The sequence below is a fragment of the Salmo trutta genome, chromosome 17, assembly GCF_901001165.1.
Source record: "Salmo trutta chromosome 17, fSalTru1.1, whole genome shotgun sequence".
NCBI classification, from domain to species: Eukaryota; Metazoa; Chordata; class Actinopteri; order Salmoniformes; family Salmonidae; genus Salmo; species Salmo trutta.
This window is the reverse complement of record NC_042973.1, coordinates 46,570,341-46,642,429: the sequence shown is the minus strand read 5'-3', so window position 1 is coordinate 46,642,429 and position 72,089 is coordinate 46,570,341. Positions and strand designations below refer to the sequence as shown.

The 72,089-nt window shown below is 43.0% G+C and overlaps 2 protein-coding genes across 5 annotated transcripts; both read right to left on the bottom strand.

Annotated features, from left to right (window-relative positions):
- Positions 1–12,656: 12,656 nt before the first annotated feature.
- On the bottom strand, positions 12,657–33,562 carry LOC115152303 (retinoblastoma-like protein 2). 4 transcript variants are annotated; one of them, XM_029697058.1, is made up of 22 exons: positions 33,136–33,552; positions 30,055–30,185; positions 29,454–29,654; positions 29,129–29,193; positions 27,615–27,743; positions 25,601–25,761; positions 25,419–25,483; positions 24,931–25,102; positions 24,576–24,739; positions 23,060–23,276; positions 22,119–22,256; positions 21,766–21,930; positions 21,467–21,578; positions 21,089–21,343; positions 20,877–20,920; positions 20,658–20,759; positions 19,410–19,586; positions 18,834–18,905; positions 14,277–14,376; positions 13,923–14,173; positions 13,410–13,589; positions 12,657–13,226 (listed from the first exon to the last, which is right to left on the bottom strand). In XM_029697058.1, exons 1-22 carry the CDS (start codon positions 33,271–33,273, stop codon positions 13,059–13,061), a joined length of 3,207 nt encoding a protein of 1,068 aa, XP_029552918.1. In that variant the 5' UTR covers positions 33,274–33,552; the 3' UTR covers positions 12,657–13,058. The 4 variants fall into 4 exon arrangements, with proteins under 4 accessions (XP_029552918.1, XP_029552917.1, XP_029552916.1 ...); XM_029697057.1 differs by having other exon boundaries at positions 13,410–13,583; positions 20,658–20,920; positions 33,136–33,562; XM_029697056.1 differs by having other exon boundaries at positions 20,658–20,920; positions 33,136–33,551.
- Positions 33,563–38,195: 4,633 nt separating this feature from the next.
- LOC115152302 (protein fantom) lies at positions 38,196–60,835 on the bottom strand. Its single transcript, XM_029697054.1, has 26 exons — positions 60,737–60,835; positions 60,220–60,315; positions 59,973–60,117; positions 59,661–59,787; positions 59,233–59,419; positions 58,966–59,071; positions 51,074–51,217; positions 50,730–50,835; positions 50,296–50,442; positions 49,962–50,035; positions 49,710–49,849; positions 49,525–49,631; positions 49,371–49,421; positions 48,340–48,519; positions 48,027–48,144; positions 47,424–47,876; positions 47,162–47,304; positions 45,753–46,122; positions 45,203–45,507; positions 44,824–45,000; positions 43,054–43,219; positions 41,926–42,029; positions 40,859–41,045; positions 40,113–40,197; positions 39,585–39,721; positions 38,196–39,371 (listed from the first exon to the last, which is right to left on the bottom strand). The coding sequence occupies exons 2-26, from the start codon at positions 60,305–60,307 to the stop codon at positions 39,229–39,231; spliced, it is 3,990 nt and encodes a 1,329-aa protein (XP_029552914.1). The 5' UTR covers positions 60,308–60,315; positions 60,737–60,835; the 3' UTR covers positions 38,196–39,228.
- Positions 60,836–72,089: the final 11,254 nt, after the last annotated feature.

The following is a 72,089-nucleotide window of genomic DNA, read 5'->3' as shown; positions in this document are numbered from 1 at the left end:
TTCATGATTAACTACTGATGGTATGATTGTACTAACGTACAGGAACTCAAGCCCTTTTGCTCACCCAATCTAGAATACCTCACAATCAAATGCCGACTGCATTACCTCCCGAGAGAATTCTCTTTGGTCATTGTCACAGCCGTGTACAGTGCATTCGGAACGTATTCAGACCCCTTGACTTTTTCCACATTTTGTTAAGTTACAGCCTTTTCCTCATCAATCTACACACAATACCCCATAATAACAAAGCAAAAACAGTTTGTTTGAAATTTTTGCAAACAGAAATACCTTATTTACATAAGTATTCAAACCCTTTGCTATTAGACTTGAAATTGAGCTCAAGTGCATCCTGTTTCCATTAATCATCCTTGAGATGTTTCTTCAACTTGATTGGAGTCCACCTGTGGTAAATTCAATTGACTGGACATGATTTGGAAAGGCACACACCTGTCTATATAAGGTCCCACAGTTGACAGTGCATGTCAGAGCAAAAACCAAGCCATGAGGTCGAAGGAATTGTCCGTAGAGCTCAGAGACAGGATTGTGTCAAAGCACAGATCTGGGAAGGGTACCAAAAAATGTCTGCAGCATTGAAGATCCCAAAGAACACAGTGGCCTCCATCATTCTTAAATGGCAGGAGTTTGGAACCACCAAGACTCTTCCTAGAGCTGGCTGCCTGGCCAAACTGAGCAATCGGGGGAGAAAGGTCTTGGTCAGGGAGGTGACCAAAAACCTGATGGTCACTCTGACAGAGCTCCAGAGTTCCTTTGCGGAGATAGGAGGACCCCCAGAAGATCAATCATCTATGCGGCACTCCAACAATCAATAATTTATGTTAGAGTGGCCAGATGGAAGCCACTCCTCAGTAAAAGGCACATGACAGCCCGCTTGGAGTTTGCCAAAAGGCATCTAAAGATTCTCAGACCATGAGAAACAAGATTCTCTGGTCTGATGAAACCAAGATTGAACTCTTTGGCCTGAATGCCAAGCATCACGTCTGGAGGAAACCTGGCACCATCCCTACGGTGAAGCATGGTGATGGCAGCATCATGCTGTGGGGATGTTTTTCAGCGGCAGGGATTGGGAGACTCACTTCCAAAACTCTAGACGATTCTTACTCTTCCTTCCAGGATGGCTACAAGGCCCTCCCTCACCCTACCTTCTGTAAATCAGATCACGACTCCATTCTGATCCTCCTTTCCTATAGGCAGAAACTCAAACAAGAAGTACCAGTGCTAAGGTCTATTACATGGCTGGTCTGACCAATCGAAATCCAAGCTTCGAGATTGTATTGATCATTGATCATGTGGATTGGGATGTGTTCCGGGTAAGTTCTGAGAATAACATTGACACGGCGACTGAGTTCATCACGATGTGTATATGGGATGTTGTTCCCTCTGTGACAAGTAAAACCTATCCAAACCAAAAACCGTGTATAGATGGCAGCATTCGCACAAAATTGAAAGTGTGAACAACCACAATTACCCAAGACAAGGTGACTGGGAATACGGTCAAATAAAAACAGTCCAGTTATGCCCTCCTTAGGGCAATGAAACATACAAAACGTCAGTACAGAGACAAAGGGGACTCCAGACAATCACTGATTATAAGGGGAAAACCAGCCACGTCATGGACACCGACGTCTTGCTCCCAGACAAGCTAAAAACCTTCTTCGCCGCTTTGAGGATAGCACAGTGCCGCCAACCCGGGCCGCTCCCAAGGACTGTGAGCTTTCGATCTCCATGGCCGACGTGAGTAAGACAGTTAAGCGTGTTAATCCTTGCAGGGCTTCCGGCCCAGACGGCCGAGTCGCGTCCTCAGAGCATGCGCAGACAAGCTGGCTGGAGTGTTTATGGACATATTTAATCTCTCCCTATCCCAGTCTGCTGTCCCCCCACTTTCTTTCAGATGTCCACCATTGTTCCTGTACCCAAGAAAGTGAATGTAACTGAACTAAATGACTATTGCCCCGTAGCACTCACTTCTGTCATCATGAAGTGCTTAAAGAGGCTAGTTAAGAATCATATCACCTCCACCTTACCCAACACCCTAGACCCACTGCAATTGGTATACCACCCCAATAGATCCACGGATGATGCAATTGCACTGCACACTTCCCTATCCCATCTGGACAAGAGGAATACCTATGTAAGAATGCTGTTAATTTTTACAGCTCAGCCTTCAACACCATAGTACCTTCCAAGCTCATCATTAAGCTTGGGGCCCTGGGTCTGAACCCCGCCCTGTGCAACTGGGTCCTGGACTTCCTGACGAGAGGCTACCAGGTGGTGAAGGTAGGCAACAACACCTCCACTACGCTGATCCTCAACACAAGGGCCCTCAAGGGTGCATGCTCAGCCCTCTCCTGTACACCCTGTTCACCCATGACTTTGTGGCAACGCACGCCTCCAACCCAATCATCAAGTTTGCAGATGACACAACAGTGGTAGGCCTTATTGCCAACAATGACGAGACAGCCTACAGGGAGGAGGTGAGGGCCCTGGCGGAGTGGTGCCAGGAAATTAACCACTCCCTCAAACTCAACAAAACAAAGGAGGTGATCGTGGACTTCAGGAGACAGCAGGGGTAGCCACCCCCTATCCACATCGACGGAGCTGCAAGTTCCTCAGCGTACACATCACTGACAATCTGAAATGGTTCAACCACAGGCGCCTAAGAACCTCACAAACTTTTACAGATGCACCATAGAGAGCATCCTGTCGGGCTGTATCACCGCCTGGTACGGCAACTGCACAGTCTGCAACCGCAGGACTCTTCAGGGGGTGGTACGGTCTGGCCAATGCATCATGACCTTTTAATGACGTCAGACCGAGGCTCTGCATCTGTCCTCATGCTCCTAGATCTTAGTGCCGCTTTTGATACCATCGATCACCACATTCTTTTGGAGAGATTGGAAACCCAAATTGGTCTACATGGACAAGTTCTGGCCTGGTTTAGATCTTATCTGTCGGAAAGATATCAGTTTGTCTCTGTGAATGGTTCGTCCTCTGACAAATCAATTGTAAATTTCGGTGTTCCTCAAGGTTCCGTTCTAGGACCACTATTGTTTTCACTATATATTTTACCTCTTGGGGATGTCATTCGAAAACATAATGTTAAATTTCACTGCTATGCGGACGACACACAGCTGTACATTTCAATGAAACATGGTGAAGCCCCAAAATTGCCCTCGCTAGAAGCCTGTGTTTCAGACATAAGGAAGTGGATGGCTGCAAATTTTCTACTTTTAAACTCGGACAAAACAGAGATGCTTGTCCTAGGTCCCAAGAAACAAAGAGATCTTCTGTTGAATCTGACAATTAATCTGGATGGTTGTACAGTCGTCTCAAATAAAACTGTGAAGGACCTCGGCGTTACTCTGGACCCTGATCTCTCTTTTGAAGAACATATCAAGACTGCTTCAAGGACAGCTTTTTTCCATCTACGTAACATTGCAAAAATCAGAAACTTTCTGTCCAAAAATGACGCAGAAAAATTAATCCATGCTTTTGTTACTTCTAGGCTGGACTACTGCAATGCTCTACTTTCCGGCTACCCGGATAAAGCACTAAATAAACTTCAGTTAGTGCTAAATACGGCTGCTAGAATCCTGACTAGAACCAAAAAATTTGATCATATTACTCCAGTGCTAGCCTCCCTACACTGGCTTCCTGTTAAGGCAAGGGCTGATTTCAAGGTTTTACTGCTAACCTACAAAGCATTACATGGGCTTGCTCCTACCTATCTTTCCGATTTGGTCCTGCCGTACATACCTACACGTACGCTACGGTCACAAGACGCAGGCCTCCTAATTGTCCCTAGAATTTCTAAGCAAACGGCTGGAGGTAGGGCTTTCTCCTATAGAGCTCCATTTTTATGGAATGGTCTGCCTACCCATGTGAGAGACGCAGACTCAGTCTCAACCTTTAAGTCTTTACTGAAGACTTATCTCTTCAGTAGGTCCTATGATTAAGTATAGTCTGGCCCAGGAGTGTGAAGGGGAACGGAAAGGCTGGAGCAACGAACCGCCCTTGCTGTCTCTGCCTTGTCGGTTCCCCTCTTCCCACTGGGATTCTCTGCCTCTAACCCTTTTACAGGGGCTGAGTCACTGACTTACTGGTGTTCTTCCATGCCGTCCATGGGAGGGGTGCGTCACTTGAGTAGGTTGAGCCACTGACGTGGTCTTCCTGTCTGGGTTGGCGCCCCCCCTTGGGTTGTGCCGTGGCGGAGATCTTTGTGGGCTATACTCGGCCTTGTCTTCGGACGGTAAGTTGGTGGTTGTAGATATCCCTCTAGTGGTGTGGGGGCTGTGCTTTGGCAAAGTGGGTGGGGTTATATCCTGCCTGTTTGGCCCTGTCCGGGGGTATCATCGGATGGGGCCACAGTGTCTTCTGATCCCTCCTGTCTCAGCCTCCAGTATTTATGCTGCAGTAGTTTATGTGTCGGGGGGCTAGGGTCAGTCTGTTACATCTGGAGTATTCTCTTGTCTTATCCGGTGTCCTGTGTGAATGTAAATATGCTCTCTCTAATTCTCTCTTTCTCTCCTTCTTTCTTTCTCTCGGAGGACCTGAGCCCTAGGACCATGCCTCAGGACTACCTGGCATGATGACTCCTTGCTGTCCCCAGTCCACCTGGCCATGCTGCTGCTCCAGTTTCAACTGTTCTGCCTGCGGCTACGGAACCCTGACCTGTTCACCGGACGTGCTTGTTGCACCCTCGACAATTACTATGATTATTATTATTTGACCATGCTGGTCATTTACGAACATTTTAACATCTTGACCATGTTCTGTTATAATATCCACCCGGCACAGCCAGAAGAGGACTGGCCACCCCTCATAGCCTGGTTCCTCTCTAGGTTTCTTCCTAGGTTTTTGGCCTTTCTCAGGAGTTTTTCCTAGGGAGTTTTTCCCAGCCACCGTGCTTCTTTCACATGCATTGCTTGCTGTTTGGGGTTTTAGGCTGGGTTTCTGTACAGCACTTTGAGATTTCAGCTGATGTACGAAGGGCTATATAAATAAATTTGATTTGATTTGATTTGATTTGATCACCGGGGCACACTGCCTGCCTTCCAGGACATCTACAGCACCCGGTGTCACAGGAAAGCCAAGAAGATCATCAAGGACCTCAGCCACTACCACCCGGTTACTCAACTCTGCACGCTGCGCTATGTACACAGACATGGAACACTGGTCACTTTAATAATGTTTACATATGGTTTTACCCATTTCATTAGTGATTGTTATCAGGGGTGTCATACACGCCAAACATCTGAGGGGACATAAAGTACGTGAGGATGGCTCGGGGGGGGGGGGGGGGGGGGGGGTCATTATGTCTACTGTATTTATATGTAAAAAACTGTTTATTTTCGGCATATCTATGCATACCTCTGTCTATATCCTGACTTGTGGTTCTTTTTTTAAAGATATAAAAAAAATCTGGGTAAAAGACTGAAAGAAATGTTAGTTATTGCTTGCTTGCTTTTCATCCAACCTTTCCAGCAGGCATGCTAGCTAAGATAGACAAGCTAGCTACTCTAACTTCATTGATAGACTGAAATGGCTTCTTGGTGGCGAGTTATAAGGTTGGGAGATTGGGAAGCTATCTGGGCGCGCTCAAACCAGTGGCTAGTAGTATTACAGGGGAAAATATATGTATATGTAAATAGGAAAAATCTGAGAGCGTACGTGCCCCTGTGCCCCCTATGGGCATGACGCCTCTCATTGTCATTGACTAACATAACAAGAGGAAAACTGCTGAGGCACTAGCACATTTAGAAATGTTACCTTGTATATTCTACTAACTCTCAACAGTTAGTTGAGACCCCAACTGAGTTCTAGTGGTCGGAGGCCCTACGTGAAAGCGTATAGACAGAGGCAGCACTGCGCACACACACAACAGCAAAAGCCTCCACTTCACAACTTCCCAGATCCTGCAGAGCTACACTCAATGTCACAAGCTGGAAAAATGACAGATTTGGATCTGGATTGAGCAGCAGCATAAAGGTAGAAAAAAACCCCACCACGTACTCATTTAATCAATAATTATTATTGGTTTATACAGTTCACCTTTTCAGTAGGGGCAATTCTCTGAAAACATTCACACATTCTCAGGAATACATTTAATAAACCATGCAAATTAAAACATACCAAAGAAGAAGCAAAAATCACAAGCAAAAAGTGCAGCCCAGGAGACAGGCATTCGCTTTCCTTTAAGCTCTTTTTTACTATCAAACACATCCACCACCGTGCTCTGGACTGCATCACTTCCCATGCACAGACGCTTTCTCAAACAGAGAGAACATTGCTAAATGCTATACAGGTGACCACTTCAACAGTCCATTATCGAATTACATTTTAATTGGAGGAAATGAGTCACACTTGTGACATCGCCTCCCGTTTTGTTGTATAAACAAAGATGGGGGATAAATGGAGATGTCTTACTCAGGCTATTTACCAGGCTGTTTACCATTGAAAAAATGGTCACAGTTCCAGCCTGCTTAAGCCAGGTGTGGCTCTCCCATACACACCAATGCGATAGCAGCTAGGTCTGGTCTGCTTAGTTCAGGGGTGTCAAACTCATTCCATGGAAGGCCTAGTGTTTATGGGCTTTACTTTTTCCTTTCTTTTAAGACCTAGACAACTAGGTGAGGGGAGTTCTTTACTAATTAGTGACCTTAATTCATCAAACAAGAACAAGGGAGGAGTGAAAACCCGCAGATACTCGGCCCTCCATGTAATGAGTTTGACATGTGGCTAAGGTTATTGACTGTATATGAAGCAGAAAAAACATGAGGGAATGGGATATCTCGCTCTGGTGTAAATGCCTTACAGTTGGATGCATTAAACATGTCTTTAAAACAGGATGCTTCACTGCAGCGGACAGAGCTTTTTAAAGTTCCAACAAAACACCCCAATGACCTAAACTGGGATATGCTTAACACCCCCCGGCCGTCCTACAATCTAAGGTAGATGCCCTCAATCTCACACAAATTATCAGGGAACCTACCAGGTACAACCCTAAATCCGTAAACACGGGCACCCTCATAGATATCATCCAGACCAACTTGCCCTCAAAATACACCTCTGCTGTTTTCAACCAGGATCTCAGTGATCACTGCCTCACTGCCTGGGTCCGTTATGGGTCCGCGGTCAAACGACCACCCCTCATCACTGTCAAACTCTCCCTAAAACACTTCTGTGAGCAGGCCTTCCTAATCGACCTGAAACGGGTATCCTGGAAGGATATTGACCTCATCCCATCGGTAGAGGATGCCTGGTTGTTCTTTAAAAGTGCTTTCCTCACCATCTTAAATAAGCATGCCCAATTTCAAAAAATGTAGAACTAAGAACAGATATAGCACTTGGTTCACTCCAGACTTGACTGCCCTTGACCAGCACAAAAACACCATGTGGCGTACTGTACTAGCTTCGAATAGTGCCCGCGATATGCAACTTTCAGGGAAGTCAGGAACCAATATACACAGTCAGTTAGGAAAGCAAAGGCTAGCTTTTTCAAACAGAAATTTGCATCCTGCAGCACTAATTCCCAAAAATTTTGGGACACTAAAGTCCATGGAGAATAAGAGCACCTCCTCTCAGTTGCCCACTGCAATGAGGCTTGGAAACACTGTCACCACAGACAAATCCACGATAATTGAGAATTTCAATAAGCATTTCTCTACGGCTGGCCATGCTTTCCACCTGGCTATCCCAACCTTGGCCAACAGCTCTGCACCCACCGCAGCAACTGGCCCAGAAACTGGCCACAGGGTTCAATTCTCGGGCTGACTCTTTTCTCTGTATATATCAATGATGTCGCTCTTGCTGCGGGTGATTCTTTGATCCACCTCTATGCAGACGACACCATTCTGTATACATCTGGCCCTTCTTTGGACACTGTATTAACAAACCTCCAAATGAGCTGCAATTCCATACAACACTACTTCTGTGGCCTCCAACTGTTCTTTAATGTTAGTAGAACTAAATGCATGCTTTTCAACCGATCGCTGCCCGCGCCCGCCCGCCAGCCCGACTAGCATCACCACTCTGGACAGTTCTGACTGAGAATATTTAGACAACTATAAATACCTAAGTGTCTGGCTAGACTGTAAACTCTCCTTCCAGACTCATATTAAGCAATCTAGAATCTGCTTCCTATTTCACAAAAAAGCCTCCTTCACTCATGCTGCCAAACATACCCTCGTAAAATTGACTATTCTACCGATCCTTGACTTCGGCGATGTCATTTACAAAATAGCCTCCAACACTCTACTCAGCAAATTGGATGCAGTCTATCACAGTGCCATCCGTTTTGTCACCAAAGCCCCATATACTACCCACCACTGCGACCTGTATGCTCTCGTTGGCTGGTCCTCGCTACATATTCGTCGCCAAACCCACTGGCTCCAGGTCATCTATAAGTCTTTGCTAGGTAAAGCTCCGCCTTATCTCAGCTCACTGGTCACCATAGCAACACCCACCCGTAGCACGCGCTCCAGCAGGTATATTTCACTGGTCATCCCCAAAGCCAACACCTCCTTTGGCCGCCTTTCCTTCCAGTTCTCTGCTGCCAATGACTGGAACGAATTGCAAAAAAATCAATGAAGTTGAACACTTATATCTCCCTCACTAACTTTAAGCATCAGCTGTCAGAGCAGCTTACAGATCGCTGCAGCTGTACACAGCCCATCTGTAAATAGCCCATCCAACCAACTACCTACCTCATCCCTATATATTTGTTTTTCTGCTTTTTTGCACACCAGTATTTCTACTTGCACATCCTCATCTGCACATCTATCACTCCAGTGTTAATTGCTAAATTGTAATTACTTTGCCACTATGGCCTATTTATTGCCTTACCTCCTTACTTAATTTGCACACACTGTATACAGAATTTTCTATTGTGTACGTTTGTTTATCCCATGTGTAACTCTGTGTTGCTTTTGTCGCACTGCTTTGCTTTATCTTGGTCAGGTCGCAGTTGTACATGAGAACTTGTTCTCAACTGGCCTATCTGGTTAAATAAAGGTGAAATAAAAAAATTAAAACGGTACAGTCATGGCTAGATGGGATACATCTTATGTCAAAGTGATGTCAAAACTTGCATGTTCGAGTCACGGCATGGAGAATGTTTGCATTTGACTTAACCCTAGCCCTTTTCATAACTTTACCCTTATTCTCCTAACCTGCTGACCGTAGCTGTATACCATGTAGTCAAAACCCTGCTGTCTCTTTTGAAATTAAATTGCAAGCTTACATCTATAAAGTTCAAGTTTCATTTTATGGCTGACAAAAAAAATCTGACAGTTGGTTATCACTATGTTTATATTGTTTTACTATGTTTGGGTTATCGTAACCTTGACATGCTTCCGTTCAAGAGCACAAACGGGTTGTTGTACGTTCTGTGCCATTGAAGTTAAAAGATGGTACACTGTTTATGACCTGGCCAGGGTCCTGCTGAAAGCTGCTACAACCCTGGCTATTCTTTCCAGCGGTGGTCAGATTGGCCCCCATACAAATCGAATGCTTTGTAGAGAAATAAAATAATACAAAATTATTACTATTGTTGGCTCATGATATTGCTAGACAAAAGTAGTAGCAACACAAGACACGTAAAAACATTGGCATATGTAAATGTGGAGACTGTTGAATGCCTAATTGAAAAAGTAACAAAGACACATTCACATAAGCACAATCCCTGTCATCCTGTATAATTCTCACACATATTAGAAGTCTACAATTACATACAATACAGTATGGCCAATTTGGCATGGGCCACTAAACTATGGTGTTGACATAGTGATGCTGTACTTTGTAAAGACCTGTCATTCTTGCAGCACCATCTAGTGGTGAAAACATAACTTACTAAAAATCATAAACATAAATATTCTGATGACACTTGAGGTCCACAGAGGTTGCCTTTAAAAAAGTGAATGAAAAAAATTGTATGACTCCTAAATATATATTTTTATTTCCAAGGATGTTTTTTTGTTTTTTTTTACCAGCTAGACAAGTTAAACAAAAGACATGTACTGTATAGCTTAAACGAATCGATTCAGAAACAGAATCTCACGATAAAATTCAGAAACATTGTGCAGGATAAAATAATGTTTTTTTTTTCCTAAGTTGGTGATTAACAAAACGATAAACAATTGTGACTAACACAAATAGATTGGATACTAAAAGGATTACCTTAATTAATGGTAGCTACATAATTAATTAATGGTAGCTACATGAGACTGAAAATAAATATTGTTGTCAGTGATTCTACTACTCGTCATTGTTAAGGGAAAGTTATAGTTGCTTGCTAACATATCTAAAGTTAAAAAGTAGCATAAATATCTGACAGATTTCACACAAACAACAAATAAGAACATAAAATGAAGTATATAAAAGCTCAACTGTTTAAAAAAAAAATAATGTTTTTCTGACTTTGGAAAAGAAACCCGGGAGACTTGATGACATCTTCTCCGGTATTACAAAAGCTTCAAAAATACTTATTTTTTAAACGGTGTACAAAGTATTTTAAGAACATGGTCATTGTCAAGTGCTTTCTCTTCTGGCTCAAAAAAAAAAAAAAAAAAAAAAAAAAAAAAAAAGTCATTATATAAACTTCTGACATATAAAATCCAAAATACATTTCTACATGACAGATGATGTAATGATGCATTTTGTCTCCAGAATAATCTCAAAACACTGAAAGGCATTCATGCATAGTATATTGAACAGTTAAATTGCAGGCATGAGCAAGTTAGTAACATTATTTATTAAAATAGACTTTAATTGTGATTCTGGATGGCCAGATAGCTAGCAACAATGACAAGAAGCTGCCATGTGGGGAATCGTTGGTGGCTTGTATCAGCTACTTTTATTTTGTTCTTGATGTCTTGTTTTGAGGGGTTTTGACTGCTGTCACATCTATGGCAAAAATTTACTAGCTAGGTAACCAACAACTAACAATGTATTTGAGAGACAACAAGTGTGCATTGTGCAAATGTACAGTTGAAGTCAGAAGTTTACATACACCTTAGCCAACTACATTTAAACTCAGTTTTTCATCATTCCTGACATTTAATCCTAGTAATAGGTCTATGTCTTAGGTCAGTTAGGATCACCACTTTATTTTAAGAATGTGAAATGTCAGAATAAATGTAGAGAGAATGATTTATTTCAGATTTTATTTCTTTCATCACATTCCCAGTGGGTCAGAAGTTTACATGCTACCAAATAGTAATTGAGTGTATTGCCTTTAAATTGTTTAACTTGGGTCAAACGTTTTGGGTAGCCTTCCACAAGCTTCCCACAATAAGTTGGGTGAATTTTGGCCAATTCCTCCTAACAGAGCTGGTGTAACTGAGTCAGGTTTGTAGGCCTCCTTGCACGCACATGCTTTTTCAGTTCTGCCCACACATTTTCTATAGGATTGAGGTCAGGGCTCAGTGATGGCCACTCCAATACCTTGACTTTGTTGTCCTTAAGCCATTTTGCCACAACTTTGGAAGTATGCTTGGGGTCATTGTCCATTTGGAAGACCCATTTGCGACCAAGCTTTAACTTCCTGACTGATGTCTTGAGATGTTGCTTAAATATATATACACATCATTTTTCTTCCACATGATGCCGTCTATTTTGTGAAGTGCACCAGTCCCTCCTGCAGCAAAGCACCCCCACAACATGATGCTGCCACCCCCGTGCTTCACGGTTGGGATGGTGATCGTTGGCTTGCAAGCCTCCCCCTTTTTCCTTCAAACATAACGATGGTCATTATGGCAAAACAGTTCTATTTTTGTGTCATCAGACCAGAGGACATTTCTCCAAAAAGTATGATATTTGTCCCCATGTGCAGTTGCAAACCGTAGTCTTTTTTTTTTAATGGCGATTTTGGAGCAGTGGCCTCTTCCTTGCTGAGCGGCCTTTCAGGTTATGTCAATATAGGACTCGTTTTACTGTGGATATAGATACTTTTGTACCCGTTTCCTCCAGCATCTTCACAAGGTCCTTTGCTGTTGTTCTGGGATTGATTTGCACTTTTCGCACCAAAGTACGTTGATCTCAAGGAGACAGAACGCGTCTCCTTCCTGAGCGGTATGACAGCTATGTGGTCCCATGGTGTTTATACTTGCGTACTATTGTTTGTACAGATGAACGTGGTACCTTCAGGCAATTGGAAATTACTCCCAAGGATGAACCAGACTTGTGGAGGTCTACAATTTTTTTTCTGAGGTCTTGGCTGATTTCTTTTGATTTTCCCATGATATCAAGCAAAGAGGCACTGAGTTTGAAGGTAGGCCTTGAAATACATCCACAGGTACACCTCCAATTGACTCAAATGATGTCAATTAGCCTATCAGAAGCTTCTAAAGCCATGACATCCTTTTCTGTAATTTTGCAAGCTGTTTAAAAGCACAGTCAACTTAGTGTATGTAAACTTCTGACCCACTGGAATTGTGATACAGTGAATTATAAGTGAAATAATCTGTCTGTAAACAATTGTTGGAAAAATGACTTGCGTCATGCACAAAGTAGATGTCCTAACCGACTTGCCAAAACTATAGTTTGTTAACAAGAAATTTGTGGAGTGGTTGAAAAACGAGTTCTAATGACTCCAACCTAAGTGTATGTAAACTTCCAACTTGAACTGTATATATGTTTTCAATAAACATTGGAGACGAAATATAGTTGACATGTCAACAATTAAGCCAACCCCGTCTGTTTTGCACCATAATCGCGCACGCATCGGTTTTGTTGCTAAAACAACCAACTAGTCTTATTGCCATGGTGATAAAAGAATTGAGCCGTTCATCACAATCTGGCCATGGACAGAAGTATGGTACTTTCTAGACACAAATCATAAGAACTACCAACCACTGACCATGAACACTAACAACTGAACCCTCCCCCTAACCTTACGCCTGTCCTTACCCCTAAATGAAAATCAAATATATGCTCATAAATGTTGATATTTATTATATTGCCAAAATGTTCCTTTCTATCATGACCATCTAGTGACTAGCGACTTCAGCCTGTGGTGTGTTCTGAAGGGGTTGTGTCCTGCCTCAGTGGGAGGAGCTACGGTCGTTGGCCACGTCCTGTAATCTGCGGAGCAGGGCCGTCTGGTTGTTCGGACACACCCTCTTGGGCGATGGCTCCTCCTCAAGCTGCATGCTGCGCTTCTTGGTGGGCGTCTCCCCGGTGCGGATCATACTGTTGATCTCCGCCAGGCGCTGCACAGACAGAGATAGAAATCATAGACACAGATCAGGGAGGGTTCATCATCATCACACGTCAGGTATGGTATGATTAAACTAATCAATGAGTCACTGTCAGGGTTTGAAAAGTACTGTGCTGAATCAACGTTAACCAGCATACATTGTGTGCATGAGTATGTGTATGTACTTGTGACTCACGTTGGATGGGCTGCTGCAGATGTAGTAGAAGATCTTGTCCCGTGCGGTAGTGGAGGGGGTGGGGGGGCTTCCAGTAGTCTTGTGGGGGGAGATGTAGATGGAGTGGTTGTGGGACAGGAGGACCCTGCGAGGGGAGCTGGTCCTCAGGGAGGGGTACGGGCACAGGGGAGGAGACTGCACCTGTCACAAAAACATTATAAGAGCATAGGCAGATACCTATTCAAAACATACATTACATTTGTTAATGTCATTTTCCTCTCCCTCCTTCACTCTCTACCTCTATCCTCTCTTGCTTTAAACCAATAGGTTTGCAGAATAGAGTTAAGTTTGTAAAGATACTAGCAAGAGCAGTGTGCGGGATTCTCTTTTCTTCTAAGTTTGTAAACAAAACTTTTTCTCCTCTTTCATATCTTTCTCTCATTTCCTCCCTTGCACCCCCCTTTCCAAGCTCCCCCATCCGCTCCCTCCCTCCCTCCCTCCCTCCCTCCCTCCCTCACTCACTCACTCACTCACCCCTGCAGAGGGCGAGCTGGGCGAGTAGCGGAGGGCAAAGTGACGCATCTGTTTGATGTAGACCCGGTTGTAGAAGTGGATGAGGTCTCCTCGCTCCTCCTCCCCCACCACTCCCCCATCCTTATCCTGCTCCTGAGAGGGAGGGAGGGATGAGGAGGTGGAGGGGGCCAGGGTGGATGGGATGCTGCCAGTCTGCGGGGCAGGTAGGGTGCTGGTGGAACACATGGGCACCGGGCTGCTGTCTCCACTCCCTGAAGGGGGTAAAGAGAGAGGGAGAGGGAAAAATAGACAGAGGGAGGGGAGAAGAAGTCCAGGAACCCAGATCTAACCCAGTGTGTGTGAGTGTGTTCTTACCCTGCTCCTGGCTGTTGTCTGTGTGAGAGCTCTGTGTGTTTCCCACACTGCTGCCCGAGAGACGTTTCTTCTTCCCAGAGATCAACACACTCCTGTAGACCTGGTAAAGAAAAATCACACACAACCAGTGGTTCCAGGGCTGCCGGAAAACGTGTGGCGAGGTGTAATTTGCATTTTTCAAATCACTTTTGATTCAGTTTAATACATCGACGCAAAGCATTAAAGAAAGAGGAAAAGTGCTGTTTTTTTGACCGATTTGCCTCATGATTTGTAAATTTGCACACAATTTATCTGTCCTTCACATCAGGGTGCTGCTGTAGGCTCTTTGCGTGACTTGACCAATCAGATTCATGGAAATCGCAGGTCACGCGGGCCGGGAACAACACTCAAGGCGCTCTCTCCACTTTCCTCCGGTATTTATTTAGCAAGCATCACTCCTGACAGACACAAGCAAAAACTCTTACATAAATGTAGCAGCCTATACACCTAAACATTAGCGATCTTACACGCTGTACTACACAGAAAGGAGATAATTTTTCAGTCTAATCAACTGTAGGCTACTAACAGCAGCAGCTGCATAGACCCCTTTCTGTTTTTGCAAACATTCCAGCATGAGGGCAATGTGCGCAAGATGGTGGCAGAACAAAGGGGGGGTTCTAATAGAACGCCAGCAAAAGATGCCTCTATTTACATGTTGATCATGAGTGCATTTCACACTACTTTTGGATCATAATTGGATTTTAAGGCTTGAATGAATGTCCTGCCTAATAGAATATTTGTGTCATCATTGTAAATCAACTGCATTATACTTTTAAAAAAAACACTTCAACCAGTAAAATGGCTCTTTGGCTAGTTTTGCTTAAGCATATCTCAATGATCATTAGCATTCTAGCTAACAACTGCTGCATCCAAACGAGTTATTTTGCAAAGATCACAACCAACTATAATCTTAGCGACTGTTCAAGCAAGAATCAAAACATCATTGTGAGTGTATGAGAAGTAATAAAAACTTAAATCTAGGCTATGTTGAATGGGCACAGATGGCGATGGCTTTCTTACTGCCACCAAGAGTCGTGCGCAGGAGTTTGTGACGTCAGTGTGTCGTGTACTGGAAAAGGGTCTATAGCCTAGCCTACTATGACAGACTGAGAACATTTCTTACTTGTCTTACAGTTGCATAGGGCAGGACTTTACAATGCAAACCTGCATAAAGCAAGCTCAGCACTGGGAGTTTTATTTTCCAATCATGTTGTATTCACTGTGTCTGCATTGTCCTTCTTTAAAATATAATTCATATGAACAGGTTGAAGGTTGCTGCAGTTTGACAGGGTTTTCATCCACTCCAAGGCCAGGAGTTTTTCCAGGAGTTGTTTTAAACCATGTGGCCTTAATAGAAAAACTCTGATCCATCATAGCCCATATTAAACAATTTTACAACAGATTAATCACGTCATACCGTGTAAGGTCCAGAGTTCTACCTGGTTAGGTTACCAGATCAGGAAAAACCAAAGGCCCCAGATATAACAAAAAAATGCCACACCACTCTGGGACCTGTGGTGCCACCTCTGAGTGGTTCCTTGACAGCATTAGCACTACTTGTGAACATAATCCAGTGTCCAAAGGGGGAAAAAACAGTGACGCTGTCACAGTACTATAGCCTCAAACTAGGGCTTGAAGTTTTTCCTGGTCAGGTCAGGAAAATCTCCTGGCCCTAGCCATAAGAGTTATACACTAGATGACTGATAGGGGGCGCTGTGTTGATGCCACCCCACCTCCATCTTGCCACTCCCCCACCATTGTCAAAAATATTTTGGAAGCTTTTATTAATGTCTACATTTGTTTTCGCCACGTTCATTCTATTACAGACACCTTAATACATACCTTAATACATACTTTTAAATTATATGTGAGGTAAACATATATATAAAGTTTAGTCACCTACTCGAACGTTTGGACACCTACTCATTCAAGGGTTTTTTACTTTACTTTTACTGTGTTCTACATTGTAGAATAATAGTAAACACATCAAAACTATGAAATAACACATTGAATCATGTAGTAACCAAAAACGTGTTAAACAAAATCTAAATATATTTTATATTTGAGATTCTTCAAAGTAGCCACCCTTTGCCTTGATGACAGCTTTGCACACTCTTGGCATTCTCTCAACCAGCATCATGAGGTAGTCACCTGGAATGCATTTCAATTAACAGGTGTGCCTTGTTAAAAGTTCATTTGTGGAATTTCTTTCCTTCTTAATGCGTTAGTACAGGAGGTAGTACAGGAGGGGACAAAGCACGGACCCCTGAGGGGCCCCAGTGTTGAGGATCAGCGAGGCAGATGTGTTGTTGCCTACCCTTACCACCTGGGGGCGGCCCGTCAGGAAGTCAAAGATCCAGTTGCAGAGGGAGGTGATTAGTCCCATGTTCCTTAGCTTAGTGATGAGCTTTGTGGGCACTATGGTGTTGAACGCCGATCTGATCATTCTCACATAGGTGTTTGTTTTGTCCAGGTGGGAAAGGGCAGTGTGGAATGCGATTGAGATTGCCTCATCTGTGGATCTGTTGGGGTGGTATGCGAATTGGAGTGGGTCTAGGGTTTCCGGGATGATGGTGTTGATGTGAGCCACGACCAGCCTTTCAAAGCACTTCATGGCTACCAACGCTTCCTTCGGCACATGGACTATAGTGATCTGCTTGAAACATGTAGGTATTACAGACTCAGTCAGGGAGAGATTGAAAATGTCAGTGAAGACACTTGCCAGTTGGTCCACGCATGCTTTGAGTACACGTCCTAGAAATCCGTCTGGCCCTGTGGCTTTGTGAATGTTGACCTATTTAAACGTCTTGCTCTCATCGACTACCGAGAGCGTAATCACACAGTTGTCCGGAACGGCTGGTGCTCTCAAGCATGCTTCAGTGTTGCCTGCCTCAAAGCGAGCTAAAAAGGCATTTAGCTCATCTGGTAAACTTCCATCACTGGGCAGCTCATGGCTGGGTTTCCCTTTGTAGTCTGTAATAGTTTTCAAGCCCTGCCACATCCGACGAGCGTCAGAGCCGGTGAAGTAGGATTCAATGTATTGACGCTTTGCCTGTTTGATAGTTCGTCTGAAGGCGTAGCAGGATTTCTTATAAGTGTCCGGATTAGTGTCCCGTTCCTTGTCTGAGGGCGTAGCGGGTTTAGTGTCATGCCCTTGCCTTTAGCTCGAAGCGGATGTTGCCTGTAATCCATGGCTTCTGGTTAGGATATGTACGCACAGTCACTGTTGGGACGACGTTGTCGATGCACTTATTGATGAAGCCGGTGACTGAGGCAGTATACTCCTCAATGCCATTGGATGAATCCCGGAAGATATTCCAGTCTGTGCTAGCAGTCCTGTAGCGTAGCATCCGCATCATCTGACCACTTCCGTATTGAGAGAGTCACTGGTACTTCCTGCTTTAGTTTTTGCTTGTAAGCAGGAGGATAGAATTATGTTCAGATTTGCCAAAAGGAGGGCGAGGGAGAGCTTTGTATGCGTCTCTGTGTGTGGAGTAAAGGTGGTTTAGAGTTTTTTCCCCCTCTGGTTGTACGTGACATGCTGGTAGAAATTTGGTTAAATGGATAAATTTGCCTGCATTAAAGTCCCCGGCACTAGGAGCGCCTGTTTGCTTAAGGCCTTATACAGCTCGTTGAGTGAGGTCTTAGTGCCAGCATCGGTTTGTGGTGGTAAATAGACGGCTATGAATAATATAGATGAGAACTCTCTTGCTAGTGTGGTCTACAGCTTATCATGAGGTACTCTACCTCAGGCATGCAATACCTTGAGACTTCTTTAATATTAGAAATCGCACACCAGCTGTTATTTACAAATAGACACACACCCCTGCCCCTCGTCTTACCAGACGTAGCTCCTCAGTCCTGCCAATGTTAGGAATACCCAGCCAGCTCTATAGTGTCCGTGTCGTCGTTCAGCCACAACTCGGTGAAACATAAGATATTACAGTTTATGTCCCGTTGGTAGGATATTCTTAAATAGTAGATCATCCATTTTATTTTCCAGTGATTGCACGTTGGCCAATAGTACAGACGGTAGTGGAAGTTTACTCACTTGCCTACGAATTCTCAGAAGGCAACCCGACCTCCGCCTCCTTTTTCTCCATCTTTTCTTCACGTAAATGTCGGGGGTTTGGGTCTGGTCTCGAGAAAGCAGTTTATCCTTTGCGTCGGACTCATTAAAGAAAAAATCTTTGTCCAGTTCGAGGTGAGTAATCACTGTTCCAATGTCCAGAAGCTATTTTCGGTCATAGAAGACGGTAGCAGCAACATTATGTACAAAATAATACAAATAAAAAAAGTTATAAACAATATGAAAAAAAAAACTAAAAATAGCACAGTTAGTTAGGAGCCCGTAAAACGGCAGCCATTCCCTCCGGTGCCATTATTCGTCGGAGGGGATGAATGAGTAGGTGTGTCCAAACTTTTGACTGATACTGTATATACACACACACACGTGTGTCTGAATACTTTCCGAATGCACTGTACATCATTGCATAAGGGCCTACTAACAGTACTCACGCTGCTGCTGGCCTGGGGCTGAGAGCGGTAGCACTTCATAATGTTCTGGAAGGACTTGTCCTCTTTGGTCACCTGCACAACAGTAGAAACACATACACACAGCATGCTACACACACTTCCTGCGACCTTACGCACCCAGTCTATACACACCATGCACGCACGCACATCAATATCCCCCTTCCCACACAAACATCTCACTCCGTCCAGGATTTTGCGATTCTGCGCAATTTCCCACATATTTTGCGAGAGCTTGCAAATTTGACCAATCGCCACACTATTACCACATAAAACAGTCAAATCATCGCAATATTATCGCATATAACTGTCGGATCACCACACTACAAAAAGAGGTCTCGCAATTCTAACCAATCACCACACTTTTACCGCATAAATGGTTCAATCAAGCAACACGTCAACAAATGTTTCACTCGTCAGTGCATTTTCGTGACAAAAATGACAAAATCCTTTCAAATTGCCGCAGCAAAATCAAGCATTTTGGCCCGCAACGGTCACAAAAAAAGCTCAACGAAATCCTGGAGGGATTGACACCCCCCCATACACACACTCTAACCCTACCTTGGCCATAACGTAGACTGCACACATGAGGAGCTGGTCTAGGTGTCGGTCCATCATGAGCTCTGTGCATTGCACCAGGGAATACTCAAAACACGTCCAGATCTTCCTCCTCAGCTCACTAGAGATGTCCAGCTTGGCACACAAGTCTCTCAGACGCACACTGGCCATGTGGTACACCTGTTGGTGGTACAGAGCAGGCACAAAATAGTACCAGGGTTTAAGTCTTTAAACTCAAGCAAAAACCCATCATTTATGGTATGAAATGCTACAGTTGTGGGGTTCTTAAAAAGGTAGGGTTGAAACTGGCCACATATGGCACAAAGGGCAGAAACAGAATACTAGGATGGATTTAAACTATACTGAACAAAAATGTAAAACGCAACATGGAACAATTTCAGAGATTTTACTGAGTTACAGTTCACATAAGGAAATCAGTCAATTGAAATAAATTAATTGGGCCCTAATATATGGATTTCACATGACTGGGAAGGGGTGCAGCCATGGGTGGGACTGGGAGGGGATAGGCCCACCCACTTGGGAGCCAGGCCCAGCCAATCAGAATAAGTTTTAACCCACAAAAGGGATTTATTACAGACAGTAATACTCCTCAGTATCATCAGCTGTCGACGATCCCGCAGGTGAAGAAGCCGGACGTAGAGGTCCTGGGGCGTGGTTACATGTGGTCTGCAGTTGAGGCCGGTTGGACGTACTGCCAAATTCTCTAAAACAATGTTGGAGGCGGCTTGTGGTAGAGAAATGAACATTCCATTTTCTGGCAACAGCTCTGGTGGACATTCCTGCAGTCAGCATGTCAATTGCATGCTCCCTCAAAACTTGAGACATCTGTGGCATTGTGTTGTGACAAAACTGCACATTTTAGAGTGGCCTTTTATTGTCCCCAGCACAAGGTGCACATGTGTAACGATCATGCTGTTTAATCAGTTTCTTGATATGCCACACCTGTCAGGTGAATAGATTATCTTGGCAAAGGAGAAATGCTCACTAACAGGGATTTAAACAAATTTGTGCACAACATTTGAGAGAAATAAGCTTTTTGTGCATATGGAACATTTCTGGGACCTTCTTTTACAGCTCTTGAAACATGGGACCAACATTTTACATGTTGCGTTTATATTTTTGTTCAGTATACTTCCTCCCTATCCAAAAGAGATGAGTTAGATTTGTAACGTGCCTGAACTATCCCTTTAAATTCAGTGACAGATGGAGATTATGTTTGTGTGCCCTTACCTTGCGGAAGAACAGCGAGAGGGAACCCTTTTTCTGAGGCTTGTTACTGGACGGGACCTGGGCTGCCAGCTTCTTGATTGGTTTACTGGTGGCGGGGCTGCCCTGTGGGGCAGGACTGTTCAGGGTGGTGGTGGTCTGTGGTTGGCTGGTCAAAGTGCCAGTCAGGGACTGGGCAGACAGGGGCTGGAGCATGGCCGTGCCTTGTCCCGTCACACTCACCTGGACAGGGATGAAGGTGATGCCTCCGTTCTCATTGGCTATTCCTGCAGAGGTCAGAGGGCATGAGATTTCTCATTAATAACCTGCATCAGTCAGAAACCCCACTATACAATGCATATAGGAGTCATATACAGTATCATTTGGCAGTAATGGCAAAGGTGTACAACAAACCATAATGTCATACTGTACAGTAATGAATCTGCAAACGTCACCTTGCACAGGTATGGTGACCGTCTGTCCGTTGTTAGCGGTAACCGTTGCCGTTGCCATAGTGACCACTGTCTGTCCGGCAGGGATGGTGGTGGTGACGATGGCCTGGGAGGTCCTGACGGTGGTGTTAGTGGTGGTGGTGGAGGAGGGGTCCGATGGGGTGTCGAAGGAAGCGTCCACAAACAGCCGTCTCCTGGCCAAGCCCGTGGGGGGGGAGCTGTAGCGGTCCAACAGGGTGGTGGGAGAGGGAGAAACACCTGGGGGCGAAGTGGGGAGAGGGGGAGGGAGGAGGTAACCAACTGACTGACTATTTGAATGAGTTATTGCACAACTGACAGACAAATTGACCTCCTGACGAGCTAACAAGCTAAATGACTAACCTTTCCCACCACTGTTGGTGCTTAGGTCAGTGCCATGGTTGTTAGGGATGAGAGGGGCGCTGCCAGCACTGCTGTCTCCGTTCCCATCCTCCAGGTGCTGCGGTGGCATCACCTGAACATCATTGAGAAAGATTGTTATTTTGTTCCAATTTCAGTCCAGTCCATCTTTTTCAAGACATTGAATTCAGAGTTACTTTGGGGCCACATGATTCAGCATGTGTGTGAGAAGTGAAACTTGGCACCATTTTCTTAGCTGTGCATGTGGGTGGGGATAAGGAGGGGTGCTGTGGATGTCCTACCTCCTGGCAAGCTGGTGGCTGGTTCTTGGCCTCCCTGACGCTGTCCCACAGCGGGGATCCCCCCCTCCAGGCCAGGCTCTCCAGGACCTGTTCCTCCACCTGGTTCAGATGCTTCACTACCTCCCTGAACAAGCCCTGCTCTGCCCGTACCAGCACCTCAATCACCTGAGATATATTACACAGATATGCATGAACGCACGCACGGACGCACACATGCACAAACGCACACAGACAAAAGGGGAGAAAGTTACACACTGTCTAGTCACACACACACTCATGACTAACACACACACTCATGACTAGGACAATCACACATTAAAACACATAATACAGATATAAGTACATGCATGTACCTTGTAGAAGTGATATGCGGGGAGTTGGAAGATGTGTATGACTTGTGGGAAGTCCCCTGGGGGTCGGTAGGAGAAGATGACAATCTCTAGACAGCAGGCCAGCAGAGAGCGCTGGAACACATCCTGCTCCAGAATACCCTAAGGACACACAACAGAACAAAGGGTTTATTGCTCATCCACCATAGAGAACAAATTATTTTCCAAGACTGGCAGAGATGAAAGTGACATAACATGCAATATCTCAACATAGAGCCCAATTTAAACATATACTGTGTACAAAACATTAGGAACACCTTCCAAATATTGAGTTGCACCCCGTTTTGCCTTGAGAACAGCCTCAATTCGTCTGGGTATGGACTCTACAAGGTGTTGAAAGCGCTCCACAGGGATGCTGGCCCATGTTGGCTCCAATGCTTCCCACAGTTGTGTCAAGTTGGATGGATGTCCTTTGGGTGGTGGACAATTCTTGATACACACAGGAAACTGTTGAGCGTGAAAAACTCAGCAGTGTTGCACACTCATACCGGTGCGCCTGCCACCTACTACTATACCCCATTCAAGGGCACTTAAATATTTTGTCTTGCTCATTCACCCTCTGAATGGCACACATACATAATCCATGTCTCAATTGTGTCAAGGCTTAAAAATCCTTCTTTTACCCATCTCCGCCCCTTCATCTACACTGATTGAAGTGGATTTAACAGGTGACATCAATAAGGGACCATAGCTTTCCCCTGGATTCAACTGGTCAGTCTGTCATGGAAAGAACAGGTGTTCCCAATGTTTTGTACACTCAGTGTAAATGTGAACTGAAAATACAATACTGTAACTTGGATCTTTGCATAAAAAATGCTTTGACGTCAATGGGAAATGTGTGTGAAATTTCTAGTTAGCTACAGCAAACTAAGCTGAGCTAGCAGGGCAGCGCAGGTGAGACTCACAGAGAGGTCCGTGTCGCCCAGTCTCTCCTTCTCCTGGTCAATGACGGCCTCCAGGGTTTTATAGTAGAGCGCCTCCGCCAGGCGGAAGTACTTCACTGCAATGTCTTTCCCCAGTCCTGCGTTCTCCTCCCCTTTGCCCTCAAAGTGCTGACAAAAGACCTGGCACATGTCCTTCAGCCTAGTGGAGATGGTCTCACTTGGGTCTCTGGCACACGCCCTGGAACAAGACAGACACAGTTACTGATAATTCACCCTTCAAACTCATACTTACACCCCAAAACTGTTTTAACACCCTTCATGGCTCAAATACTAACAACCGAAAATGAAAATGGACCACTGAACTCTTCCGTGTGGTAACAATATAAGAATGGGTGAGTATTTGAAAAGGCCTATCCAATACATAAAACAATAAATAATAACAATCTGTATGTGGTTCACACACACACAGAATGTGGAATCTGACTGGCCACCCAAGTGCCCCCCCCCAGAGATTGAGATAGTTTGTCTCTGAATATATTGATAATTTTGACAAAGATGCACACCTTCAGCAAGACTCATCAATCTCACCGAAGAAAGAATACAATACGAGCAGGGGCAAACAGTGCCCCTCTGTCTTTGTATGTGTAGCCCATGTATCTGATGCCATCTGGCCAAAAAGAGTATGACATGTCACATTATTTTTGACCAGACAGCATCAGATACATGGGCTACAGATACATGGGCTACAGATACTAAGATAGAGGGGCGCTGCTTGCCCCGCTCGGATGCTTTCTCTGTTGAATCAGAATCAGCCTCTTGCAAATCTAAGGAAATTTATGAAACATGGATAGACACAAATGAGAAATCACATTAGAAAATGTTGTTTCTTTTTTTATTGTAACATTTTGGGGGGAAGCCTGGCTTCCCTTGGCATCCATGAATACACACCACTTTATAGGCTGAATGTCATTACACTGATGGTGTTTGTAATAGGATGTCCCTTTCCATTCAAGTGGTGGGTGCACAGTGCACTGTTCGGATGCTAGACTTATTTTGGAGTAGACGAACGTGCACAGGTAACCTACATTTTGAAGTGATTTGTTCGACCAATCAGGGGAAAACATCCTGACTGGTTGTGTTCATGACACATTAAAAAGGTAACACATTTGTATGGTTAAATTACATGTCTTTACCATGAAGTCCATCAAAAAGAAGTGCACACATAGGAGGTCCAGTTAAAAAGAATAGAGCCCCCCTAAATGTCACGGTATAATTAGCACTTTGGATGCCACTTTCAAGAGAATTTACTACTGTATGCTAATACCCTTATATAAAATCGCGAAGTATTTAATGCGTTGAACCATCAGAAATATATAAAGAAAAAAAATCTGACTTGCTTCGATTAAGGTTAAAAATGTTTTGGCCCCCCAAAACTGTCTGTGCTCCACCTTGGCCACCCCATTCAAAATGTTTTGGGCCACTGGTGTGGTTGTGTGCAGCTTAGAATATATTTGATTATTTGTATTGTGTGCAATACCTCAGTAAGTCTGTGAGTCTGCCACTGGGGCGGTGTTTGAGTCCTGTGAGCAGGCTGTGGAGTCGGCCAACACTCTGCATGGCTGTAGATACCGGCGTGCCCAGACAGTTGTCCTGGACATACTTAAGACCCGTCAGGGGAGTAGACACCTTCAAGGCTGAGGCCTACAGGACACACAAAGGGGACATAGCAAAGGGGTTACTGTACATTTGCATTGAATTCAGACTCAAAGACACAAGACGTGTATGTGCGTTTGTGTGTTACAGTAATCATAATAACAGCAGCATATTTCATACATAACAAGCAATAATGTATAATAATAGTATAATAATGTGTGTGTGTATGCGCGTCTTACAGTCAGACTGCTGTAGAGTCTGTATGCGGAGGCGTCCTGGTTCTTTACTCCCACACAGAGACAGGGGCCTGGTGTGCCAATGTCGTCATTGGCCCCCTCTCCCAGGAAGATCCTCTCATCCAGACCCCCTGTGGCTAGAACATGCTCCTCGTACACACGCCCCATGGACGCACTAGACACACACACACAGAGAGTATACCAAACATTAGGAGCACCTTGACCCTCAGAACAGCCTAAATTCGTCTCAATTGTCTCAAGGCTTAAAAATCCTTCTTTAACCTGTCTCCTCCCCTTCATCTACACTTATTGAAGTGGATTTAACATGCAACATCAATAAGGGATCATAGCTTTCACCTGGATTCACCTGATCAGTCTATGTCATGGAGTTCTTAAAGCTTTGTACACTCAATGTATATGAAACGTTGAATATCACTCAAAAAGACTGTCAATATCTGCTCTGTGCAGAGACAAGATAAGGATTGACTTACAAACTGTCTCCAAAATTCATAGGATCGAAGAAGCCAGTCAAGCTATCTTCTTTCCCTTTGAGAATCTGTTGATGACACAGAAAATCCATGATGAGACAAGGCAGACAAGTAGATTGTGTAGGACTAAGGTGTGTGTGTGTGTGTGTAGGACTGAGGTGTGTGTATTTGTGCGTGTGCCTCACCTTCTTATGGAAGAGCCTCTTGATGAATGGTTTCCAGAAGTGTTCCTTGACCCCCTTTGCCTCCAGCACCAGGCCATCATGCAGTTCACACAGCTGTTCTATGAAGCAGTAGGGCCCTGCAGTGGGCTTGTAGTCCTTACTGTTGAAGTCCTCAGGAAGGCCTATAGATCAGACGAGACATAGCAGCTTCCTGCATTAGATGCAAGTGATAATGTATTACAGTAACTATGCAGTAACACAGAAAAGGACCATAGAGATTGAACATACTCTACGTACGGATCATGTGAGTAACCACACATGTATGCATGCATGCCTGCACACACGTACACATGCACGGATACTGGTTGGATACTATCAATGATGTTATCTATAGGAAGATAGGGAGGGTATATACAGTGCATTCGGAAAGTATTCAGACCCCTTGACTTTTTCCACATTTTGTTGCGTTACAGCCTTATTCTAAAATGGATTACATTGACCCCCCTCATAAATCTACACACAATACCCCATAATGACAAAGCAATTTTTATTTTTTTTTATTTAAATTTCAAATGTATTAACAATTTAAAACTGAAATATCAGATTTACATGAGTTTTCAGACCCTTTACTGAGCACTTTGTGGAAGCAACTTTGGCAGCAATTACAGCCTTGAGTCTTGGGTATGATGCTACAAGCTTGGCACACTTGTATTTGGGGAGTTTCTCCCATTCTTCTCTGCAGATCCTCTCAAGCTCTGTCAGGCTGGATGGGGAGCGTCGCTGCATCGCTATTTTCAGGTCTCTCCAGAGATGTTTGATTGGGTTCAAGTCCGGGCTCTGGCTGGGCCACTCATGGACATTCAGAGACTTGTCATGAAGCCACTCCTGTGTTGTCTTGGCTGTGTGCTTAGGGTTGTTGTCCTGTTAGAAGATGAACCTTCGCCCCAGTCTGAGGTCCTGAGCGCTTTGGAGCAGGTTTTCATTAAGTATCTCTCTGTGCTTTGCTCTGTTCATCTTTCCCTTGATCCTGACTAGTCTCCCAGTTCCTGCCGCTGAAAAACATCCCCACAGCATGATGCTGCCACCACCATACTTCACCTTAGGGATGGTGGCAGGTTTCTTCCAGACGTGACACTTGGCATTCAGGCCAAAGAGTTCAATCTTGGTTTCATCAAACCAGATCATATATTTTTTCATGGTCTGAGAGTCCTTTAAGTGCCCTTTGGAAAACTCCAAGCTGGCTGTCATGTGCCTTTTACTGAGGAGTGGCTTCCGTCTGGCCACTCTACCATAAAGGCCTGATTGGTAGAGTTCTGCAGTGATGGCTGTCCTTCTGGAAGGTTCTCCCATCTCCACAGAGGAACTCTGGAGCTCTGCCAGAGTGACTATAGGGTTCTTGGTCACCTCCTCCCTGACCAAGGCCCTTCCCCCCCGATTGCGCAGTTTGGCCGGGCGGCCAGCTCTAGGAAGTGTTGGTGGTTTCAAATGTCTTCCATTTAAGAATGATGGAGGCCAATGTGTTCCTGGGGACGTTCAATGCTGCAGAAATGTTTTGGTACCCTTCCCCAGATCTGTGCCTCAACACAATCCTGTCTAGAAGCTCTGCGGACAATTCCTTCAACCTCATGGCTTGGTTATTGCTCTGACATGCACTGTCAACTGTGGGACCTTATATAAACAGGTGGTGCCTTTCCAAATCATGTCCAATCAATTGAATTTACCACAGGTGGACTCCAATCAAGTTGTAGAAACATCTTAAGGATGAACCTGAGCTCATTTTCTAGTCTCATAGCAAAGGGTCTGAATACTTATGTAAATAAGGTATTTATTTATTATAAATGTACAAAAAAATTCTAAAAACCTATTATCGCTTCGTCATTATGGGATACTGTGTAGATTATGGGATACTGTGTGTAGAACGTAACAAAATGTGGAAAAAGTCAAGGGGTAGGAATACTTTCCGAATGTACTGTATGCATAGGGGGTGAGAGCGGGGAGGATAGGGAGGGGATATAGGTCTGGGCCAGGAGGTCACCTTTGAAGTTGGGGTTGAGCAGCTCCTTCCTGGTGTTACACAGCAGAGCGTTGGAGAAAACCAGGTCCAGAGCACACAGCAGCAGGTGGTATGAGTTCACCAGGTCATCACTGATCATAGGGAAGTTTCCTGGCAGGGGAGGGAGGGAGAGAGAAGAGACATTGAAATAATCATAATAATAATAATAATAATAATAAGTAGGATTTTACACCGCTTTTCTAAGACACAAATATAGTTTCACACAATGATCTGGTCCTAACAATAAAGCTTGTTGAATTGAATTGATCTGAAAGATAGAGATGTCTCGTGTTGACTGCAGAGTAGTGCTGGTAGCCTCAAACCTCGCATGTGATTATTTCAACTACGTCCAAAGAACAATGGGTATCACAGTATACTTACCAAAGTCACCTTTCACCTAATTCAATTAACAAACACTAGTAAAATCAAATCCAATTCAGTGTAGTATGTGTGAGGACACTCTTAGAAAAAAGGGTTCCAAAAGAGTTCTTCGGTAGTCCCCATAGAAGAACCCTTTTTTGGTTCCAGCCTTTTTGGTTCAGGTAGAACTCTTTTGGGTTCCATGTAGAACCCTCTGGGGACAGAGTTCTACATGAAACCCACTAGGGTTCTACCTGGAACCAAAAGGGTTTAACCTGGAACCAAAAATATTTATTCAAAGGGTTCTCCTATGGGGACAGCCGAAGAACCCTTTAAGGTTCTAGATAGCACCTTTTCTTCTAAGAGTGTAAAATCTAGTGAGTGTGCATAGAGCCAGTGCAAGGAAGTCAGTGCAAAACAATTAAGATAAGTAAATAAATAATAAAGGGGGTCAGTGTAAATTGTCTGGGTGGCCATTTGATTAAACTGTTCAGCAGTCTTATGGCTTGGGGGTAGAAGCTGTTCAGGAGCCTTTTGGTCACAGACTTGGCACTCCGGTACCGCTTGACGGGTGGAGACTTTGACAAGTTTTAGGGCCTTCGTCTGACACCGCCTGGTATAGAGGTCATGGATGGCAGGAAGTTCGGCCCCAGGGATATACTGGGCCGTACGCAATACCCTCTGTAGCGACTTGCCGAGCAGGTGCCATACCAACCAGTGATGCAACCTACCACCGCCGTGTCGCCGGCAAACTTAATGATGGTGTTGGAGTCGTGGGCGGCCACGCAGTCGTGGGTGAACAGGGAGCACAGGAGGGGACTGATCTGGTTGTGTGTGTGCATGCGTGTCTTTTGAGTTCTTATTAAGGATTAAGGAGATATAAAAATGACATCTATTTGCCCTGGCCGCTGTTCTCCTGCTGATGCCAACAACTCAGTGCAGGCCTTGGCATGCCCAGTGCCCAATGTAGAGAAGCTAGCCCTTGTCACTTATACTTTGTGAGTAACCAAGTAGTGATCACTTCACATAGTCTTCAAACTAGCCTTTTCTCAGGACCCCACTGATCCCTAGTCCTTTCCCCTCTGTCCTCCCTCTCTTTTCCTGTCTTTTGCCATGAACAAAACAGAAGTACTCACCTTTAGCGTTGACAAACAGAATCCAGCAGAAATTGAAGACTTCAGCGACGGTGCAGGGATGGCGTCTAAATCAGAATAGGTCAGCGGTCAGTCTGGTCAAGCAGACTGACCGCTGTGCTCAGAGATCTCACGATCTGGCTGGCACCAGGATAGAAACAATTCCATTTGTACATTCTAGCCATTTAGCAGATGATCTTATCCAGAGTAACTTACAGTAGTGAGTGCACACATCTACTTGGCTTTGTTCAAGAGCGGTCAAACTATTGTAGAAAATAGTGAGGTGACAGAACTTCATAGCGAGCTACAGTATCAACAACTAACTCACCTCTGTTTGCGGCTCCTGTGGACTCTGGGTGGGTCGTCGGAGGGTGCCTTAAAGATGGCTTTGAATATGGGGACGTATTTCTTGAAGATGACGGCGGAAATTGTGAAATTCCTCTCCAGCTTCTCCGTGCTCTGGCAAAAGTCTTGGGGCAGACTTGCCATGTCCTGCCATTTCTTCATCTTGTTAAAGAACTCAATGAGGCTGCAATCAGAAACAGGGCAACTGTTTGAGAATTGACAGTATTTTCCAGTTCAATAAATTATATATTACATAGGACAGTTGTGTTGTTAGTAGATGTGTGGTTCCTTGTTCAGCATTACACAAATAACCAGGTTGGAATCAGAATCCAAGAACTAAGCAAGAAACCATATGGACTGTTATGCAAATCTATGGAGGACTTTGTGTGAAAGTCCTTTAGTCAATTATATATGAAGTGGGGCACATTTAGGGCCAGTTTCCTGGACACAGATTATGCCTAGTCCTAGACTAAGAGGCCCGTTCAATGTATAATCTCCATTGAACATGCTTTATTAGTCTAGGATTAGCCTTAATCTGTGTCCGGGAAACCGGAGCATAGGGATGAGTGCCTGGGCATACGCACCTTTGTTCTGAACAGCTGAGGATCCTGGTCAGAGAGACATAGTTTCCCTCCGCAGTGCCCTTACCCACCGTTGGTATGGCTGTCCTGCAGGCCACATAGAGAGCACAGGCTAACCAGTGTAGCTCACTGCCCTGTAAGAAAGGGGGATGGAGAAAGAGAGAGAGTGGGGGAGAGAGAGAGTTACTTTTTCTGTCCCGGGCTCTATCTCACTATTATGGATACCAGTTAGAGCTGGTGGGGCCAGAGTGGAGATATGCCATGTTGGAAATTCTCCCCCCTAGTGGTTTCTTCTGTTATCCCTAATCCTAATATTCTGTCAAACCACCTCCAAATAAACCATACACAGATACAGCAGATGGCTATCCCTTATGAGGAAAGGTTTGTGAATAAGGCACATGCACTATACCATAACTATACCATACTTAAAAATATCAAGTAAGTTGGATCATTCAGTGTTATGACCAAAGAGCAGAGCCCCCTTTTCTAGACCAGGGGTTGCCAACTTAGGGGGTGCGCCCCCCATATGGGGCGGCAATGTTCCGTTGGGAGGTGCGGGACCTTCCTTGATTTGAGGAGTAATTTTTTGTTTGTTTAATACTGATCTAAAAACAATTAATAAATCTGCGATGCTTTAGGCTAAAAACAAGAGGTAAAATGCCAGAGGAAGACTTGACTCTAATGCACATGGGGGAATATATACTGCTCAAAAAAATAAAGGGAACACTTAAACAACACATCCTAGATCTGAATGAAAGAAATAATTTTATTAAATACTTTTTTCTTTACATGTGTTGACAACAAAATCACACAAAAAGAATCAATGGAAATCCAATTTATCAACCCATGGAGGTCTGGATTTGGAGTCACACTCAAAATTAAAGTGGAAAACCACACTACAGGCTGATCCAACTTTGATGTAATGTCCTTAAAACAAGTCAAAATGAGGCTCAGTAGTGTGTGTGGCCTCCACGTGCCTGTATGACCTCCCTACAACGCCTGGGCATGCTCCTGATGAGGTGGCGGATGGTCTCCTGAGGGATCTCCTCCCAGACCTGGACTAAAGCATCCGCCAACTCCTGGACAGTCTGTGGTGCAACGTGGCGTTGGTGGATGGAGCGAGACATAATGTCCCAGATGTGCTCAATTGGATTCAGGTCTGGGGAATGGGCGGGCCAGTCCATAGCATCAATGCCTTCCTCTTGCAGGAACTGCTGACACACTCCAGCCACATGAGGTCTAGCATTGTCTTGCATTAGGAGGAACCCAGGGCCAACTGCACCAGCAAATGGTCTCACAAGGGGTCTGAGGATCTCATCTCGGTACCTAATGGCAGTCAGGCTACCTCTGGCGAGCACATGGAGGGCTGTGCAGCCCCCCAAAGAAATGCCACCCCACACCATGACTGACCCACCGCCAAACCGGTCATGCTGGAGGATGTTGCAGGCAGAACGTTCTCCACGGCGTCTCCAGACTCTGTCACGTCTGTCACGTGCTCAGTGTGAACCTGCTTTCATTTGTGAAGAGCACAGGGCGCCAGTGGTGAATTTGCCAATCTTGGTGTTCTCTGGCAAATGCCAAACGTCCTGCACGGTGTTGGGCTGTAAGCACAACCCCCACCTGTGGACGTCGGGCCCTCATACCACCCTCATGGAGTCTGTTTCTGACCGTTTGAGCAGACACATGCACATTTGTGGCCTGCTGGAGGTCATTTTGCAGGGCTCTGGCAGTGCTCCTTCTGCTCCTCCTTGCACAAAGCCGGAGGTAGCGGTCCTGCTGCTGGGTTGTTGCCCTCCTACGGCCTCCTCCACGTCTCCTGATGTACTGGCCTGTCTCCTGGTAGCGCCTCCATGCTCTGGACACTACGCTGACAGACACAGCAAACCTTCTTGCCACAGCTCGCATTGATGTGCCATCCTGGATGAGCTGCACTACCTGAGCCACTTGTGTGGGTTGTAGACTCCGTCTCATGCTACCACTAGAGTGAAAGCACCGCCAGCATTCAAAAGAGACCAAAACATCAGCCAGGAAGCATAGGAACTGAGAAGTGGTCTGTGGTCCCCACCTGCAGAACCACTCCTTTATTGGGGGTGTCTTGCTAATTGCCTATAATTTCCACCTGTTGTCTATTCCATTTGCACAACAGCATGTGAAATTTATTGTCAATCAGTGTTGCTTCCTAAGTGGACAGTTTGATTTCACAGAAGTGTGATTGACTTGGAGTTACATTGTGTTGTTTAAGTGTTCCCTTTCTTTTTTTGAGCAGTGTATTTGTCTCAATGACATTCAGAAGCGGGGCAACAACCTTCTAAAGTCAAGGAGTCAAAGAAATGGGACTTTGCATGGGAAGCAATCTTATACAATGTGTGACTCTGTCGCTATCAACTGATCTATTCACTTTATGTAAAAGAGAATATGCATCATTAAATTGAGGGTTCATATAAATGATCTTAATAAACATACTTGGTAGCGGAATAACATTTGGGGAAATAGGGTCTAGAGTTTATTTTAGTATGCATTATTATTATTATCATTAAAGAGCCTACCTAAATAAAGAGCCTACCTAAAAGATGTCATGATGTCTTGTTAAACTATGTAGTTTGCAGGAAATTAGCTTAAAAAACAAAAACATTTTCCTTGGTCGCTCAAATAACAATAAAATCAAGCTGAGGATCCTGGGCAGAGAGACATATCTCAATAAACAAAATTTTGTTGTGAAATTTTTGAAATGTGAAAAAGGGCGCCCTGGGGGAAAAAAGGTTGGGAACTTCTGACCCCAGTTAACCTTGTCCTATTCTAAACCACGAGATTGGTCCGCCTCTAAATGTGACACACACCGGTAAATTCAGACCGGTAAACTCCTCCCCTTTCCACAGAAAAATATCACAAATAATGGAGTTTTCTATCAAATATTTATGTAAAACTACAAACGTAATACAAGCTGCGTCTTTAAATATGAAATGAGACGACGTAAAATGTCGGTCGTGAAAGGTAGAGGCAATGCTAGTGAAGCCTGCGGTAAACCGGTTGCCAAAATGGCTAAATGTATATTACTGTACAATATACAAAGCAAAACATATTTACCTCTAATGTGTAATTTTTGCTTATGTTTTCGTAGCTCTTCCATGCTTCGTTGCTCGCCTCCTCGTCCATATTCAAAGCTCGACAGAGATCTTCAAACCCCTGCCTTGTTTTCTGCAAATAGTCTTCCTCCTCGTTCATTTTGACTGTTCCAAAGGGTACACAGCAAATAGATTCGGGTCCAAATTACAATGCAGTTGCAAAGCAGAGTCGACTCAAGCGCGGTTTGTTACAACGTACATATAAACAATGTTACTATTCGTATTGTGCGATCCAATATACAGTGGGTGCTATACAGTGTAGCCATTTAAATGTCCTTTGAGTGAAAGCTACTATCTTGCGTAGCAGATTACGCAAAAGACTTGCGTAGAGTACATGAGCGATGGAAAACCTGACATTGTGGGCGGTATTTGCTTGGTGAATACCATATCAACCGTACTGGGGGATTCCGCCCACAAAAAATGCGTTTCCAACCAATTCAATAAAATAATACTTCCGGCTGATTATATGATTCATACCAGTTTGTTCTGAGATTTTTTAATCATTCATGCCATGTTCAACAACGTAAACCAAATCACTGGCGATTTTAGCAAGTAAATCTTGGGTGGCGCAAAAATATATATTTTTAGATACATGCCAGCAAAGCCATTACACCACACAACACAACACAACACATGAATTGCCCTATAACGGTGACAAACGGTACCCACAGACTGTTAGGCCCTACATAAAGCTGTCCCAATGGCTCAGTCCCATCAGCAATCCCAACCACTTACCACTGCTAAATCTGGCAAATCCAGGAGCATTGTCTGGCAGCTAAACAGTTTATTCAGCCTCATTTACTGCCCTTAAAAAAAACATAGCTGATATGGCTGACTTGCTTAAACAAATGTGGTTTCTACTGACGATTGAGATGTAGAAAATATGGCACAAGGAGACGAGGCAATGCATAATTTCGATTAAGACGTTAATGAGCGAGCTAGGACGGACATAGTAAATATAACTATTTGTTCAGCACTTTTGAAACAAACAGTGACAGAATTCAGAACATGGAACATTCTTACAGTATTCTTCCTGTACACCAAGTCAGAACCGTAGGATAAATAAAGGGGGCATATAAGCAGACAATGAAAGCTCTTACAATATTCGATGATTACATTTCTCCACCACCAAGTAAGAACAGTAGGCAAAATTAGCAGGGGAAAATGGACCAAATTATTAGGGTGAGGCTACTAACAGTTTACTACACAACATACACTTAGCATTACTTTCTTAGCTACAGTATACAGTTGAAGTCGGAAGTTTACATACACCTTAGCCAAATACATTTAAACTCAGTTTTTCACAATTCCTGACATTTAATCCTAGTAAATATTCTCTGATTTAGGTCAGTTAGGATCACCACTTTATTTTAAGAATGTGAAATGTCAGAATAATAGTAGAGAGGATTATTTATTTCAGCTTTGATTTCTTTCATCACATTCCCAGTGGGTCAGAAGTTTACATACACTCAATTAGTATTTGGTAGCATTGCCTTTAAATGGTTTAATTTGGGTCAAACGTTTCGGGTAGCCTTCCACAAGCTTCGCACAATAAGTTGGGTGAATTTTGTCCCATTCCTCCTGACAGAACTGGTGTAACTGAGTCAGCTTTGTAGGCTTCCTTGCTCGCACACGCTTTTTCAGTTTTGCCCACAAATTTTCTATGGGACTGAGGTCAGGGCTTTGTGATGGCCACTACAATACCTTGACATTGTTGCCCTTAAGGCATTTTGCCACAACGTTGGAAGTATGCTTGGGGTAAATGTCCATTTGGAAGACTCATTTGCGACCAAGCTTTAACTTCCTGACTGATGTCTTGAGATATTGCTTCAATCTATCCACAGAATTTTTCTTCCTCATAATGCCATCTATTTTGTGAAGTGCACCAGTCCCTCCTGCAGCAAAGCACCCCCACAACATGATGCTGCCACCCCCGTGCTTCAAGGTTGGGATGGTGTTCTTCGGCTTGCAAGCCTCCCCCTTTTTCCTTCAAACATAACGATGGTCATTATGGCCAAACAGTTATATTTTTGATTCATCAGACCAGAGGACATTTCTCCAAAAAGTATGATATTTGTCCCCATGTGCAGTTGCAAACCGTAGTCTGGCTTTTTATGGCGGTTTTGGAGCAGTGGCTTCTTCCTTGCTGAGCGGCCTTTCAGGTTATGTCGATATAGGACTCGTTTTACTGTGGATATAGATACTTTTGTACCTGTTTCCTCCAGCATCTTCACAAGGTCCTTTGCTGTCGTTCTGGGATTGATTTGCACTTTACGCATCAAGGTACGTTCATCTCTAGGAGACAGAACGCGTCTCCTTCCTAAATGGTATGACAGCTATGTGGTCCCATGGTGTTTATACTTGCGTACTATTGTTTGTTCAAATGAACGTGGTACCTTCAGGCATTTGGAAATTGCTCCCATGGATGAACCCGACTTTTTTCTGAGGTCTTGGCTGATTTCTTTTGATTTTCCCATGATGTCAAGCAAAGAGGCACTGAGTTTGAAGGTAGGCCTTGAAATACATCCACAGGTACACCTCCAATTGACTCAAATGATGTCAATTAGCCTATCAGAAGCTACTGACATCATTTTCTGGAATTTTCCAAGCTGTTTAAAGGCACAGTCAACTTAGTGTCTGTAAACTTCTGACCCACTGGAATTGTGATACATTTAATTATAAGTGAAATATTCTGTCTGTAAACAATTGTTGGAAAAATTACTTGTGTCATGCACAAAGTAGATGTCCTAACCGACTTGCCAAAACTATAGTTTGTTAACAAGAAATTTGTGGAGCGGTTGGAAAACGAGTTTTAATGACTCCAAACTAAGTGTATGTAAACTTCCGACTTCAACTGTCCCTGGCATATTACATCAGTTATGCAGTTTCATACAATGCATTTTTGGACTCACCTTGTTTGTGCTGTGCTCACTTGAACAGGAAGGGGGCGCGGCGGACCTTCGTGGACAAATTTTGTCATCAAACTTTGTCATTACACTGGCATTCTCTGGATTTATGGTGCTTTCATGACAACTGTGAACTCGGAAAAGAACAAGTTCGAATCGTGATGACGTCAGTGATCGTCAGGTCGGAGGTATTAGGTACGTTTCATATTCACAAATGCAAATGGTCTAATTCAAAACCTAACTTAAATTAATTTAAACAATGTCGCACTACTTGAACTAAAATGAAAAACAAAAAGGCAATTCAACTTGTTGTATATTTTCTTTTACCTTTATTTAACTAGGCAAGTCAGTTAAGAACAAATTCTTATTTTCAATGACGGCCTAGAAACAGTGGGTTAACTGCCTCGTTCAGGACTACAGATTTTCACGTTGTCAGCTCGTGGATTTGATCTTCAGTTACTAGTTCAACACTCTAACCACTAGGCTGCCTGCCGTATTATTAATGTTTATGATGTTTGTTTAGGATTTCTGGCAATGTAAATAGTTTGTATGTCTGCTTGTTTGCATGTAAATATTCCTATTTTGTTTGTTAATATTTGTTTGTTAATTAAAAAAAATAAAGAGGCCCGAGTTCCTGACTTGCAATTCCGAGTTGGATGACCATTCAAAACGTATTTTCCCAGTCGGAGCTCGTTTTTTCCCGAGTTCCCAGTTGTCTTGAACTTCCCAGTTCTGAGTTTTGAGCGCAGCAGCATGGTTTTGGATTGACAGCATTGTGAATGTTGAATGTTTATCTTTTTAAGCTTGGAAAGAGACCCTTAAACCCAGACTTCGGACCACATACCCACTCCACTGAATAGCAGGCTAGGGATTTCTTTGCAACGCTTGCAGTTAACCACTGATTCCTTCCAAACCACTCATTGTTGAATGTGCGATTTCCAACTTGTGTAATGTTTATGTCCAATGGGCAATGAGCACCGATACGTTTTATCTATAATTTCTCTTCATATGACAAGGATTGCAAAGGATTTGCCAGTAGATTGTCGATTTGATTCATGACGTTGACATGATCAGTCCGTTCAAAGCTAACATGATTTGACATTTTATCTGTGGCCAATGACCTTGAGCCTTCTTGGATGGGCACTTCTAATATAACTCTATGACAGCACCCAAGGGTCTTGAATTTTCAGGCTCTACCCTTAGATTTGGCTGTGATGTAGTGTCCCCATGAGTGACAGAACACTGAGCCAATGACGGCGCAACCAGAGAACATTACCAACCCCTACTGACCTGTTGGCTGCCCTGCCACCACAGAAAGCACTGAGCTGGGCTTAAACAGCTGCATTTTGGAGCTGTCTTACTCAAGAAAGCAAAAAAGAGACCATGTTTGTATGCGGCTTGATAACTAAGATTTATTTATTTTTTTACGTTGTTTGCAAACTCTGCCTCACCTGCCCTGAATGACGGGTCGCCACTGCGTAAAATATAAATCCGATAACTTTCCCAATTCTTCTGCCCAATAAAGCAGATTGGGTGTTACTTTGTAGCAACTACCACCACGTGTCAGTCAACACATTGTAAAAACTATGTTGTAACAACATGCAGCTAGGCAGACTGAAATGGTACAATGTAAAAAAAGTATTTTTTTCAATGAATCCTCTTGTAGAGATATGTTTCTTTTGTTGCACAGCATTGCCTCCAATTTAACCTACATTGTTTAAAAATTGCATCTTATTTATTTGGCAACTCCTTGTTGAAAAACATGCCACTGCACACAGCACTGCCCCCTAGATTAGATACCTATGCAATCAGTGGCATGGGAAAGGACAATCATTGATTGCATTTTCTACACAGTGGATGCATATTATTACTTTTTAAAATATAGTGTCAGATGAGATGCATCAAATGAACACTAGATGGTACTGTAGTGTACATCAACATCCCTTTCATAACCACGAAATACTTTTTCAGGTTTTGGATAGCATTCTTCTATGGTGTAATCAACACTTCATTCTCTTACAACTACAAGCATTGAGCAGAATGTTAGGATTTTGCTTGTAGGACTATGATCCTCTTTTCAAAGGGCTTCATAACACACAAATTAGTGGACACTCAATTGCCTTGACCTCTGGGGCAGATATTTAATATGTCACAGGAAATTGAGCAAATGTTATCAGAGCCAGTGAACCCTGCAATATTAAATCCTGCCAAATACTTTACATGCCAAAAGGATGTTTGCAAAGAGAGTTTATTCTGGCAATCATTAAAACTAAACAAATGAGGGATAGGAATCAATACAACAAAATAAGGAAATGTAGAAACTAAACTCTTTATTATTCTAACACAGGTAAAAATAAGATATTTCTCAATGCTTTGGACATTCTATAACTCTACTGAACACCCTCATTTCAGATATAAAATATATTTTTGGAGGTACACGTTTTCACAGTCCGTACATTACTTCTGGTTCGTGCTAATGTGCTAATTATCCAATTATAACCAGAGCCAATGTCACAAGGCCGTATAAATACAGTTTGTTACTAAAACAATTTCACACATCACGCCATTGACATGGAGTGCCATACTGCCTCATAAAATAATCCCTTTCAACTATAAAAATATATTAATAAAATACATTACCTAAATACAGTATCATTTGCAAATGACTAATTTGCATACATAACAGTATCAGAACATAGAAAAGTGTGTCCATAGACCATATTAGCCATTACACATTCCAAGTTTTACTTCTTGTAGCTCCCGGAATAAATAAGTGAAGTGATGAATGCTTGTGTAAACAGCAGTAAACTGTATTTCTAGCAGTCGGCTGGTGGGAGGAGCTATTGGAGGACAGGCTCACTGGAGATGCTGGAATTGAATGAAATCAAATATATGAAAGTTTGACTCCGTTCCATCCCATCCATTACAATGAGCCCGTCCTCCTATAGCGCCGCCCACCAGCCGCCACTGATTTCTAGTGTTACAGCTGTGATTTGGTGAACCATTTTTATGTGATTAGTAACCTTGTCTAAGACCAGAAGACTTGCGCTAGCTAATGCCTAGGCTTTAGCTCAGTGAGCTAACGCAGTCTTGTGGCATGCAAGGCTAAACACCCAAGTCGTTCACACTAGTAAAATGTCCGTTGCGAGTTAACCCTCTGCCTTTTGTTCCAATGAGGAGAGGGGCGTGTAGTCATGGTCTGCGTCCTCCATGATAGACTGTAGTGCCTCCAGTCCCTCTACAGACACACACAGACTGCCCACCACCACACTTCTGTCCTGCACATCCACAACTACACACTCAGAAAGAGAGACAAAGGGGGGGAGTGGAGAGGGAGAGGAAGTAAAAGTAAAATAGAAGGAGCGATAGAGAGAGAGTGATAGAGAGAGATGCACACATTAAAAGAGAGGGATGGGGGTGAGAGAAAACAAAAGGTTTTACTTCCTGTTGCACAAGTTGACATAAAGAGACAGTTTTCTACACAATATACATACACAATACTCACTGTTCAAACTGGTCTCAATCAGGTCTTGCTGTTGCTCCAGGATGTCAGGGATCCTGAAGAAGGCCACGCCTACATCTTCACACTCTTTCTCCTGCTCCTCCTCCTCCGGTGGCTCGCTCACCACGGTGAACCTGATACTGGCCAATCACAACACACCAGAGGTCAGACAGGACCAATCACAGCAGGTTAGTGGTCAGGCAAGGTTAATATGTAATCTCTAGAACGGTGTGTACATTTCTAGATCTACAGTCTGTCATTTCTAGAACCGTTCAGTCTAGAACAGTCCTGTCCTCTGCCTCGTCTTCTTGCCTTCCATGACTAGCGACACCATAGAGAAGCACATAACTCATCACTATCTGGTCTATTCATTTAGGCTATTTTTCTACCTGACAGTAATGTTGCGTAATGTTAAAGGGAAATCTCAGCTATGGCTCCTTTTTTACTACCAGCATGCATGCGCATGCAATGTACAAACACACACACACACACACACACACACACACACACTCTTAACAACCTTTTTCTTACCTTTCCATTTGGGGGTTGCGTCCCTCTAGTACCCCCCTTAGAATCTCCCGTCTGGACTTGTTGTTCTCTATGTCCACATGAATCACTGTCAGGAGAAATAAGGCATGGCTTACTGGATCACATCTGACACTCCAAGTACACACACATACAGACTCAATGGAGGAAACATTTCAGAGTTGCTCCATCAAGCCTGTCGGTTTCTCTTTAGCTACTTAATCTGTAGCTGAAATCCTACACTGGCAAGGACTCAGTAAGAGTGACAGAGTGTACATTGTATGAGTATTTGTTTGTTTGTATGTTTGTATGTATGTTTGTATGTATGTATGTATGTATGTATGTATGTATGTATGTATGTATGTATGTATGTATGTATGTATGTATGTATGTATGTATGTATGTATGTATGTATGTATGTATGAGTTTGAGAGAGTATATGTGTGTGTGTCAGTGGAGGCTGCTGAGGGGAGGACGACTCATAATAATGTCTGGAACGGAGCCAATGGAACGGTTTCAAACACATGGTTTCCAGTAAGCCATGCCTCGTTTCTCCTGACAGTGATTCATAATAATGTCTGGAATGGCATCAAACACATGGTTTTTAATACCAATCCACCCATTCCGCTCCACTCATTACCACAAATCCATCCTCCCCAATTAAGGTGCCACCAACCTCCTGTGGTGTGTGTGTGTGTGTTCAGCATTTGTGCGTGAATTAGTGTGTGTAGGCGCTCTCTGGTATCCCTTACCATTGCTGTAGTTGTAGTAGCTTGTCGTACCCGGTGAGGGTTTAAGCAGGGACAGTGGCGTCTCTTCAGAGGGCATGTCCAACAGGGAGTACTCTACAAACATCCTGACCACACTACCGTCTGCTGCTGCCCGCGACTCAGGCCTCAGGCTCAGAGACACGATCTCCACACGCAGGCGCTCAGACGGCTGCAGAGACAAACAGGACGCTGTAACGTTATAAGACTCGGTGACATAACGCCACTGGAATAAACGAGGGTGGAACATCATTTAGGCTTTACCCGCGGTGGGATTTTGGAAAGTCTATTGGCTCATATTCATGCTGTGGATCCCATTTACTAGGCTGATGGGTCTATAAGAACACACAGTAGAATCTTAACCTACCAGGACAGTAATGTCTGAAGAATTCTAGATAATCATATAGCTCCTAATATGTTTGGAAGGGTCAGGCATAATTATACTGAAATATAAACTACTAAAATAATGAGAGTCATCTAAAATAGCTAATTCAATTATATATTTACTTTCAAATAACATCCTTAGCAGATGTGAGAGGAATATGCAAGTGACTCAATTGCAGAACAATCGCTCCACCTCCTTCCAGATAGATGATCAGTGAGAAATCTTTTTTTCTCTCCATCAACAATAATAATGCAGCTAATACTGAACTGGATATCATATCCGTACAGTTCAAATCCACACCATTAATGATGAATGAATGCTTGTGTTTTGTGCTTTCAATAAAGAATCAATAATCCCATCTGACAAACTGGTTAAAGATGATCAGTAGAAAACCTTGGCACAGTAAATATACTTACAGCACTAGAGGTTTGTCCAAACAATGGGGGTTGGCAACTTAAACAATACAAATAACTTAAAGCAAACTAGACTTGTTGGGTAAAACTTTTACTTGGATGCTGCTGTTATATTCCCATGATATAAACACAACAAGCCCAATAACCTTGATACAGTACTTTCTATCCAACTGTACTGTACTCCTATCCTCTATGGACTCTGAGAGTACAAGGCAAACAGGCTGGGTTCTATCCTCTATCCCTGGTTCACCCACCTTCCGTCCCATGGAGGACTGGCCAGGAACAATGCAGTCATCGCTGTCTGAGAGGATAGATTCACTCTGTTCCTCGTCCTCCGCCACTGGGACCTCCTCCAAGTCTGGGGGAGGGGGGAGAGAAGGAGAGGGGGAGAGAAGGATAAAAAAAGATTCAGTCATAACCAAGAAGAGCATATCAGGCTTGATGTGTTGCAGAAGGAAGCGGGGGGGGGGGTTATACTGAGCAATAGAGTAGGAGAGGATTCATAAGTGTTGCTGTGAGCGTGTGTGTACACGGCATGCGTGTTTTGAAAGAAACTGGGGAGAATGATAACAGTTGACATGACATCACCTATTCTTATTGGCATTGACGTGTTGACAGCGAGTTTCATTGATGCAGGCTGAGTGATATGTACCACTGCTGAACATTGAAGGGGGGGGGTCTCTCCCGTACTACTCAAGGTCAGCATTAACATTGATGGGCTCAGCTATCCCCAGCCTGAAGACTATTGGCAGCAGAACTCAAATATTTATGGGATTTCTGGTGAAGAAACATGTCAGCAAACAAAAACATGGACTGTTTGCACTTGAAAGAGAATACAATAGTAAATATTTGTTTCCTAAGAATCCATAGGGGATTTGGTCCCATGGGGCTCAGTTGGTAGAGCATAGCGATTGCAACGGCAGGGTTGCGGGTTCGATTCCCACGGGGGGCCAGGACAAAAATGCATGCACAGGATAAGAGCATCTGTTAAATGACTAAAATGTAAATGTACATTTGGCTGTAAGGCTGAAGAGCCAGAGCTGACCTGCAGCCCTAACCCTATCCTAACTCAGACTAAAAAGTAGGTACTGTACACTAAAGTCATACTTATACTTTGGGTTTTGTTTGTAAATTAGGCCTGGCTGGAAAATGATTTAAGATTGATGCAAGAAGTAGAAAAATTGGTTGCAAATCTAAACAGAGTGTAGCAGCTGCACTCCAAAACACAAGACAGGGAGAGCAGGGAAAACAAACATATCCTTCCCAATCCCGATAGGGCCTTGATTCAAATTAATAGCACTATCGTTGGACCAAGGAATCTGGTTGTTATTATTGTTACATGTTTCTGTTAGTGTTGTTGTTGATATCCGTGAGGTGCTTACCTTCCATCTGTTCGAGAATCTCCTCGGAAATGTCTGATTCGTCTGAGGTAGACTGAGAGCTGGCTACGATCACCTGTCCTTCAGAGAAGTGAGACTCATCCTCATCATTCTCTTCCTCTGTGGTGCTCTGAGGAGGCTCTGGTGCTACCTCTGACCGTGTGACCACCTGCGGAGCACATCACTGTTGTATGCATGTATCGCTTGCATAATCTCACAGTAGACAGTAACTCTAAATAAAGCTTAATCATCACATTGAATTGCCTCATTACAGGTCCAGTGTACAGTTGAAGTCGGAAGTTTACATACACTTAGGTTGGAGTCATTAGAACTCGTTTTTCAACCCCTCCACAAATTTCTTGTTAACAAACTATAGTTTTGACAAGTCGGTTAGGACATCTACTTTGTGCATGACACAAGTAATTTTTCCAAAAATTGTTTACAGACAGATTATTTCACTTATAAGTTACTGTATCACAATTCCAGTGGGTCAGAAGTTTACATACACTAAGTTGACTGTGCCTTTAAACAGCTTGGAAAATTCCAGAAAATTAGGTCATGGCTTTAGAAGCTTCTGATAAATTATGTCAATTAACCTGAGTCAATTGGAGGTGTACCTGTGGATGTATTTCAAGGCCTACCTTCAAACTCAGTGCCTCTTTGCTTGACATCATGGGAAAATCAAATCAGCCAAGACCCCAGAAAAAAAAAGTATCTATATCCACAGTAAAACAAGTCCTAAATCGACATAACCTGAAAGGCCGCTCAGCAAAGAAGAATCCACTGCTCCAAAACTGCCATAAAAAGCCAGACTACGGTTTGCAACTACACATGGGGACAAAGATTGTACTTTTTGGAGAAATGCCCTCTGGTCTGATGAAACAAAAATAGAAGTGTTTGGCCATAATGACCATCGTTATGTTTGGAGGAAAAAGGGGGAGGCTTGCAAGCCGAAGAACACCATCCCAACCTTGAAGCACGGGGGTGGCAGCATCATGTTGTGGGGCTGGTGCACTTCACAAAATAGATGGCATCATGAGGTAGGGAAATTATGTGGATATATTGAAGCAACATCTCAAGACATCAGTCAGGAAGTTAAAGCTTGGTCGCAAATGAGTCCTCCAAATGGGCAATGACCCCAAGCATACTTCTAAAGTTGTGGCAAAATGGCTTAAGGGCAACAAAGTCAAGGTATTGGAGTGGCCATTACAAAGCCCTGATCTCAATCCTATAGAGAATTTGTGGGCAAAACTGAAAAAGCGTGTGCGAGCAAGGAGGCCTACAAACCTGACTCAGATACACCAGTCCTGTCAGGAGGAATGGGACAAAATTCACCCAACTTATTGTGGGAAGCTTGTGGAAGGCTACCCAAAACATTTGACCCAGGTTAAACAATTTAAAGGCAATGGTACCAAATACTAATTGAGTGTATGTAAACTTCTGACTCACTGGGAATGTGATGAAATAAATAAAAGCTGAAATAAATAATTCTCTCTACAATTATTCTGACATTTCACATTCTTAAAATAAAGTTGTGATCCTAACTGACCTAAAACAGGGAATTTTTACTAGGATTAAATGTCAGGAATTGTGAAAAACTGAGTTTAAATGTATTTGGCTAAGGTGTATGTAAACATCCGACTTCAACTGTATATACACACACACACAAACTAAAATTACAATTATAACATGAAGCAAAAATAACCCCATAGTCACCAAACCCCAGAAAACATATGTGTTTAATATAACATATAACTCAGACACATAAAGTACCTTTGTTAGGGGCGGTAACTTTGAGACTTCCCTTTTCTCTGTTCCAGGCAAAATAGAGGGACATGAAACATTTTCAGTTTCTTGATTTTCGGGTGCTGTGACATCCACGAATGAGACTTTTTTGCTTGCCGTTTTCTCTTTCACCAAGGTCCGTAGTCTAGGTTTTGGTAACGGTATCTTGGGAGACAAGAATCAAACACAATTTCATGACAAATCAAAAACCAAAAGGTAACTGAAAAGTACTGCAATCCTTTCCCATCAAATTGCCTTTCAAAAAGGTACATTTTAGTAAATACTATTTCTATACTGGAAGCCACCTCAAAATCCACCAAACCATCCCAGACCAAGCTAACATTACCCTCATAGTACCTGTACTTACCTCAGATGCAGTGGAAGTAGTAGGAAGAGGAAGAAGAGCTTTGGCCCTTTTCTCTTCCTTCACCACCATCAACTCCTCTTTCTTCCCCTCCCTCTTGTCTTCCTCCTCTTCCCTCTTTTCCTCCACTTCCACCTTCTCCTCTACCTTTTGTGTTGTTAGCTTCACTGGTCTCTTTTTGGGTACAAACTTGGCCTGTTCAACTGTCATGGTAGAGCCAGGAGGAGGCAGGTAGGTGAACTTCCACTTCAGCGTCACATCAATATGGCCATTGGGGAGGCCGGACGTGTCAGTCAGCTCAAATGTACCTGAGATGTGGACACACAGAGGGGATGTCAATGGTTGGAGTGGCCCAACTGGTCCCACTCAAACAAAAATAATCGTTTGTGTGACTAACATTCAATAAAGTAGGCAAAACATGGAAGTAATGTACGCAGTTTGAAGAGACAGATAAAAGTACTTACCAAACCTCAACCCATACACACACACTCAAAGTCAATAATTACCATTGAGGTTGCTCTAACTAACCACCCTGACTAACTACCAAACTAACCAGTGATGGCCTTGTCGTGGGCCAGAGACAGGAGGGGCACCCTGGCCTTGCCCAGGTACATCTCACTCTGGGTATCGTGGTCATCGAACACGTAGAGCAGCAGAGCCCCTGCCTTCAGGTAGCTGTCCAGCTCTGCCTCCATGGCCACTGGGAAGGACATGTTGTCCTCAAACTGAGGCTCGCTGCAGTCGCCGACGATGCAGGTGTCGTGGTCAGGGAAGTCAAAGAACTGGTAGACCACGTAGGGACTGGGTGGGTGGGCATGGCGGGATGTCAGGTTGCTGCAGCATCGGACGGTGACGTTGAGCTCATTCAGGTTCATGCCTCCGTCGGCTGACACTGAATGGGGGGTTAGGGTTGAGGTTGATGCCTGAGGGATTATAGCAAAACAGAGTGGGGTTAGTAAGGATTTATAGGCCAAATAGGAAATAAGTATTTTAACTAAAGTTTTGTGAAATTGAAGCACCAACATTGAACCACCAAAATAGGGTAGACATTACATTTGTCTAGTTCTGTGTTGTGGTATGGTTATGAATCTTGTTGAACCCGGAACTAAAATCTCACAGAATTTGGTCAGATTAAGTTCTGGGTTCAAGCACCGGAAATACTGCTGCTCGTTATGCGATGCATCCAAAAGCCTCTTGACATGTACTACATGGCCAAAAGTATGTGGACATCTACTCATCGAACATCTTATTCTAAAATCATGGGCATTAATATTAAGTCTTCCGCGAAGGCTTTCCACTAGATGTTGGAACATTGCTGCGGGGACTTGCTTCCATTCTTTCACAAGAGCATTAGTGAGGTCGGGCACTGATGTTGGGCGATTAGACCTGGCTCGATGGGGTTGAGGTCAAGGCTCTGTGCAGGCCAGTCAAGTTCTTCCACACCAATCTTGACAAACCACTTCTGTATGGACCTTGCTTTGTGCACAGGGGCATTGCCATGCTGAAACAGGAAAGCACAGGATCGTCTAGAATGTCATTCTATGCTGTAGCAAAGATTTCCCTTCACTGGAACTAAGGGGCCTAGCCCCGATCCATGAAAAACAGCCCCAGACCATTATTCCTTCTCCACCAAACTTTACAGTTGCCACAATGCATTAGGACAGGGTAGAAATTTGACAAAATGACTTGTTGGAAAGGTGTCATCCTATGACGGTGCCACGTTGAAAGCCACTGAGCTCTTCAGTAAGGCCATTCTACTGCCAATGTTTGTCTATGGAGATTGCATGGCGGTGTGCTCGATTTTATACACCTGTCAGCAACGGGTGTGGCTGAAATAGCCTAGTCTAGTCATTTGAAGGGGTGTCCACATACTTTTGACCATGTAGTACATGTATGGTACAATTTTTTACATTGTCTGTCCAAGAAAGATTAGTTTGGTTACAATGTCCACTAGCTAGCTACCTGCTGTTCCGCATTGAAAGCAGAGCTGAGGTAGCCCAGGGCTTTCACTCTCTCCTTGTACAGCCGGATGGCCTGCTCCATGGGCACCCGCAGCCTCACCCAGTACTCCACAGAGCCAAACGACTGCACCTCGCCAGCCACACCTAAGGAGCAGAGAAGAGAGAGCAGAGTTACTGTAGGTACTGGGTATACAGTAGATACCTGAGAATCTGAGTTACATACCCTGGTAGAAAGAAGTCCATATTAAAACCTCTCCACTCACCAACCAGCTGTACGGTCCCATGGGCTTTGCTGTCGTTCTCCAGGAGCTGCGACAGCCTGAGCTGCCCCACAGCCACTGTGGTAAAGTCCATGCCCCGGGCCAGCTGCAGCTCCAGCGTCACCGAACCGGTGTGGAGGTAGTGCAGGAATAGGTCGTCCACCCTCACCACGTACTGCGACGTGAAGCCGTACACCGGCCGGGCGCCCCTGACTATGGGTGTAGCCTGCAGCTCGAAATCGTAGAAGGCGTAGGTGCAGAAGGTGGAGGGCTCGCGGTCGCTCAGTGTCTCCAGGGCGACTGGGGAGAGGGTCGCCATGCCGATGTGGATTTCCAGAAGGTTCTCGCCACGCTCTAGGTGTACGGTCTCGTCGAACTCGTCGGCCACGTCGTCGTCGGTAACCTCGGGTTTGAAAACGTGTGATTTGGTGCCGTAGGCAATGTCTTTCAGTTGGGCTGCGGGGTGTACGGAGAGAGTACAGTACAACAAGGAAATCAGTTAAAATGACAATAAAGACAAAACCAGACACGACCAAACACCACAAAACTAGACATAACAATAAAATCACCACAACACACAATAATCGTGACAGAATAAATACACACCCTCTAGTTTCTTGATCTTGGCAGCCCTCATGTCCAGCAGCTGGGCAAGGCGTTCCAACTTTAGCTCGTACTGCAGTTTGGAGTCATCCATCTTACGTGTCACCGCTTCAACTTCTGCCTGAGACACAAGAATACGGTATAACTTTTTTTAAAGTATGTCACCTTATCAAGTGAAATACTACAAATAAAGACAATTTCTAAAGTACATGTAATGTAAGACACCATTCAATTGTCCTTGTTGCAAATGTTATGGAATATCTAGTTCTTTTCCTAAGTGTAGTCCAAGTGATTCATCCTGTGTATAACCGCGTACCTGGTAGTCCTTGTTGATCTTGTGCTGGACTATGAGCATGTTCCTGGTCTTCTCCAGCTCCTGGATGGTCTCAGCGTGCGTGGCCTGTAGCTCCCTCATGGAGTGCTCCGTGTCGCTACGCACCTCCTCCTCCACCTGCTCCAGGAAGCCCAGCTCACCACTCTTCTGGGACTTACGCACCTGAGGGAGGGAAGAATGGTTGTCACTAGTTACCACAGCAACAAAGTCATAATTTTGTCTAAACCCCACCTATTGCTACAATTTACAATGATTATAAACCTAACCCTAACCTGATCCCTAACATTAACCACACTGCTAACCTTATGACTAACCTTGCATTAAAACCAAAAAAGCATTTTTTTTTATTTCAGACATTTTTACAATATAGACAATTTTGACTTTGTGGCTGTGGTAACTAGTGACAAACTGGAAAGGTGTTAATTTCAGTGCAAACTGTAATGCACGGTACCCCCTTGTGGATGGGAGTAGTAACATAAGGTCATGCTGCATATGGTCAAAGTGGACCTTACAGTAGGGCTGCCCAACCCGCTTCCTGGAGATCTAGGGTTTTCAGTGTGGGTTTTCAGTCCAACCCTAATTTAACACACCTGATTCTACTAATTAGCAGCTCAACAAGACCTTAACTAGCTGAATCAGATATGCTAAATTAGGGTTAGACTGAAAACCTACAGGACAGTAGATCTCCAGGAAGAGGGTTGGGCAGCCCTGCCTTACAGTATGATTTCAGGTAGAAATGAGAGACCAATCTGGCCTAAATGGCCATGCACTCTAATCGCCACCCGGCACAGCCAGAAGAGGACTGGCCACCCCTCAGAGCCTGGTTCCCCTCTAGGTTTCTTCCTAGGTTTCTGCCTTTCTAGGGAGTTTTTCCTAGCCACTGTGCTACTACCATTTCCATTGCTTGTTGGTTGGGGTTTTTGGCTGTGTTTCTGTATAGGTACTTTGTGACATCTACTGATGTAAAAAGGGCTTTCTAAATACATTTGATTTGAGGTAAAATGATCAATTACCTTGATTAGCATCAGTGCCTCACTGAGTTCTGCCACATCGACCTCGCTCTCCTGGAAGAGAAAAAACATGAACGCACATCTATAACCATGTTGGTCGAGGTACACACATTAAAAAACACATTCATTTATATGGAGTGAGAACTGGCTCCTGTACCTTGGTGTAAAACTTTATTCGATCCCTTATTTCCTCTAACTGCTGCTTTTGTTCCAGGAACCGAAGCTGAATGTCTTCCTTTTCTTGGCTCAATTTTTCGTTCATATCTAAAATAGTAACACAATTAAAACATTTCAATGTGAAATGTTTCTGAATGTACACAAAACGTTCTGGTCGACAGTTACCTCTTTCAACCTTGATCTTGTCCAGAATCTCGTTTTTGTCTGTCAGGTCCGACTTCAGTGCCAACTCCAGCTGGGCTATCTGTAGTTTCAGCTGCTGCTCCCGCGTCCTAAATTTCTGATCCTGGCTTACATCGAAAGCACTGGGAACACAAAACCATATGTCATCCACAAAATGATCATACAGAGAAGAGTTTTTCAATGTAGGATTTCAACACGCAAAGCAACGTACAAGCGTGGTGTCCAATCCCTCACCTGTTCACCAGTTTATCACAGTTCTCCTTCAGCAACACTCGCTCCCTCTCCAGGTCATAGATTTGCTCCTGTAACTGTGTTTCATTAAAAAGAGGATAGTTTATTAGCCAAGAGTTTAGCCAAGGGTTTCCCTACAATGTTATGAGATTGAAACAATCTCATCAAATTGCTCTCAATAAGAGAGCCTGCTAAATGACTAAACCATAAGGGCCATTTTCCCAGACAGATTAAGCTTAGTCCAGGACTATAAAGCATGCTCAATGGAGAATCTCCATTGAAAGACTTGGCTTAATCTTGGTCTGGGAAACCAGGCCCAAATGTACCGGAAGGTTACCTCCTCTGTCCTTCTCTGTGAGAATGAGTTGGCCTGTAGTTGGCTCTCCAGGCCCAGACTCCTCAGTCGCTCGTCTTTCAGCTGGCCCATTAACTCATCCACCTTGGCCATCACAGCTTCATGACTGGCCTTCAGGGTCCTCTGACTCTGCAATCACAACACGTTGGTCATTACCATGGTGACTGAGTTTGAATAGTATGTGATTGAAAGAACAAGATATTTGAAGTTTCCATGTCGACTATTGATTAGAATGTGCAGTGGAGACCAAAATATATTCTGAATCCCATTTATTTCTATCAGCTCAAATATTTTTCTTAAAACCTCGATCTGGTGCAGTACTAATGCCACCTGCATTTCCCAAATAATCCACACTGGACATTGCTAGAGCATTGCTAATGAACTAGTGTCTCCTGGAACATGCAGTTGTATTTTACCTCTTGGAGTTGTAGGAATCGGCCCTCGAGCACAGTGAATGCGTTGCCCTTCTCAACAAGCTGCTTCTGCAACCTGATCATCTCCACGTTGTCCTTGATAGTAGATCTGGAGACAACACAACACAGAGGCATGGTTTTGATCACTATTCCCCATATAGTGTGTGTGTGTAAGCCGTTACTGAAAAACAACTGGAGATATACAGGTTCGTGAACACTACCACTTATTGTGGATGTGAATCTCCACCAAAAACAAAATCAATCAAAAGTTTAAACTTATGTGCTCAATGCAGTTGATTGAGTGTGTTGTTAGGATGCAGAGTAGCTACTTCTGCATGGTGTGTTACCTCTGCCCAGTGGTCTGCTGCTCTCGCAGGTGGAGGAGCGACTCCTCAAATTTTCTCTCCTTCCTCCTCAGCTGGTCTCTCAGCAGCTCTGCTGCTCTGTCCATCTCCTCTATGTGAGACCGTTGAGTCTCAATCACATTCTCACTGACAGACAAAGATTCAGATTAGTTTTATTAGAATGAATGACAAGGCTACTGTTGTTAAAGCAAAAAGTGAAAATGACAACAATAACAGTAAAAAATATTAAATATACAGGTAACTGCCAAAATAATGGAACCAATTGAGTAAATGAGGGATACAAGGTATGACGAGCTATATTGAAAGCAGGTGCTTCCACACAGGTGTGGTTCCTGAGTTATTTAAGCAATTAACCCTGAGCATGATGGGATGTTATGTATAAAATTGCTAAGCAGGCCATTGTTTTGGCTACCAAGGCTATGAACCCAAAGGATGACAATGACCATATCCACAGGGCACAAGTAGTCACTGAATGGTTTGATGAAAACCATATACCATGGCCGTCTAAGTGACCAGATCTCAACCCAATTGAACACTTATGGGAGATGCTGGAGAGGCGCCTGAAACAGCGTTTTCCACCACCAATAACAAAACACCAAATTATGACATTTTTCATGGATTAAATGGTGTCGCATTCCTCCTATAGAGTTCCAGACACTTGTAGAATCTATGCCAAGGTGCATTGACGCGGTTCTGGCTCGTGGTGGCCAACGCCCTATTAAGACGTTAGGTCCCCTGATACCAACTGAACAAAGTGTCCATATCCCCAAAAAAATTCAGGCTGTTCTGGAGGCAAAGGGAGATCCGACCCGGTACTAGATGGGGGTACCTTATAAACTTGCCACTGAGTGTTTATATACACACACACAATCTATCTATATACACAGTGCCTCAGAAAGTATTCACACAGCTTTACTTTTCCACATTTTGTTATAAAGACTTTTGTTATAAAGCCTGAATTTAAAATGGATGAAATTTAGATTTGTTTGTCACTGGCATACCCCATAATGTCAAAGTGAAAATATTTTTTCCAAATAAGTTAAAAAATAAAAAGCTGAAATGTCTTGAGTTAATCAGTAATCAAACACTTTCTTATGGCAAGCCTAAATAAGTTCAGGAGTAAAAATGTGCTTAACAAGTCACATAATAAGTCGCATGGACTCAGTGTGCAATAGTGTTTCAAATGATTTTTTTTATGAATACCTCATCTCTGTAACACACACACACATACACATAATTGTAAGGTCCCTCAATCGAGCAGTGAATTTCAAACACAGATTAAACCACAAAGACCAGGGAGATTTTCCAATGGCTCGCAAAGAAGGGCACCTACTGGTAGATAAAAATAAAAAAGCAGTCATTGAATATCCCTTTGAACATGGTGAAGTTATTAAATTACACTTTGGATGGTATATCAATACACCCAATCACTACAAAGATACAGCCGTCCTTCCTAACTCAGTTGTCGGAGAGGAAGGAAACCACTCTGTGATTTTACGATGAGGCCAATGGTGAATTTAAAATAGTTAGATTTGAATGGTTGTTATAGGAGAAAACTGAGGATGGATCAATAACACAGTAGTTACTCCACAAAACTAACTTAATTGACAGAGTGAAAAGAAGGAAGCCTGTACAGAATAAAAATATTCAAAAAAATGCAACAGGCACTACATCAATACTGCAAAAAATGTGGCAAAGCAATTAACTTTTTGTCCTGAATACAAAGTGTTATGTTTAGGACAAATCCAATACAACACATTACTTAGTACAACTCTCCATATTTTCAAGCATACAGTGCATTCGGAAAGTATTCAGACCCGTTCATTTTCCCCAACTTGGGTTACGTTACAGCCTTATTCTAAAATCTCATCAATCTACACACTATACCCCATAATGACAAAAAGAAAAAAAAAAGTTTTTTATAAATGTTTGAAAATGTATATATATATAAAAAAAAAAAACGTCCACCTGTGGTCAATTAAATTGATCTGAAATAATTTGGAAAGGCACACCTGTCTATATAAGGTCCCACAGTTAACAGTGAATGAGAGAGCAAAAAACCAAGCCATGAGGTCGAAGGAATTGTCCGTAGATTGTGTCGAGGCACAGATCTGGGGAAGGGTACCAAAAAATGTCTTCAGCATTGAAGGTCCCCAAGAACACAGTTGCTTCCATCATTGTTCAATGGAAGAAGTTTGGAACCACCAAGATTCTTCCTAGAGCTGGCTGCCCGGCCAAACTGAGCAATCGGGGGGAAAGGCCTTGGTCTGGGAGGTGACCAAGAACCCGATGGTCACTCTGACAGAGCTCCAGAGTTCCTGCTCATCTGCGTGAACGTGTCTTAGGCATGATGCAAGGAGGCATGAGGACTACAGATGTGACCAGGGCAATAAATTGCAATGTCATTACTGTGAGACGCCTAAGACAGCGCTACAGGGAGACAGGATGGACAGCTGATCGTCCTCGCAGTGGCAGAACACATGTAACACCTGCACAGGATCGGTACATCTGAACATGACACCTGCGGGACAGGTACAGGATGGCAACAACTGCCCGAGTTACACCAGGAACGCACAAACCCTCCATCAGTGCTCAGACTGTCCGCAATAGGCTGAGAGAGGCTGGACTGAGGGCTTGTAGGCCTGTTGTAAGGCAGGTCCTCACCTGACATCACCGGCAACAACGTCGCCTATGGGCACAAACCACCGTCGCTGGACCAGACAGGACTGGCAAAAAGTGGTCTTCACTGACGAGTCGCGGTTTTGTATCACCAGGGGTGATGGTCGGATTCGTGTTTATTGTCGAAGGAATGAGCGTTACACAGAGTTTTAGGCAATATTTACACATGTTAAGTTTGCTGAAAATAAACGCAGTTGACAGTGAGAGGACATTTATTTTTTTGCTGAGTTTATGTCTTTTGGTCTGAGAAGTCCAAATGTGAGATTTCTGGTTCCAACCACCATTTCTTTGTGAGACACAGAGTAGGTGAACGGATGACCTCCGCATGTGTAGTTCCCACCGTGAAGCATGGAGGTGGTGTGATGGTGCTTTGCTGGTGACACTGTCAGTGACTTATTTAGAATTCAAGGCATACTTAACCAGCATGGCTACCACAGCATTCTGCAGCTATACGCAATACTACATGATTCTATGTGTGTTATTTCATAGTTATTATACAATGTAGAAAATAGTGAAAATAAAGAAAAACCCTTGAATGAGTAGGTGTCCAAACTTTTAACTGGTACTGTATGTATATTTTAACTGGTACTGTGTGTATATTTTAACTGGTACTGTGTGTATATTTTAACTGGTACTGTATGTTACATACATACATACATACATACATACATACATACATACATACATACATACATACATACATACATACATACATACATACATACATACATACATACATGCATACATGCATACATAATAGCATTGGTGAGGTCAGGCACTGATGTTGGACGATTAGGCCTTGCTCGCAATCCGCATTACAATTCATCCCAAAGGTGTTCAAAGGGGTTGAGGTCAGGGCTCTGTGCAGGCCAGTCAAGTTCTTTCACACCGATTGTGACCAAACATTTCTGTACGGACCTCGCTTTGTATACGGGGGTCATTGTCAGGCTGAAACAGGAAACGGCCTTCCCTATGTTGGAAGTACAGAATCTTTTAGAATGTCATTGTATGCTGTAGCGTTAAGATTTCCCTTCACTGGGGGCCGAGACCGAAGCCCCACACCACTATTCCTCCTCCACCAAACTTAACAGTTGGCACAATGCATTTGGGCAGGTAGCGTTCTCCTGGCATCCGCCAAACCCAGATAAGTCTGTTGGACTGCCAGATGGATAAGCGTGATTCATCACTCCACAGAACGCGTTTCCACTGCTCCAGAGTCCAATGGCGGCGAGCTTTACACCACTCCAGCCGACGCACGGTGATCTTAGGCTTGTGTGCGGCTGCTTGGCCATGGAAATCCATTTCATGAAGCTCCCGACGAACAGTTATTGTGCGGACATTGCAACCGCGCTACAGCACTCGGTGGTCCTGTTCTGTGAGCTTGTGTGGCCTACCAATTCGAGACGTTGTTGCTCCTAGACGTTTTCACTTCACAATAACGGCACTTACAGTTGACCGGGGAAGCTCTAGCAGGGCAGAAATTTGTCAAACTGACTTGTTGGAAAGGTGGCATCCTATGATGGTGCCACCTTGATAGTCACAGAGCTCTTCATTCAGGCCATTTTACTGCCAGTGTTTGTCTATGGAGATTGCATGGCTGTGTGCTCGGTTTTATACACCTGTCAGCAACGGTGTGGCTGAAATAGCCAAATCCACTACTTTGAAGGGGTGTCCACATACGTTTGTATATATAGTGGTCATTAAGGAGTCCCACTAAGCGCAAACCAGATGGGATGGCGTATCGCTGCAAAATGCTGTGGTAGTCATGCTGGTTAAGTGTGCTTGAATTCTAAAGAAATCACAGACAGTGTCAACAGCAAAGCACCCCCACACCATCACACCTCCTCGGTCCACTGTGGGAACCACACATGCAGAGATGATCTGTTCACCTTCTCTGCGTCTCACAAAGACATGGTGGTTGGAACCAAAAATCTCAAATTTGGACTCGTCAGACAATAAAGGCCTGATTCACGCAGCCTCCTCTGAACAGTTTATGTTGAGATGTGTCTGTTACTTGAACTCTGTGAAGCATTTATTTGGGCTGTAATTTCTGAGGCTGGTAACTCTAATGAACTTATCCTCTGCAGCAGTGGTAATTCTGGGTCTTCCTTTCCTGTGGCGGTCCTCTTGAGAGCCAGTTTCATCATAGCGCTTGATGGTTTTTGCAATTGCACTTGAAGAAACGTTCAAAGTTCTTGACATTTTCAAGAAACCAGTTAGTATCTGGTGTGACCCCCATTTACCTCATGCAGCGTGACATCTCCTTCGCATAGAGTTGATCAGTTGATTGTGGCCTTCTGAATGCTATCCCACTCCTTTTCAATGGCTGTGTGTAGTTGCTGGATATTGGCGGGAACTGGAACACGCTGCCATACACGTCGATCCAAAGCATTCCAAACATGCTCAATGGGTGACATGTCTGGTGAGTATGCAGGCCATGGAAGAATTGGGAAAGGTTCAGCTTCCAGGAATTATGTACAGATCCTTGCCACATGGGGCTGCGCACTATCATGCTGAAACGTGAGGTGATGGAGGCGGATGAATGGCACGACAAAGGGCCTCCGGATCTCGTCACGGTATCTCTGTGCATTCAAATTGCCATCGATAAAACGCAATTGTTTGTTGTCCATTCCTGCAGTCATCATGCCAATTGCATGCTCCCACAAAACTTGAGACATCTGTGGCATTGTGTTGTGTGACAAAACTGCACATTGAGTGGCCTTTCATTGTCCCCAGTACCAGGTGCACCTGTGTAATGCTCATGCTGTTTAATCAGCTTATTGATATGCCACACCTGTCAGGTAGATGGATTATCTTGGCAAAGGAGAAATGCTCACTAACAGGAAAGTAAACAAATATGTGCACAAAATGAGAGAAATAAGCTTTTTGCGCGTATGGAAAATGTCTGGAATATTTTATTTCAGCACATAAACATGGGACCAACACTTTACATGTTGCCTTTATATTTTTGTTCAGTGTAGTTGAAAGCCCTCTTTTACTTGAGCAGACTTTAACATTTCTACACTACCAGGGGTCTGTCGGGAGGGGGCGGTTCAGTCAGGTAGGTACCCTGGCCTGTCTAACGCTTGCGACCTCCTCTCCTGCGACGCCGGGACACCCTGGTGCGGTGTTGCCTGCGGACAGGGTGGCTAATCTGCTTCTTCTGGGCTTTGTGATTAATAGATAAGACTATGAATGACTTTTAGATGGGCCGGGGGGTCCCTTTTATAGGGCTGGAGGGGGGCGGAGTGACATCATGGGATAAATGATGATGCAATAATTATTCATGACTGTATGGATTTTGAAAAGTAAAATAGCAGTATTGGCAGGATGTTTGTTTTTTATGCTTATGTTTTTTTGGCCAACACAATGAATCATGGTAGAACTAATCAATCAGAGCTTTATTTAATGGTAATTTGGAATATCAATTCAATGAGCATTATGGGTAAATAATACAAAACACAGCAGAATATAAAAAGTGGCCAGAAGGATGAATGAAAGAAAATTGGTGCAAAATTGTAGAAGATCCTCCCGCAGTGTATAGATTACCACAGCATGAGTCAAAATACCCATAAAACCTAGCGGTCAAACAGGGAAATGGTTCCAATCGTTTTCCCACCATAAGTTTTTCCCATAGGGGATTTTACAAACACTTAAAATAAGGGCTGTGTTTCATGTAGGCTTACCCTGATAACCATGTACATCTCTCTAGGACAGGGTGACTTTTATCAAATGTTGGAAAAACAATTGGAACCATTGTCCTGTTTTACAGCTAGGTTGTATGACACCAATGTGGGGCTCTATTATAATTTATACAATGGGTGGGTCTATTCCTGAATGCTGATTGGATAAAACCGCACTCCAGCCTGTGTCTATTCCACAAGTTACCACCAGCTAAATCTATGATGTTAAAATGCCTATTTACTCTGTTCCATCTGACAACGCAATCCACTGTCTCATTAGCCCAGCCAAGCGATTTATAAACTTGATCTCCACTATAAAAAGCATCTAGACATTATCTCACATTTCTTTGAGACTAACATTTAGTTTTCAACAGTGGAGATTTCTATAAACCTTGCTGTCTGTCTCTCATGTCATTTACAACATTGTTTCAATATTCAAATTTGATCTCCATGTGTCCCATAGTAATGAACGTGTCGGGAGTCGGGACGAGACAGACAGGCAGTGTTTCTCAGCCAGTCGAACTCGTGAATCAGCTGGCATCATTTTTATGGATATATACAAAGAAATGTAAATTGCAAAAAGGTAAAACGAAATGAAGTGCAGCTAGTTTGCAGTCTTTCCACCTTCAGTTTGAAGTGATTGTGTTAGGTGTGTTGTTGGCTAACTCCTCTGAACAACAGTGTCCTGACATTTTCTATGTCAGGTGAAATCACGCCTCATTAGCTCATTGTTATGGATGTGTCCAAATAAATGTCACTAGAAAACAGCTTAAACAAATGCAGCTACTGTTATTTGGGCTGCACTTTTTGATGTGACTGTACGTTAGCCGTAGTTGGCTAACTAGCAAGCAAGGGATAAGAATGTTGCCAGCCAGTATGGCAATGGAACATTTATAACGAACGACTGGGTCGCGTCCATAGATACAGATGAAAAGGACTGAACGACTGGGTCTGACAACCAAACCGATAGAATGAACGACCAGCCGGCTTGGGTAGCAACCAAGATTTGTGTTGGGACTATATGTTGTGGAAGGATGAAATAGTATTAATAAATTAATCCAAATATTTTTTTTTTAAATGAAAATGTCAATAACTAATTGAATATGTTGGTAAAAGTGAAAATCCCCTCGAAGCCAGTTTTTAGGATATATTGGTATGGTTTGCCGGCCCTAGACTTCGTCTCGACCCTAACAACACCTGTGCCAATATATCCTCCAAACACCGGCTTCTTGGGCATTATCACTTAAATAGATATTCAAATATATGAATAAAATGAATTTAAAAAAGACAAACAAGAGGGAAGGGGAGATAGAGATGGGGAGACAGGGAGAGAGAGATGGAGAGAGACAGAAAAAGACAGTGAGAGAGAGACAGATAGATAGAGAGGGAGGATAGAGAGAAAGAGAAAATGAGAGAGAGCATTGCAATCATGGAGGGGATGTTGCTAATATGGTAAAAATGGCAAAAAGTACAGTCCCTCACAGTCTAGCTAGCTGATAAAAAAGTACATACAGGTTGCGGATCTCAGCTCTGGCGTCGTCCAGCAAACTGTGTCCGTATCTAGGCAGCAGACCCTGAGGGGCCCTGCCACTCATCTCCACCTCCACACTTCTAGGGCCTGGGAGACAAAAACAGACACAAAAGTTAATGCAAACAGAAAACTCCCTCCAAAATATATTGCTTTCCTATCCAATCTATGCCTATGGAGTAAAGACTAGGAGATCATTTGGGATTCAGTGTCAGAGTATAAATGAGCTGCAGTAAAATGTCAAAGGTCACCTCTGGGGGCAGCAGGGGGTAGCTGAGCCAGGCTGAACGTGTCCTCCCTCAGCCTCCGCAGGCCTGTATTGACTCGTGATTGGACATGGCCATAGGGGGTGGGCCGCTTGCTCTGCGTCTGCAGCTGCTGTTTGGCGGCCAACAGGCGCTGCTTCAGGCCCTCATTCTGCATCTGCAGCTCCTGGACCTAGAATTGAATTACACTCGATTTTGGGTTGCAAATAAACAAAACGTACATCGACAAGATGCGTGTTTGAAATCCCAGAGGATAACACATAGAAGCATTCATTCAAAAACACTGGCTGTGTCCCAAATGGCACCCTATTCCCTACACTACTTTTGACCAGAGCCCTTGTAAAAACTAGTGCACTATATAGGGAATAAGGGTGCAATTTTGGACGCATCCACTTATTTCCAAAGTGGTCCACCTTCTCCTGCAGCTCTTCCATCATCTCCTCCAGCTCCACGTCCCGGCCCCCTGGACGCACCCCACCTGCAGCCACTTGTTCCACACGCCGACGGTCCTTCACCAAGCGCACCAACTTGGTGGCCATCCTGCGAAAAGCCAAGAGAAGTTGGAAGTTCAATAGAATGGGAGCAGAGGCAAGGGTAAGAAATCCACATGAAGAGTTGTTGAACTCTAAGGTTTGATACTGTAGGGGTATGCATTGAGGTTGAAACCTTAGCTAAATGTGTGTGTTGCGTGTGTGTGTGTGCATACATCCAGGTGCAGTTCACACCTCTTGATTTTGTCCTCCTGTTTGTGTGTGTGTTGTTTGAGGAGCAGGTTTTCCTCATGGAGCCGTAGGAACCTGTCCTCCAGCTCCTCCCTGCTCACCCGCAAGATCGCCTGCCTCGCCCGGGCATTCTGGGCTACCAGCATCTCTGCAAACAGAACCAGGAAGTTACCACCAGTTTAGACCCAATTGTTAAGGTCCATAGGGTAGAGTAAACTAAAGTCAAGTAGAAAGCAATGGCATTACTAACCTGATAATCCCACTCCAACCTTAGTGAGGTTTAGGGTGATGTCTTTAACGGGCACATCTGCTGCAGTCTCGTCAGCAAACGTTGACATGGTTCAATCTGGAAACAAAAGGTTGAGACATTACAGCTACAACCCATCAATGAAAGACAACCATCAGGACACAGCCTCCTGTGGCTTGTTTTAGCTAGGAAGGTCAGATGAAAACCATGCAACTAACAGTACTAACTAGCTGCTATCAATGTCTATAATAGGCGTACTTATTATTGTTCTACTAGCTTAGCTAAATGTTTCTTTCTAGGTCAAAATAGCTCACAAATAGCTAGGTTCGTTTGGCTACGTACGTACAAAAACAAGCGGCTCGTCTGAAGCCAAGTCTCAACTAACTAGCTAACGTTAGTTTTAGAGTGGATAAGTAAGCTAACAAGTTAGCTATCGTCCAGTTTAAAAGTGTCTATCCAATAGCAAAGCATGCATGCATAATGTTTACAATTAACTATTCATTTCCTACACATTTGTTACCGTTTCACATAAACACTTCACTCCTCAGCGACTGTTGCTATCAAACAAAAGTCTTCCTGTTCCCATGTGCGCATGCGTTTCAGAAGAATCATGGGATACGTAGTTTCAGGAGAAGAGCAGTACAGTCAGAAAAGACTGAGCATTCCATAATATTATGTACAGTGAGTCAGTATTTAAAAGGTATTTGGTGCAGTAGCCTACTTTGCAATGCTGATAGGCATTATTTCAGTAAATGTGCCTATGCACTGTGTCTTTTACACTGTCTCCTTTCATTACCATGTTGACAAGCCTTAATCTAGCCCAAGATGGAGTTTACTGTTAGCTTTAAGGTACAAGGACCAAAACAGCCAAATACTTAATCGATTCTCAATTGCGATGCGGCTATAGAAACATAAAGCCCTAGACTTTCATATCACATCAAAATAATCTCACAAATACAACATATTTAATTACTGTACAGTGTTTTAACCGGCTTTATCACACAGTTGCAGCCGAGAGTATTTTTCAGTGACGCCACGTTTCTGGCGAGGGGTTCCAGCTGCTGCGACATCATCTCAGAGTACTCATCCCTCAGGGTCTCTATGCTGCCACCTACTGCTATGTCTTTTCTCAGTGCAGCGCATCTCTCAGGAAAAGTGGAGGTTTCGAAAAGCGTGGAGGTTTCAAAATGAACCATATGGAGAAGTGGGGGTTTCGACACGTTTCACTCAATATGTCGTTTGGGTCCGATAACATGGACATTAGTCCGATAACATGGTCCGATAACATGGTCTGCAGAGATGACAGTGAGGAATTTCAGTTATGCAAAAAATAGTATATTCACTGACTAAGCTGTTTGTTTAAATGTTACCTACACGTAGTATGTATGTAACATTACATTTCTCGTAAATGCTAGCCAACGTTACATTTACGTAATTTAACAGACTTAAAGTGGTGAGTGCATACATTTGAATACTTTTTTCATAATTGGTCCCTCGTGGGAATCAAACCCCACAACGCTGGCGCCATGCGCTACCAAAATACTCTATCACCTGAGCTACACAGGACTAGCTACCTTAACTTATAATTATTATTTTTTTTGCATTAATGTATTATTTATTATTGAATATTTGGAATAATAATAATTGAAATATCAAGTCGCGGCAGTGCTAGTAGTTATGGAATTCCAGCGCTTCTAGTGTTAAAAGACGCCTTTCGAAACCCCCACTTCTCCTGATATTGTTCCTTTCAAAACCCCAAATTCTTATATGGTTCCTTTCTAAATGCTCTCACCCATCGACACCCCCACTTTTCCTGAGAGATGCGCTGCACTGAGAGATGACATATCAGTAGGTGGCAGCATAGAGACCCTGAGGGATGACTACTCTGAGATGATGGCGCAGCTCGACCCTATCGGGGCTTCCATTACACACAGGTGTTCGAAGCATGCTAGATAGCTAATGGCGAAAGTTCATAAAGATGGCGGCCCCCATGTACATACAACAAATGCCTCGTTTGCGAAGTTCGCTGTATTGTACATTGCTCTGTTTTTTTTGTATAGGCATTAGCACATGGAATTCCATCCCAATTCTAGGTTCAAGAAGGCGGTAATTTGAAAAAACTACAAAGTAGATTGTAATGATTTAATGTCACATTGAACCATGTTGCCTGCCGTAGTTTAAGAACTCTGTGGGTATTGCTAAAAACAATTATGTAATATCTAAATTCCTCAATCTGTATGCACCTTCACCATTAGCACAGGTGGACCCTCTGTCTTACGTATTTCTTCCCTAATCACGCACTGTAACATGGAGATATGGCCGTGTGGGAACGTAACCCTATAAACGTGTGTATCATTTTGTAACCCTAACCCTATAAAGGTGTGTATCAAATCAAAAACGTTTTCTCACTGATTTGAAAGATAAGGTTCTTATGCTTCCAAAACCGTATCACAAGTGATGCGTGTTAATGTTCAGACCGAGGGCTTAACAAAACTCCCCTGTACAGAAGACAATTTCGCACAATGACTTATTTGTAATGTAATGGAACTGAGAGCCATGATCCAGGGCTAGCCTTTACCGTGATACCTGCAATACAAAATCAAACAAGTGTATTGGTCGTATATACACAGTTTAGCAGATGTTATAGCGGGTTCAGCGAAATGCTTGAGTTACTAGCTCCTAACAATGCAGTAAAATTTCAAACAAGAAATGTCAGAAAGAATCCAAATAACACTAACAGTAATCCAAATGCAAGGTATGCAAATGATACTGTATGTACAGCAGTAGATATATTAGCTATGTCAAGGAATCAGTATGTAAATACACGGTGTGTACAAACAGTGTAACAGAAAATGCAATGTACAGTAGTAGATATAAACTCAGCAAAAAAAGAAACGCCCCTTTTTCAGGACCTTGTCTTTCAAAAATAATTTGTAAAAATCCAAATAACTAGACAGATCTTCATTGTAAAGGGTTTAAACTCTGTTTCCCATGCTTGTTCAATGAACCATAAACAATTAATGAACGTGCACCTATGGAACGGTTGTTAAGACACGAACAGCTTACAGACGGTAGGCAATTAAGGTCACAGTTATGAAAACCTAGGACACTAAAGAGGCCTTTCTACTGACTCTGAAAAACACCAAAAGAAAGATGCCCAGCGTCCCTGCTCATCTGCGTGAACATGCCTTAGGCATGCTGCAAGGAGGCATGAAGACGGCAGATGTGGCCAGGGCAATAAATTGCAATGTCCGTACTGTGAGACGCCTAAGACAGCGCTACAGGGGGATAGGACAGACAGCTGATCGTCCTCGCAGAGGCAGACCACGTGTAACAACTAGAGGTCGACTGATTAATCGGCATGGCCGATTTCAAGATTTCATAACAATCGGTAATCTGCATTTTTGGACACCGATTATGGCCGATTACATTGTACTCCACAAGGACAATGCGTGGAAGGCTGACCACCTGTTACGCGAGTGCAGCAAGGAGCCACGGTAAGTTGCTAGTTAGCATTAAACTTATCTTATAAAAAACAATCAATCCTAACAATCACTAGTTAACTACACATGGTTTATGATATTACTAGTTTAACTAGCTTGTCCTGCGTTGCAAATAATCAATGTGGTGCCTGTTAATTTAGCATCGAATCACAGCCTACTTCGCCAAACGGGTGATGATTTAGCAAGTGCATTTGCGAAAAAAGCACTGTCGTTGCACCAATGTACCTAACCATAAACATCAATGCTTTTTTAAAAATCAATACACAAGTATATTTAAACCTGCATATTTAATTAAAATAAATTTGTGTTAGCAGGCAATATTAACTAGGGAAATTGTGTCACTTCTCTTGCGTTTAGTGTAAGCAGAGTAAGGGTATATGCAGAAGTTTGGTCCACCTGGCTCGTTGCGAACTGTGTGAAGACCATTTCTTCTTAACAAAGACCGTAATTAATTTGCCAGAATTTTACATAATTATGACAATACTTTGAAGGTTGTGCAATGTAACAGCAATATTTAGACTTATGGATGCCATCCGTTTGATAAAATACGGAACAGTTCCGTATTTCACTGAAAGAATAAAAGTTTTGTTTTCCAAATGATAGTTTCTGGATTTGACCATATTAATGACCTAAGGCTCGTATTTCTGTGTGTTTATTATATTATAATTAAGTCTATTATTTGATAGAGCAGTCTGACTGAGCGGTGGTAGGCAGCAGCACTTTCCTGCGTTTGCCAGCTGCTCTTCGCAATGCTTAAAGCAAAGCGCTGTTTATGACTTCAAGCCTATCAACTCATGAGATTAGGCTGGCAATACTATAGTGCCTATAAAGAACATCCAATAGTCAAAGGTATATGAAATACAAATGGTATAGAGAGAAATAGTCCTATAATTCCTATAATAACTACAACCTAAAACTTCTTAACTGGGAATATTGAAGACTCATGTTAAAAGGAACCACCAGCTTTCCTATGTTCTCATGTTCTGAGCAAGGAACTTAAAGGTTAGCTTTTTTACATGGCACAGGAAGTCCAGGATCGAGTTGCACAGGGATGAGTTCAGACCCAGGGCTCTGAGCTTAGTGACGAGCTTGGGGGGCACTATGGTTTGAAAGCTGAGCTGTAGTTGATGAACAGCATTCTCACATAGATAATCCTCTTATCCAGGTGGGATAGGGCGTTGTGTAGTGCAATGGGGATTGTGCAAGATCAGTCGTGTTGTTGCTTACATGTTTAGGGGATTTTACAATCAAGTTAATGAATGTCCCCTTTTTTTATGCAATCCATTCTATGCTTCTTCATGTTTATTGTTCGTTTAACTTTTTTCAAATCTGAAATGGAACCATTTCTTTCCCTCTGACCATCCTCTGTGATGGGAAGTAGCAGGGCTGTCGCTCAGGTCCTGTTCTATGCATAATCCCAAACTTTACATGTAGGCGTATTTGTGATCTTAGATGGAAAAAGAGCTCTGGTTTACAGTCTGGGATTTGACAGGCAAGCCGTCAGCTCTCTGCCTTTCATGAATTGGCAATGAAACTAGTCTGAGATGAGAGCTGGACTGGACAGAATGAGTTCACTCTGCATGCTCCGCTCCTGGGTTGCCACGCAGAGAGTGCTGGAGCATGACAGTCTCCTCTCATGGCTGCCTCCTTAAATCGTAACCTTTGACACCCCCCCCCCCCATCTCTTTATTGGAGGGTTGGGGCAAAAGGGCAAAGGCAAGGCGTGTCTGTCTGTCTCAGGTCACTGTTCATTTAACTGTCAGAGCTGGCCTGTCGTTGAGTTCCATGATGCTTTTCTAACTTTTGTTCAACAAGCACTGCAGAACAGAACTGTCAAGCACATGATCAGACGAGCATGGAAAGGGCACTTTTTTCACGCCTCCATTCCCCTACCTCCCTCCCCATTGTAAAATGAGGTGATTTCCCTCCCAATGTCTCCTAGCTGGTTTTATTCTGAATGAGTTTCTCCAGCTAATAATTTTAGGGAGCGAAAACGTTTTTGTAACGTTACCCGTAATGTTCCCGTAATGTTTTCGTGTTCAGTTTTACGTTAGGGGAACATTGTATCCATGATAGCAAAGACCTTCTGAGAACCTTTTTAACATGTTTTGGTGTTAAAGTGAGGAGCACATTCCCTTAATATTCCATCCAAACATACACAGTACATGGTTACCATGTTCTCAGAATATAAGACATGAATGTTCTTGACACGTTTCATGGGAAAATTGCAAGAACATTTCTGTGTATCAGTTGTCAGGATGTCGCCTGATGTTCAAAAATTATTTTTTACCCAAAAAATATTTTGTTTCATTACACATCACACCCTGTTACTGTTTCCAAGCTGACCAAGGACCTGATTGGTTAACCACTGATCCATTCACAGCTCATTTTGCCTGTTGGCAAGGTTAGGGATACTCCCACACACAGTGCTTTTAACATAGTGTTATCAACTTGCATATTTGACACGCATGATTACTTTGTGCATGTTCATTCATACAGTAATTATTATTCAACATCTTGGTTCACAGTATTCATAGCTTCCTGCCAAGTGCACATGTCTGATAATTTGAGAGGTAGTGGAAATGTGGTCATTATCTTACAGATTCCCATCTTTCAATTACAAACATTTTTTAATTAGATCAGATAGGTGTGTTGCCAAATAATGTCATTAACATATGTTGCTAAGAATGTGAGAGTAGGGCGACTCCCCTAGTGGGTCTCGAACCCAGGCAACCAGCACCAATGACAAACACCCTAACCACTGTCCCAATAATGGATATCTCTAGCGCTCACCAACCCGTCAATCTTCTAGGCACTACTAGTCTATCACCAAACATTTCTGTAGAAAAGCCAACGATAAAAACTTGCTCTCCATTATTATTATTAATGACTTGGCGCTTTTGGCGTAAGGTGCACTTGATTCAACCTGGTGCGCCGGGTACGCAAAGTGTTCCCATTTTGAACAAAGGAGGACCAGGATAGCTATGGCTAAATCAAGTGCGCCTACTGTGCTGGCCAAACGGATAGCTCAAATCACCGTGCTTACTGCCTAGTACAGCTTCAACGACCCTACAGCAAAGTTTGATACCAGCCAACGTGAGATTTAATGACATTTAAAACCATGACCAGTGAGAAACTGTCAAAGAATTCAGCAAAGAGCTGTATGTTTAAGTTTTTATTCAGCACTGTCAACACTGTTTTTATGAAACATAAAGCGCGGTTCTTCCCGACTCTCGCGCTACAGCTACACTGAATTAGTATCGATAGGCCTGCGTTTTTATTATTAGCAGTTCGTCATGTCTAGTTCATCCCTACAGACTGTTTTTTCTGCATACGCTTAAAATGTTAATGTTTTTTTTTGTGAAAAATCTGGGCGGTAGATCTCGATTTGCTTTTTGACTGCGAAAGTGATCTCGACTCAAAGGTTGGTGATCACTGCTCTAGGGAATGTGTTTATAGGACCTGTCCAGAAAAAAACCCTAATCCCTCCTCCCAAGGCACATGTGTCGATCTAAAACCACTCGATAGATGTAAGCAATAGGGTGAATGCACTTTAAAGTAAATCTCAACTCTGTTAAAGGTACACTCAGGAGTATCATTAAAACAGGTTAATATGTCACACCGACATTAGACAACTATACAGAAAGCCCTTAAATTGTTGAAATAAGTCAATCACATGATTGATGAGAGAATTGTCAAATTAACTGATACCTGACATGGGCATGGTGGCATACCAGGAAGATTGGTGTACTGTGAGCCAAGAGGTCGGGAGTTCAAATCCCAGGTGAGGACATGTTGAATAATAATTACTGATTAATTGAACATGCACAATGTTTTCATGCATGTCAAATATTTTAGTTGAAAGCACTATCTTAAAAGCACTGTGTGATTATCCCTATCCTTGCCCCCCAAAAATAAGCTATGAATGGAACAGTTGTTCACCAATCAGGGTCTTGATTGGCTCGGCAACAGTAACAAGACTTGATGTGTAAGGATTATTTATTGGAACATGTTTTTGCAACGTTCCAAAGAAACGTGTCTAGAACATTAATATCTTACGTTCTGAGAACATGCCAACCATGTTCTGTGTTATGTTTGGTGGGACGTTGATGGAATATTCTCCTAACCCACAGAAAATGACAATGTTTTTGCCACGTTCCCATGAAACGTGTCTAGAACATTTCATATCTTAAGTTCTGCGAACATGGTAACAACGTTCTGGGTAAGTTCAATTTGACATTAAGGGAATGGTCTCTTGGAAACATTCCTTGCCCATCACAGGAACATTTCTATGAAAACGTTAGTTAATGACATTTCTAAATGTTTCAACTTCATATCTCCAGCACCACCCCAACATCAACATATGTGAAATTGCGTGTTTCTCTGTTTTGTAGTAAAACATCTAGGTGTTTCCAATGACATCAACCAATTAGTAGGCAATGCCTACTCATAATTGTTTAAAATCACAAGACGCACACCGACTACAAAACATAGAAATGTGCAATTTTCACATATGTTAATGTTGGGGTGGTGCTAGAGATTATGAATATTAATTTAATCATGCAAATGCATACATTTTTTGTCACTGCATCAGTGAAAATCATACCTACAATCTTCTGTTCTCTATCCATGTAATTAGTCCCTTGCATTCTGTTCATAGCACTACATATCTAAAATAATTAGAGAAACGTCTGTATAAAATATATTAACCTGTTAGTGATGGAGCTAGCACGGCCCTTTTTTTTTTTTTTACGCATACAAAGCTGTAAATTTTTATGTATTCAAATGGACCCCATTTCGAGGGAAACAAACACTAATTAAGATCAGGAGGTGTGTCCAATTAGTGGGTGCGGCCAACACATTTAAGATAGAGGCTAGAAAGTTTTGTTAATGCTGAGAACGGAATGTACTTGTTTTTAAATGAAATTTCCACAGAATAACTTAACATTCCTTGAACAATTTGAAAACATTCCCAATGTCAACCCAGTTGAACGTTCCTAGAACATTACCAAAATTGAAATTAAATGTAACCATGTTTGAACTTTTAGGAAACGTTCTGTTGGAAGTAACAAGATAAATTTTTTTGTCAAATTCCTTAAATGTGCTGAGAATGTTCTAAAGGCAAGCAACTATCCTGCAACATTCCCAGAAAGTAGTGGGAAGGTTGTATTAAAAATATCTGAATCAAGCATAAATTGGCTTTTAGAGGACAAGGATAGGGCAGAGAGACTTGGGGTTTTGGTTTAGAGAGTTGCGGCTCCTATTTTATTTTATCCTTTCAATTATCCATTTCATTTCCATAAGTGTGTGCTAGAAATAAACAGAAAACAAAACATATTTGCATCAGCATATTTTCATCTCATAAACATAAGATTCGTCAAAACAATTATCAAACCCATTATTTACATTTCAGTATTTTCATAATTCTCGTTATTAAATCATCATTCTCCAAAGCATAGACAATATATTCATTAATGTCCTTACGTGACAAGAACTCAACAGTATACCACTACTAATACAACAGTGCATCATTATATGCAAATATATTCACACATGAAACAAAGTAAAATGTAAACAATATTGTGGCTACTCATGTTGTGTATTGGACGCACAGATAACAGAAATGAAAGGGAGAAATGCTGGAGAGTTTCTTCAAGAGGCATGGCTTGTTTGGCACTGACCTAAAAGACAAAAGGAGCTCAGGTATTTAATAAAATAATTGGTTGCAGGTGTGCTTAGACCATAGAGCTATATAGAGGTCTACAGTGCCCAAAAGCCTATATTACATGGGATGCCATTGAGGACCGATACATTGTGATCTCTATACATTTCTATGGCTCAGACTTGCCTTCAGTTAAAGGGACAGTTAACCAAAAAGTGCAATTAAAGGGACAGGTAACTAAAAAGTTGAAGAAAAATGAGAGCCTTTTCTACACACACTCACAACCCCCATGTGACACTAGATGGCACTTGGTTACCAGTCTCTGAGAGGCTACAGCCCACACTCCCTCATTCATCCTCTTGGTGGCCTTTCGTTCTGTTATTATTTCTGTTTGTTTTCATGCAGTGCAGGGCCATGGCAGCCTTATGTTACCATAGGTCACAATGATGAATATTCATTCACCTCTGTCACAGCCCACAGTATATCTGCTAGACATGTTTTGAAGGTGTCTTCGACAACAGTCTAGTTTAAATGGTTTCATTAAATAAAAAATGTTGGTTTCATATTAACAGAAACCTATAAATAACACTTTAGTTTAGCATTATTATAGTGCTTTATTTTTAGAGGACTTCAGTGGAGTCATCTAAAATGACTCCACCCAGCACAGCCAGAAGAGGACTGGCCACCCCTCTGAGACTGGTTCCTTTCTAGGTTTCTTACTAGGTTCCTGTCTTTCTAGGGAGTTTTTCCTAGCCACAGTCCTTCTACATCTGCATTACTTGATGTTTGGGGTTTTAGGTTTCTGCTGATGTAAACGGACTTATAAATACATTTGATTTGAGTGTTTCGGAGAAGCAACTGCACACTAGGGAAGGTTAAGTTATTCATGTCTGGGTAGAATATTCACATATGTTACTGTGGGGTCCATAATTATTGGCAACCTTTAATAAAGATGAGCAAAAATGACTGTATAAAATAAATAATACAAATACTGAGCTATATTGTATGCTAAAGAAATTAAGAAAATATAATATTTTATACTTTATACTACATTTGCTCAGAGAAAGAGATTTTGTTTAACAAGTAATAAAACAAATCTAAAAAAGCTAGGGGTCCAAATTATTGGCACCCAGGGTTCTGAAGTGCGATCATATGTCATATGCGACAAAATATTTGTGGGGCAAAGAAAGGAAGGAAAAGAGGTAGCTTCTTCAGGAGGTCAATGATCATAGCAATGAATGAATGACAGATCACTTGCGGAAACTTGACACTTAAAGAGACCGTGTACAATTTTCAATGTATTGCGTCTCAGTAGGAAAATACCCAGATAACACATAACGTTCTGAGAACCATATGTTTCTTAGAGCTTTGTGAGCATGGTTATCATATGGTTATTTTGCAGACAACCTTCCCATAACTTTCTGGGAATGGTGCGGGATAGTTGCTTGGCTTTGGAACGTTCACAGCACATTAAAGGAATACTTTGTTGGTATTTCATTACTTTAACAGAAAGTTTCCTAAAAGTTCAAACAATGTTACATTTCATATACATTTTGGTGATGTTCTACGAACGTTCTCCAACTGGTTTGACATTGGTAATGTTCTCATGGTTCAGAGAACATTCAGAAATAACATTCTTCTGTGGGAATTTCAGCATATCGTTTCCTTATGGTTCTATTTAAAGTCATTTTCTCAATTTTTTTCCAAGAACATTAAGAAACAACGTTCTTCTGTGGGAACTTTTGTACATTAGCATAACTTTCCTACAGACACACAAATATCATAGCATTTTTGGGGGGTAACTACCCCTGTTATTGTAATGACGAGAGGTTAGCGTATCTTGGGGGTGTGATATTTGTGCATCTGTAACTTTCTTACTCATCCGTATTCACGATTCATTCAGAATTATCCATAATCATGGTAGCATTCATATTAATTTAGAAGTGCTTAGAAGCATATTCTATTCTTATTTAAAATAAAAGTGACTCCAAAATGAGACAATACATTATTTACCATTCATTTCTATTGGGCACAAAATAATCTGAAACACAAATAAAACGAAGAGCAAATGCATCCAACAAACGTGTACAGTCACAAGCTTGATGTAGTCATTGCTTGCTATGAATATGGGAACAAATACTTAACTTTTTACTACTTTAATACACATATAAGTACATTTGTCCCAATACTTTTGCTCCCCTAAAATGCGGGGGACTATGTACAAAAAGTGATGTAAATTCTAAACGGTTCACCTCAAAACAATACCTAAAATACGTAAAACATTTTTGGTTTGTGTTCCGTATGACGTGATTGCATTAGCAATGGAAACATCCTATGAACGTGTATGTGTGCCAAAGAGAAGTTTGGTATCTTACATCATGTCCTATAGCTCTTTGTCTTTGTCATTATGGTTATAATACTGTCAATCATCAGCCATTTTTGTGCCATAATGGTATTTCGGTTGTGTTGTTCTAATAAGAGTAAATACACTTGGGCCATGAGAAGCTTGAGATCACTGTACTGTACTGGACTTCTCTTCATCAAATCTAGGCCACACATTCAGAGAGAAAGAGAGAGATCCATCTTCATAGGAGTGATTTCACCTCTGCCAACCCTGCTGTTTAGACCAATGAATAGCACTTCCCCCAGACTGAAAGAACAATTAGTGGATTCTTCCATTGGGTATCACTGTGAGAGAGCAGAAGAGG

Coding starts and splice junctions, on each gene's coding strand:
- LOC115152303 (XM_029697056.1), bottom strand. CDS start 33,273: ATGAACGAGGAGGAAGACTATTTGCAGAAAACAAGGCAGGGGTTTGAA. Junction 27,744..29,128: donor TCTGTTTGTCAACGCTAAAG/GTGAGTACTTCT, acceptor CTCCCCTGCCAG/GAAACTTCCCTATGATCAGT. Junction 13,227..13,409: donor TCTGCAGCAGCCCATCCAAC/GTGAGTCACAAG, acceptor CTGTCTGTGCAG/CGCCTGGCGGAGATCAACAG.
- LOC115152302 (XM_029697054.1), bottom strand. CDS start 60,307: ATGTCAACGTTTGCTGACGAGACTGCAGCAGATGTGCCCGTTAAAGAC. Junction 45,508..45,752: donor CCACGACAAGGCCATCACTG/GTTAGTTTGGTA, acceptor TCCACATCTCAG/GTACATTTGAGCTGACTGAC. Junction 40,198..40,858: donor CTACTACAACTACAGCAATG/GTAAGGGATACC, acceptor TTCTCCTGACAG/TGATTCATGTGGACATAGAG.